This window comes from Miniopterus schreibersii (assembly GCF_964146895.1).
Source record: "Miniopterus schreibersii genome assembly, chromosome: 15".
Classification (NCBI taxonomy): domain Eukaryota; kingdom Metazoa; phylum Chordata; class Mammalia; order Chiroptera; family Miniopteridae; genus Miniopterus; species Miniopterus schreibersii.
In genome coordinates, this window is record NC_138115.1 from 17,295,465 (window position 1) to 17,364,695 (window position 69,231).

The window sequence follows — 69,231 nt, forward strand, 5'->3', positions numbered from 1 at the left end:
ATTATTCTCACTGTGAGGGACTGGGCTTTGAACCAAAGCTTCCCAAGGACTTGAATACATTTTACTCAAGGACTTGAATACATTTTACTCACTTTCTTGTACCAATTCAGTCACTAATGTGGTACCTGAATACAGATTACAAGCTTTAGAAAGCCTTAGGTAGCATAGGATTCAGAACCATTGCCCTCTCTCAAGCCAAAAAAGTGCTTCTCGGGGACAGAGAGAACATCAGGGAATTGTTAACAGTAGGTAAGATTTATCTAGCTGGGGACATTAGGAAAACAGTCACAGGCGCTTATATTTACTTGGCACCTATCACCAAAGACTTTTATATTTAAGACACCATTTACTGGTTTGATTGATGCCCATAGAAGCTCTGAGGGAGTTGTTAGAAGCTTAGCCGCAGCAGTGGAAATCCACACTGGGTTTGAACTCTGGTCCTGTATATTAGGGATGTTGCGTGTGTGTATGCGTAAATTCAAAAGTGTTCTGTGGTAGTAGTTAGCCTTAGAAAGGTGAAGAGGAAGAAACCACTAACAGATGCAGTATAAGTTTTGGTGGGGACTGGGCACCCCCTTTTAAAATTTGAATGTCTTTGGTCCTGGGTCCACTGTGAATAACCATGTGTCATGGTCATGGTGCTGGCTCAGAAACTGTAGGATAGAGCCTCCTGCAAAACCAAAAAGAAATCCGTTACAGTCATGCAATTTTAATTATTCCTTGACTTTAATCACTACAATGTTTCGCTAGTGAATTTTGATGATTCCCACCCACTCTGAGAATGTGTATACTTTGGAAATTTGAATTAATTCAGATAACCACCTTGGAGTTTTGGCAGAAGATTTCTAAACTCAAAGCCCCGTTTGAATGGGTCTGGTTTCAAACCTGCTCACTGGGGTTTCCTCTGTGCTTGTTCCAGACCACATAGGAAGCCTTGTTCTGAGGGCTGCCTTAGGGGTTACGGTGTAGAAGGTGGTAGGTGGTAAATGCACTGGAGATTGATTTTCTTGGTTCTGCTATTTCAGGAGTCGTAGATTTTCACAAGAACCAGGAGTGAGGGTTGGGAGAATGGAGAAGCAGGCCTAAAACTCCCTCCCCTTAAGTCTTTTCTGACTTAACTTTTGGATCTGTCCTTGTGCTATGGCCTGTCACAAAGGACTGTTTCAAAAGGGAAACAAACCACGGCCTTGCAGGACAAATCTTGAACACCAGCAGTGAAGTGCGACCCTGAGCCATGGGAAGCAAAAGATGATACTGATGAGTGAAATGAAGCCACCATTTCTGATGGGGGTTCCTGTTCTCAGGATGTGTGGAAGCCCAGTCCTAAGGGCTCCTACACACTGTATTCAGTCTAACTGCATGCCTAGCTTGGCAGCATGGCAAATAGTGCTGAAAGGGTGAAGGTAGGCGCTGGGGCAAATCAGGTCACAAAGCAGATGATTGAGGGCAGTTACAATATTTGGACAAAGTTAAAACTGGACAGTTTCTTAGCTCCTTTACAAGAAGCCTCTAGAGAAGTATAGTTTGAGTGTTTTCTCTTGAGATTTTAAAGCACTCTTCTTTTCCTTTCCTTTCCTTTCTTTTCTGGGTGGAGTATTCTCTAAAGACAATCAGAGGCCTGCCAGGGCAGGACTTCTGGCGGGCTCCAGCACTGTCCTTAGGCCTCTTTCTAGTACTAACTCCTTGGAACTGATGCACTTTGTTTAATGTATTGTGTGTGTGTGTGTGTGTGTGTGTGTGTGTGTGTGTGTGTGTGTGTGTGTTTAAGCTGCTTGTTTGGAACAAAATGAAATGCATATTGTGTTGTATCCTTGCTTGCTGTTTTTCTCTTAATTTTAAAAGTTATGCATTGAGGATAAAGTATACTTAAGGAGAAATATGCACAAGAATACCTATTAAAAAAAAACTTCCACCAAGTTTGATGATATTTCAAGGGATTAAAAAATAACTATTTTGGATGAATATTTTGCGTGGATTTTTTTTTTGGTGTGTGTAAATAAGAGTGTATATAAACTTGTGGTATATCATGGCTGTTTAAAGTGGTTATAAGAAAATGAAAACAGGTCTTAAGCTATGTTTACCTTCTAACAGCAAGAAGGCTTCTTGGCCAGCATAAATCCTTCAAAAAACTTTCCATTGGGGTCTCATAGAATCATCTCTGAATGGAGGAGAAAGTTCCTTCCTATTTTAATAAAATGAATCTTTGCAGAGTTCTCCCCCCTCTCCTGCTGTCTAATTCTTTTCCTTTCCAGATTTAGGTACTTTTTATTGCAGTTCAGGAAATTCAGAGCAGAATTTCCCCACGGTGACTGCTCCTGGCATTGGGGACTCTGCTCCTGACTCTGAAGACTGCTTCTTGTTCCATGACATTTGCCTTGGAGCAGCAGCAACAGGCCTTAAGGATTCCTCCACGTCTGGATATGCAGAGCAGTGCTTTGTCAAAAACTTCACTTTTCAGCTCTGTGTGCAATTTTCCTTGAGCTGTCTGTGTCTTCAAGCAATCAAGAGTCTCCTTATGCCCAACCAGTTTCTTCTACTTGAAGTACATACACATCTTGTTTGGTTCTCTCTGAACATGAACTGTAACTGTTGAGCATCCCCATAAGAGACCTTCTTAGATTTAAAGATAGTAATGAGAATTTCCCTTACCTATTTATTTTCTTCACCTGATTTTCTGTATTTTCCCATGGTCAATACTTGTGGAGAGTTTTAAATTTTATAAATTAAAATTCAGTTTAATTTAAAAAGCATTTTGTTGCATGTTTTCCCTGCCAGGCACTATGTTGGATTCAAGGGTGAATAAAAATCAGTTCCTGCCCTCAGGAGGCTCACATTCAGCTGTGACAGAGTCTAATTTAGCAATCTGAAACGTTCTAGTGGAGCAGCACACAAGGTAATGTGGAAGTGTGGCAGGGAGAGGGCGGTCAAGCAGGCCGTGAAGCATAAGTACCAGCTGAGGGAGCAGGGAAAAGGGACAGTATTCCATGCAGCGAGAATTCCACGTAAAGGCACAGAGGTGCGAAAGTGCATTGTAAGAGAGGACTGGAGAATTGGCTCTAGAGAAATGATACCATTTTTGTTCTCTGGATAATGAGGTTAATATTGCAGTTAACCAGGAAAGCTTTTGTATAGCATTTAACTTGTGTAATTGGAATTTCTTGGTGGCTATCTTTTAGGGAAAATCTCCCTAGATAGGATATTTATTGTCCCACAGATGGAGCCTAGTGTCCACTGGAATAGCACCATGTATACACTGGCATTAACTGGACGCAGTAGGAAGGTCAGGGGCTCTATAGCACCAGCAAGAGGTGTCTGGAGAGAAGCCATGGGGGCTGGGAGGGTAGGTGAGGGAATGTGGACCAGAGGCCCTGGAAGAGGTAGAGAGCAGGTCCCAAGGAATCAGAAAGGGTTAGGGGAGAGGAAATGTGTATGTGTGGAGGGAGGTGGCAAATACCAAGTTCACTTTCTTTTATGAATCGTTAAAAATAAACAGAATTGGGATATAGCCACATATTTTCAGTATAAGTATTTTATATTTCTAAGTGAAGGCGATTGGATTGAAATGACCATTTAAGTTACATTTAGCAAAGAAAAAAAAAGTCAACTAGGGCCTCACTGCTGACTCTAAGATACCTAAGATAAGCCTTTGGTCAGGACACCGGTACTAACAGGGAAAGTAGAAGGGCGCCAAATGTCTGGATTGGTAGGCATATGCCTCTCTGCTGAGTTTTGGATTGTTTTCTCAACAACCAGTTTCAGAATAATCCAGGATGCTTTCTGAAAACGCAGGTTATTTGACCCTGTCTCAGAACTACTGAATTGGAATCTGAGGAGGGAACCCAGGAAAATTTTTAATAAATTCTGCAGGATATGAGGGATTTGTCTTGGAGGGGGAAAAATTTAGTCACAGACCGTCCCTGCTCGTGCCCTACTGCCCTAGAGCAGGCGATCCCACAGCCCGCTCTCCGCTGCCGCGTTTGCTCCCGGGGCTCACCTGGCCTGTCCCACCTGCGAGCCAGTCTCACGGCCCCGCCCCCTCGCCCTGGCCGAAGCCCCGCCCCTCGCGGGGGGAGACGCCGCGGCCGAGGCCCGCCCCCACGCCGGCCCGGGCCAATCAGGCGCTGCAATCTCAGACGTCGGGTTACGCGCGGCGCTGAGTCGGCCGCGGGGCGGAGGTACCGGCTCCCGGCTCGGACTCCGGGCTCCCGCCTCGGGGCTCGCGGCCCGCGGCGCCCCGCGCTCTTCCGCCAGCTCCGTCATGCAGGGCCCTGCGGGGAACGCGAGCCGCGGAGTGCCGGGCGCACCGCCCGCCACCGTCGCGTCCGGGGAGGGCCGCTGCGAGAGCGGCGCGCTCATGCACAGTTTCGGCATCTTCCTGCAGGGGTTGCTGGGCGTCGTGGCCTTCAGCACGTTAATGCGTGAGTCGGGGACCCCCGCCCCTCCTGAGGCCCTGCCCTGCGAGTCGCGGGCCCAGGCCCCTCCCTGGGGACCCTCCTGCTTGGAGAGCTCAGGCCCGGGGACCCCGGCCCGTTGGCGGAGGTGCCTTGGTCCCGCCAGCCCAGCCTGGGCTTTCCAGACCAGGGGGAGCTCCGGTCCCCTACCCGGGGTCCCAGGCCCCTAGCTTTATGGGTGCAGCCTGTAGCCGCGGGCCACCCCCGTCACTACAACCCGTACACACCTCTCCTGAGATACCCGCCTGAAATTCGCTCCCCTCCCACCTCGTCATCGCGAATTAACCACTTTCAGCCCGGCGCCTTGACCCTGCCTAGGAGGCTCCTCTTGGCCGCCCCTCCGCACTTGGAACCCGCATCCCTGCAGCCGCAGTTTGATACTGAGCCTTTTTCTGCACCTACACTCAGAAGATTTGCCGTCTCCCCTTCGCATTTACATCCCGCTGCCCAGCAGTACCTGACTCCTTAGCCGTGCATTGCATGCCCTGTACCACCTCCTCTCCTGCATCTCCTCCCACCCTGGAACTTGTTTCTCAGTTTTATTTTCTGTTTTGGTCGGAGCAGGACCCACCCAGACTCCCTTCTGCACATTTCCTCCTTTCTTCCCCAAACAGGCCCCACCTGTTCCATCTTTGTCCCAAACTTTCCTAATTAAGTCTCAAACCTCTCCTGGCTGTTGCCTTTCCCAGCCCACACTTATTATTTACATTTAAAATTTCTTTTCATGAGAATTGAGCAACCTCGTGGCTTATTGGAGAAAGAGACACAGAGGGTCTGGGAGGTCTCCGAATCCCTGTACTAAGTCACCAGGGGCCCATCCCTGAGAGTTTCATGGTGGGGAAAAAAGCCCCAGGTGGCCCTTCTGGAAGACTGGAAGTTCCACCCTGCTGTCCTGTGTGCTGTCGGGTGGGGGTTGTGTGTTTTCTTAGTGCACATCCTTCCCTTTATTAAAGTAAGAAGCAGCTTCACTTGGCTTGTAGGCCTGGGAGTGCCCCTGTGATTGCATTTTGTGGGAAGGAAGAGTTATAACTATCTGGATAGAGGCACTAATTCCAAAATGACTTGTTCTCAAAACTTCCCCACTGTGCTCAGAGTGGGAAGTTCCTGCAGAAAGTACACCTGGGAAGGATCCTGCAGCCGTGTGCCTATGTCTCATAGGGTCCAGTGGCTGCAGTAGCGGCTTTTCTTGTTTATAACGTGGGGCTTATTTGGGTGAATTCTCCCAGGCTTTAGGTATCCCTGAGGAGGCTGATCTTGGACATCACTTTCTTCGGTTGCCTGGCCTTGATAAATCTTGCAGCAAGTGCCCAAGTGTATGTGTTTGCCACTCTTTCTTTTCTTTGTAGTCTCTACTTGCTTTGCTGTTTTCCTTGCTGAACAAATACCCGCTTGTTCCCACAGTAGTAATTTGTGATGGTGGAGCCAAAATCAGCTGCTGACTTGGGTGCTTGAACTGTGTGTGTTTTCTGGAGATCATGTGTGGGTCCTCACGCCCCTCCCACTTCGCTGTCCTCCAGCTCGCCTTTCTCTCCAAAGGAACTGCAGGCTTAGTTATTATTTTGTTCTCTAACCTAGGATTTCTTAGCTTAGCTCTGGTTATTTTCGTGGAGTTGATTGAAGCTGAAGGCCTGACTTACTCCCTAGGGTATGATATTTGTGATTCAGAGAGGGAAATGTGACTATGACAGGGCAGAGTTCCTCGCAGCTGAGAAGCGTGCCGGGTTGTATGTGTGCAGAGTAGTGGCACTGGCCCTGCGAGTATTCAGGGACACACTCGCTTCTTAATCTTCAGTGTGAGTGCATGTGCAGATACCACTGTGGTTGGTACTTTGTGTGTGTAAAGACGGGACTAGAAGGTGTTCTCTTGCTTAGTGTAAGGCTACGCGTAGAGGGAGCTTGTGGTCCTGGGGCAGTGAGGAGGAGAAGTGATGGGGGAAGTGCTGGAAGGACTAGAGCTGTGTTTGCCCTGGACACAGAAATGGAGATGAGATCCCGGCAGGGCGTGGCTCAGTGGTTGGGCGTCGACCTGGGATCCAGGTGATGGGGGTTTGATTCCCAGTCAGGGCACATGCCCGGGTTGCGGGCTCGATCAATGACTCTCCCATCATTGATGTTTCTGTCTCTCTCTCTCCCTCTCCTTTCCTCTCTCTGAAATCAATAAAGATATATTTAAAAAAAAAAAAAAAAAAGAAATGGAGATGAGAGCCAGAGCCTTAGGCCCCTACCTAGAAGCAGACAGCAGGCCCAGGAGGATTCTACCGACTGGGATCAAGTCAGGGAAGTTCCTTTCTTACCTCTTAAACTTGGTTCTGTTGAAATACACCTGTGGGGGCTCTTCCATCTCGCACTGCTGGGGAGAGGAGGAACTCCAAGGGGCTGCTTTACGTTTGGAATGACTGCTGGGGAGAAGGGGGGGGAGGGGCTCGGAAGTACACTTGTGAGCTGTCTGGCTTTTAGTCTTCTGGTCACAGCGTCGTTTCCTCCGTCTGGCACAGCTGTCAGGCTCCTATGACAAGAGTGTCCACCCTGCAGGCCCTGAGGGAGGTCTTGTTTGTTAAGATGAGGCCATTCCATCCTTCATCAGTTCCAGCATTAATCGTCAAGCCTATTTTAAATATCAATCTTCTCTGAGCAGTTTGAGCGAACAGTCCCTGTCTCTGCTAGTCTGTTTTTTCCCTTCCGGTGCCTTCCTCCCCCAGGCTGTGAGCCCAGTGCCTCTCATCCCTGACACTCCCCCTAGTTCCAAGAGCAGGTGCTGTTCCTTGTTCCTGTTGGACCAGCTCTGTTCTATACTAGGGCCCACTTCTCTGCCAGATAGGCTGTGGGGTACTTCTCATCACTCTGCGTACCCGATTTCAGTGACTCCCCAGATCATTGTCTTTATGTTTTTTTTCCTACCCAGAAAATCACTTTTTTCTCTATTTACAAGTTTCTTGTGTTTTTTTATCCTGGAGGATTTTGTCCTAGAGGAAGACTTTTCATATATATTTATGTCTCGGGGGAGGATTTTGATTCTCAAAAGGATTTCTCATCCTGGCGCTTGGCTTACCGTGTGGGATTTTCCAGACAGTCTCAGTCCAGGCAGTTGAGAGTCTGTGCCAGGTGATATAGGTAGCTGATGCTTCAAGCCCCCTAAACAAACAGATTGTTACAGGCCTCTGCCCCCGGCCATGTCCCAGTGTCAGCATCACCTTGTTAAGTTGTTGAGCCTTCCAGGGGCTCCAGCTAGGAAGGCTGAACAGACTCAGAGGCAAGCTTATACAGGGACTCCCCACTCTGGGTTTTCTGGGATGTCAATGAAAGGCACCAGGTGTCCGAGTAGAAAGAAGTGCTTTAAACGAGGGGTCTTTGTTATGATCTGCCTGCTGAGCAGTTCCTCTTGTTTTGGTGGCTTTGTCTATGGTCTGTGACTTGATGGAGTCACAGCAGAGTGGAGCTGAGCAGTCCTGGAACTCAGCAGATTGCTCCAGTACAGGGCAGCGGGCCTGCTGTCAGCCAGAAGTCAGTACTGGCTAGGGTGTGTGTTGGCATTTGGGAGTGTTTGCTCTCAGGATGTGTGAACGTAAAGCAAACCCAATCCTCAGCCACTGTGCACAGAGTTCTGGGCTGAAGTGTAGACAGAATTGGTTTCTTACAGAACAAGCATTTTGAGAGCTTGAGTAGATCACCCTGCCTATTTTCATGTTACAGACATGGGGACAAGCCAGCTGGGAGAAGGTGTCAGTGTTTCACAAAAACACTGCTGGCGTTGAGAAATGGTAGCTTTTTTCCTGAGGCTCAAAGTAACATCGCAGATGAGTGTACCCACCTTTGAAACCTTAATCTCAAGTAGTCCCTGGTGTTGTCTCCCGTGGTGAACTGGCCTCCTTGTGTGTTCTGTGCAGACACACTCAGGTTGGGACAGCCATTCCTGGGATTACCCCCTCCCACCCTATTCCAGGTTTTATTTTTAAAAATGTCAAATGTATGGAAAAGATAGACAGTAATAGAGTAAATAACTGTCTGCCCTCCACCTAGATCCAGAAATTGTTCACATTCTGCCACATTTACTTTATCTCTTTTTTTTTTTTTGGCCATGCTATTCAAAGGTAAGTTGCAGCCAGCATCACACTTTACTCCTAAGAACTTCGGTTGAATCTCCCAAGAATAAGGACAGTCTTCTACATAACCACAGTTTTATGATCACACCAAAGAAAATAAATAACTTCACAATATCATCTAACGTCCCAACCATATTCATACTTCCCCAAATGTCACAAGTCTCTCCTAGCTGGGATTTTCAAGAACCATGATCACATTGCTTTTTAAGTCACTTTTACTCTAGAAGAATCTACACACACACGCTTCTTTTTTCAATGGCATTGCCTTTCTGAAGGGTCCTGGCCAGTTGTCATGTACAGTGTCTCGTTCTAGAGCTGTCTGGCATTTCCTTGTGGTGGTGGTTGAGCTGTTTCCTGAGTTTGGTCTAGAGGAGCTATGCGATTCAGATAACTTTCCTTATAGCAGGAACACTCCATAGGCGGTGCTGTGCACTTCGTATGGCATCCCACCTGGAGGCCCGTCACACCAGGCAGTCCCACTATTAGTGATAATAAGGTCTATTGCTGGGCTGAGCAGGGATGTCTCTCAATCTCTCCCTTGAAAAGATACGTTTTCCCCTTTGCGAATAATAAATGATCTCTATGGTGGTGATACTTTGGGGTCATGTGAATATCCTGCCCCCACCCCCCCTGTAAATTTTCACTCAGTGACCACCTCCTGGTAAAATAATGAAACCTAGTGATAGCTGAATTGGAGCTCATGAGTCAAGGCATCTACCTCTGGGCCTGACACCCTACACAATCAATGTCAGTATCCTTTCTTCCTTCCAGAGTGCCAGCCAAGGCAAAGGAAGAACGTCCCTGTTTCCTGTCCCAAGCTGGTATCATGCCCATGGGAGAAAGGAGTGTGACCAGCGTTAGCATGGCGGCTGGTTAGGAGTCTTAATTTGTAGAAACTTTCAGGTTTTCTAAATGCTGACTTATCTGGTAACATTTATTCATAGTGGTGATCTACTCCTTTATTTATAATAAAATTTCCTTAATTTGGAATAAAATCAGGGCAAGAGAGAGTTGACAATCTGAATTGTAGAATAATTTAATGAAATGCATTTTTTAGCCTTTTAAATACCCTGTTTGTTAAGTGTTGCCCTTTAGGGACCTATCAAATCTCTACTGCTTTAATAATCTGTTTTAAATCTTTTGCAATTAGTATAATATTTACATGAAGGTGAAGTCGTGTTGACAAAGTTTTACAGGTGGTTAAAAATAGCAGGATCCCTGGCTCTGGAACCTGTCTGACCCAACTTCATTTCTGCCTCTGCCCTGAAGTGCCCTTGGGCAACCTACAGATTTCTTGAAGCTTCAGCTCCCTCCCCAGCCAGAGGTGGATAATACTTTTTCCGGGAATGTGGAGATTGGAAGGAATGTGTGTAAGGAAGCTGGATCAGTGTCAGGCACGGGTCAGGCCCTCTGTAAGGGGCAGAGGTTGGGGGCTGATGTCATCATCTGCATTATTACAATATTTGCATTCAGGAGTTCTGTTGGAGAACATTTCACAAGTGCTTGAGTAACTTGTTTCCTGAATTAGGTTAAACATTTCCCGTTTCATCTTGTTTGCATAACACCTTTCCCTTTAGCCCTCGTTTCATAGACTGAATAGTCGTAAAAACTTTATGGCAACCAGCACAGTGACTGTGAATTCCAAATTAGCATGTACCCAAAGCAGGTGGCTGTAGTATATGCAATGATCTCCTTTCTTCACCCAACCCTTTCTTGTGTTTTCACCTACAGAGTCTCCCTTGGGCCTTGAGAGGGCAGTGGGTGGATGGGGCAGCCCACTTCTAGGTGATGAACCTGCATCCGAGTCCCTGGTGTTATCAGCCCCAGGTCCACTGGTTGCTGAGTCCCCAGTGTGTGGGCTCTTGTGCTCAGCACTTGATGTACTTCACAGGATCCTGGAGAGGGGTTATTTTTATTTTACGAACAAGGACAGTGAGCAGGTGAAGCGTCCAGTACGAAGTCCTGGTTAGTAGGTGCAGAGTGGAGTGAGCCGGGTCCCCTACTCTGCCTGCCTTTCATCCCTTCCCACACAGGGGCACTTTCTGATTACTCTCTAGCCCTGGCTCATTCCTTTCTGTTTGAATAATTTCTATTTTCTTCCTTAATAATTCTTTTTTTTTTCTTTTTAATATCCCAAGTATTATCTGATGCTTCAGACTGTTTTATAGGCACTGATAGCATTAAAAATAAAATTTGAAAAGAGCAATCATTTAGTATATGTATGAGTCACATCTGAGGTTTGCTTTTCCCGCCTGGCCCTTTGTGAATGTTTCCCTTGACTGCAGGACTGGCAATCCTACCCTGGGGATGAGGTCCAGTGTGTAAGAGACAGGGCCCCGGGGAGCAGCGGGGGGAGGAGCGAGTACCTGAGTCCATTCAGTAACTGGTGAGGAGGGGTTTCCAGGGCCCTGGGTGGTTTCAGGTTACCTGCTGTTTTCACAGAATGTTTCTCTGCTTCTGTGTGACTATAAGGAGAGTAGTTAATAATTTTGAGTTAGGAATAACCCTTAAGAGCTATCCTGTTCTTCATGTATGCTAAAAGTGATCCTGATCCTCTTTTAGATTACTCCACTACTGGGAAGTTATCCATCCAACCCAGGGTTTTTCAACTTGGCATTTCCAGCTGTTGACATTTTGGGCCAGGTAATTCCTTGTTGTGGGGGTGGTTCTGTGCATTGTAGGCTGTTTAGCAGCAACTCTGGCCTCTACGCACTGGATGCTGGTAGCTCCCCACCCCTCAACCCCTGTTGCGACAACCCATAATATCTCCAGACATTGCCAAGTGTCCCCAGAGGACACAGTCATCCCTGTTGAGAACTACCTTTGTTTAGTTTGTGGATTAGTCAGCAGGCTCGCATGAGCTGTAGCAGAACAGATTAGAAAGCGGTTGTGTTGCCCCTGCAGGGTGAGAACAGTGGACTGTCAGGGTTGGTTAAGGTCCTGAGTGCTGAGTGTGGTGCTGGGCGCCACCCTGACAAAGAAGAGCTGAGGCCCAGTCCCCTGTGCTTGAGGGACTCGCAGCTGGATTGGGCTGCAGGTGGGTGTGCTGACAGGGTGAAGAGGTTGGAGAAGTTTGGCCCGGCTGGCATGGTGCAGTGGTTGAACATCGACCTATGAAACAGGAGATCACGGTTCGATTCCTGGTCAGGGCACACGTCTGGGCTGCAGGCTTGATCCTCAGTAGGGGGCGTGCAGGAGGCAACTGATCGATGACTCATCATTGAGGTTTCTCTCTTTCCCTCTCCCTTCCTCTCTGAAATCAGTTTTTAAAAAATTTAAAAAAAAAGTTTGAATAGACTTGAGAGGAGGGATGAAGGATTCTGCCAGGGGACTCAGGGAAGGATCCCCGAGAAAGCCCTGCTTGAGCACAACAATGGAGATGAGGAAGATGTGAGGGGCTCTGAACACCGAGGGAGTGGAGAGAGCAAAGGGCCACGTAGGAAATCAGGGGCATGGCTCTCAGTTCTGGGGGCTGGAGAGTGGTTCTGGGGGCTGGAGAGCCTGTGGGTAGAGGCTTCCAGGAAAAGAGACAGTGATTTGGAAGGGGTTCCAGGGAGCCGTCCTTATGCAGTTTCAGGCCTCTTTTCTAAAGCTCGCACTTAAAAAGGATCTGAGTTAAATTGTCGGGTGGCAAGTCAGGCTCTGCATTTACCTCAGGCTCCATTTGAGTTATTTCTTTGAGAATCTTTCTTTTAAAGCAGTTTTAGCATATCTTTTTAGATCTCATGGAGTCCCCCTGAGGAACCTCTACTGTTTGTATCCTTTGGGCTGTCAGAGAAGAAATGGGGACCCAGTGACCCTCTCCCAGCCCTGTCCTGTTGCCAGTACCTCCTGAGGTAGATGATGTGATGATGCAGGCAGACCTGCTGCCCTTGTTCGGTGCCAGGCATTGTGTGTTAGCCTGTTTGAGAGGTAGGTGCTCATACTAGCTTCGTTTTATGGTAAGGAAATTGAGCCACAGGGAGGTTAAGTAACATACCCAAGGTCACTCAGCCAGTAAGAGGTTGAGACGAGCTGTCTGGCTCTGGAAACTTTGCTTTTAGCTAACAAGCAAAACAGCTCCTTATTGCGAACTAGCTATTATTGACTGTTCGCCACCTTCCACACAGACGTAGAGAAGCAGAGCTGCTTCCACCCCTGGCTTTCTAGTCCAGCCTTGAGTCCAGATAGCTAAGACTAATGCCAGGGCGGGCGACTCTTGGTACCCTTTAGCCCACTCTGTGAGCGTTGGGTTTTGCTGAAAAATGTCTCTTATGAGAATTCCAGTTATCAGCATGTCCTAGAACTCCTGTACCTGCTCAGCAGGATTATCAACCACTGGATTCGCCTTCATGCCAATGGCTTCTCACTTGAGTTAACCCAATCTTGTCTGGTCATCAGATATGTCTTCCCCTGTCTCATTTTTAGAGTGTCCTCTTCATTCTAAAAGGTATTCTGTGCCACAGTCAGGTTCCACTCGAGCATCTCTTCAGGAGTGGAGATAGGAGCTGGTGAGGCTTGGCCTTACCCAGGGCCAGGTTTCATGGGGGGCGGAGGTGGCATGCAGCAAAGGGATGATGGAGGAAGGAGGGTCACCCAGCTGGCTGGGGCACTCAACCAGTATTTCTCTTGGCTCTAAAATTGCTTTGAAAACTTGATGTCAAGTATTTGTGGCATTTCCTGTCACCAACCATTGCCAGGTGCCAAAGCTTTCATGCTTTTTCTTTATTTTTTTCTTTCATGGACAAAATTGCATGCACAGCAGGTTGGGACACATGCAAAGGCCAACACTTCGTTTTTCATTTGTTCAGCTTTCTCAAAATGCCCCCTCTTACCCCTCCCCCCCAGCTTTTTGTGGGCTGTTCTGACCTCTTAAGCTCATCACAGTTCTTCATGGGCCTTCCCTCTTTCTTAGAAGACATTTTCATTAATGGCATGAACAGGGTTGATGAGGTGGTGACAGTTCCTGGGTGAAATGACATAAGCTCAAGAGGCTGTCCTGCAGGAACAGGGTGGATAGCCGTGGCGCACACCGCATCTCTTTCCCAGACCCTTGTGCAATGTGAATGAACGTCTTGGCCAAGGCAGCATTGGAGCTTTGGAGCAGGCTTTCTATTTGAATAGTGTTTGGGGCTTAAATATTTGCAGGTTGTCCAGCAAGCGAGGCCGCCTGCACCTGGTGTGCCACTCTACACATGGAAAGGAGTGGCGTATGCAGGGGAGTTCCTCTGAGCTCACGTGAACGTGGTGCTTTACAGATGCGGCTGCTTCTCACTGGCCCAGGTTGCTGCTGGGGTTTCTGAGGCAGCAGACCTGAAGACTGCAGGTCTGCCGCTTCCACTGCTGGCCCCACCCTTGGCCCAAGGGATGGGTGTTAGGGTCCTGCAGCCACAATGCAGGGAGACTTAATGTGTTTTTTCCATCAAGAGCCTTGGTTTGCAGTGATATGAGGGCAAGGAGGGATGGGTGGGGACAGTGCTGTCTGAAGGTATTCATAGCATGTGAAAACCACTGATTCATACCAGTGAGCTGCCCAGCCCTCGCTCCCACTGCTGTAGCTGCCAGTAGTGTTATGTGGTGAGCCCTTCGCCTGGGACTGAGGTGGCACTCAGGCATCTTGCCCGACAGCCAGACTTCTGGACCTGCCCCATGCTCCCTTTCTGGGCTATGGACGTCCATGCTATCAGACACTGTGCTGCAGCAAGATGCCACAGAGCTCCTCTTCTCCCAGTCCCTGCACCCGCCACACCTGATCCTGCCCCCTCCCCTACCCACATCCCTCTTTCCCCTAATACTTTTCACTTTCCGTCTCACCTAGCCACATCCTGCCCTCTTCCAAGAAACTTTCCTTACTGACCTAATACTGTTCTCCTTTGAAGTCTATAGGATGTACAGTCTGTACTGTACAAGTTAGGCCTCTGTGTGTCTCTGTGTCTCATTGGGCCTGGTCTGCGCGTCTGCCAGGCTGGTGCTGGCATGGCCTCTTCCTCTGGCCAAGTGCTCAAGCCCAAAGTGGCAGTTTGCTCTCTGCCGGGAGGGTGGTCATAAAGAGAGCAATGAGACCTAGGAGATGGGAGTAGACTGAGATCTTTCTTTTCTAATCACTAAATAGTTCAGCATGCATTTTCTAAGGGCACCGGTGTTCTCTTTTATAACCACAGTACAGCTATCGAAACTCGGGATAGTTAGTGTTAATGTTATCAATCCACAGTCTATATTCAGACTTCTTCAATCACCCAAATACTGTCTTCACAGCTCTGTTATCCTGGTCTAGAGTGATGCTTTGCATTCATTTGCCACAGCCCTTTAGTCTCCTTTAGTCTGGAACAATTTCTCGGACTTTCTTTGTATTTCTTAGCCTTGATACTTTTGCAGAGTCCAGATCAGAGATTTTGTAGAACATCTCAGATTGAGTTTGTTGGATGTTTTCTTGTGATTACATTCAGGTTGTGAGTTTTGGGCAGGGGTGTTGCATAAGCGATGCTGTGACCTCAGTGTGTCAAAACCAGAGGCCCCTGGTCTTGAATTGTCCCAGTATTGCTGAGGTTCTCTGATGACTTGGGGAAGGTGGTTCCTCCATGTCTTTCCACTGTGTAGTTACAATTCTCCCTTGTAATTAATAAGTAATTTGTGGGGAGATATTTTGAGACTATGTAAATGGAGGGTTTACTTTCGATCTTCCTTGTAATCCTTCCCCAGTTGGGAGGTCAGAGCTGCAGGCTCTGAAGGTGCTTTGGCTGAAGGTGTTTTGGCCAGTGTTTGATCTGGTGACCGTACGGAGTCATATTTGTAGAGTGCTCGTTATGTGCCAGGCCCTGTAAGTGCTTTACGTTTGTTGACTTGTGTTTCTCACATTAGCCACATGAGGTGCATACTCATATTATCCTATTTTATACCAGGGGAAACTGAGGCACTGGTTGGTTAAGTGACTTGTCTAAGGTGTGGCAGCCACTGCGTGGAATACCGGGATCAGACCTGCTGGGTCTCACCTGATGCTGGGGCTCCCGCTGCTCTGCCTGCATGCTGTGTGCAGTGTTCTCGTGTAGTTGTGACACAAGGACACTGCTTCTCTGTCTGCCAGGCTTTCTGTCTCCTGAATGTGAAGATCTTCAACACCATTTGGTTCTTTCCCATTGTTCCTCATCTGCTTGGCTTTTCACTGGGAGCATCGTTGCAGTCGTCTTTCTAGGCATGATAAGGTGGACCAGAAAGGAAAAAGCGAAAGACTTTTCATTATGACGCTGAAATCAAATAGGGCTTGTCATTGAAGTCAGAGGGCCCTTTCCTCTACAGGTAGATAAATTCAACATTTGAGCCTGTTCAAAAGTGGATGAAGAGGCTTTTGTCAATAAAGGAGTCACCCATATGGAACTTGTCCTTCTTCTGTAAGCAATCAGAAAACAACCCAAAATATACAAAACAAGTGTTTGCAGAGATTGGACAACAGGCAACCATGGCAGTGATTTCTGAGGGAACAAAATAATGAAGTGAGCCCTCTAGTCTTCCCCTCATCTTCCTGCTGGAGGCAGTTGCCAGGTCTCAGAGCAGTGAGGAGGAAGCCAAGCAGAGCCCAGCAGCCTTGCTGAGTTGAGAAGACAAAGCAGTTGGAATTTTCAGCGCCAATATGGAGAAAAAAGAGCTACATAGAAGAAATACTGTAGACATTTGCTTTTAAGGGTCTCCTCAAGTCTTTTTCTAAACATTAATCTGTGTGTGCATAGGGTAAAATTTATGAGGCAAAGCAAAGAACAGCTGCTGGGAGGCTGTAAGCTGAACTGTTTCTAGGACTGGGAGTTTTTCTTTCCAGTTAGAGTAGAGACTGTGTTGAACACTGAGGTGTTCAGTAGACACCTCAAAAGAATCATGCCTTATCTAGCCCCAGAGGGAAGGGAACATAGCTTAAAAACAAGTCTTGATACAATACACAAAAATTGAGTAGAAATAGATCAGAGATCTAGATGTAGAAGTGAAAACTGTAACACTTCTAGAAGAAAATATAGGAGAAAAGCTTTGTGACCTTGGAATGGGCAAAGACTTCCTAGGACACAAAAGCTTGAACCATTTTTTTAAAAGATAAATTACACTTCATCTAAAGCAGGCATTCTGGCTTTCAAAACATGCTGTAAAGCCACAGACTGGGGGAAAATACTTGAAATATGAATATCTGACAAAGCACTTGCATCAAGAATATGTAAAGAATTCTTACATCTCAGTAAAAAGACAATGCAATTTAAGCATAGGCAGGGGATCTGCATAGACATTCTCTACATGTCTATAAGCACATGAAAAGATGTTCAGTATCATTAGTCATCAGAGAAATGCAAATTAAACAATGATTAGATACTACTGTATGCCTACAAGAATGGCTAAAATGAAAAAGATTGACAACACCAAGAGTTGAAGAGAATGTGAACTTTGGAACTCATACGTTCCTAGCAGAAATGTAAAAATGGTATGACCACTTTAAAAAAATGAAATTTTCTTATAAAGATAGGTATACCTACCATACACCCCAGAACTTCACCTCTAGATATTTAAGAGAAAAGAAAACATGGCCACAAAAGGACTCGTACATAAATAGGAACTTTATTCATAATTTCCCCAAACTGGAAACAATCCAAATGTCCATCAACACATGAATGGATAAACAAATGACAGTATATCTGTACAGTGTAATACATGTCAGCAACAAAAAGCATTGGACTACTGATACAGCAGTGTGGTTGAATATGCTGAGCAAAAGAATCCAGATAAAAAGAATACATAGTATACATATGAAATTCTAGAAACAGGAAATCTAATCTCTAGTGACAGAAAGCAAATTAGTGGTTGCCTTGTGGTGTTGGGGGGGGGGCAACTACAGAGGGACATGAGAGAACTTTCTGGGGTGATAAAATTACTGTATTTTGATTGTAGTGAGGGTTACATCAGTGTACACATTTCTCAGAACTCAGCTGTATATTTAATATGGGTGCATTTTTGATACATAGTACACCTCAAAATTGATTTAAAAGAGAAAGGGGGGAAAAACCTTGAAACAATGAAGCTGCTCTACAAACTTAAGAGCTTACACAAACAAACTTCAATACTCATTAAAGGAAGGCAACAAAATTCAAATACTTAATGTAGCAATCAGAATGGGTAGCCTCTAATAAAAAGTTTCTGGACATGTGAAGAAGCAGGAAATTGTGACCTATAATCAGGAGAAAAGTCAGTCAGTATAAATAGACGTGGAAGTTACAGATGATAGAAACATCAGAAAAAGACTTTACAACAGTTACAATAAGTATACTGAAGGTTTTAAGGAAAAACTGGAGCATAGTGGGGAGCACAGTGGAATACATGAAAGTGAACCAAGTGGAATGTCTGTAACTAAAAATACAGTCTCTGAAAAATTCACTGGGTGGACTTAACAGAAAATTAAGCTCTACAGAAGAATAGATTAGTGAGTTTGAGAAAATAACAGAAGCCTTGCAGATTGAAGCACACCTCTCCCCTGGTGGATCAGGGTTAGTCCATGCGACTGGAAGAATGGCAGACGTAATGGTATGTCACTTCTGAAATTAAGTTAATAAAAAGACTGCAACTTTTGTCTTATTTGCTTCCTCTTGGATCACTTGTGCTGGGGAAAGCCAGCTGCCCTGTCTTGAGGACACTCAGGTCGTGCTGTGGAGAGACTCGTGTGGTAAGGAGCTGAGAACTCCTACCAACAGCCAAGTGTGTGAGCCTTCTCAGAAGTGGGTCCTCCAGCCCAGTCAAGGCCTCAGGTGGTTTGTAGTTTGCAACCTTACTAGAGACGGTGAGCCAGAACTACCTAGCTAAGCCAATAAGAAATGTTTATTGTTTTAAGCCACTAAATTGTGGATTCATTTGTTACAGAATTAGAATACTGATATAGTGAAGATGAGTATGGGAAAGGTTAGGAGACTTGATCTCTGTTCTCCAAGAGTCCGCAATCTGCTTAGGAAGACAGATCACTTGAACCAATAACTAGCGATTTCAGGCTTGTATGCTGAGTGTCTATAGAAGGTCTATGAAGGTATAATCTACATACAAGTGAGGGCAGACAAGTGAGGGCTTATTGACTGGATTTCATCTTGGTGAGCAGGGCTGCCAGAATCCCAGAGTGGGTTGTAGCACCACTATTCCTCCTGAGTTGTTGAAGGCTCAGCGATGCCAGTGGACATCTCATCCAGGGTGGCAGTCGGCTGCTTCCTCAGTCTTAGGGGCTCAGAGAGGCAGTTTGTCATATCCTATGATTGCCTTGTCCATGGCAAACCTTCCTGGTTGCTCACTGATGTAATTTAACTGGTAGGAAATCAGAGTTTCTATAGTCCACACTGGATTGTTGAACAAGATAAAATTTCAGACTAATTTGTTGTATAATGAGCCTTTGAGTTACGGGTGGGAGTCAAATGGGCTAGTAATGGAAATGGAGCCCACTTATTCTGTGCACGGTTACTTTTTACCCATTTTCAGTCTTCTCAATACCTTTTTTGTAAGGAGGGAGTCAATGGGTCTTCTTTTCCCCCTCTTTCAAACATACAACAGCCCAAAGAGCTCCTGTCTCAATGTTAAGGGAGAGGAAGCGCTAAAGTTCTAGCTTGTACACAGTATAGAGCTTTGTTACATCGAGTCTTTGTGTAGAGTCTTTGTTCACTACCCTGAGCTCATGGTCTCTCCCAGCCACCTGCCATTCCCTTGCCCCTAGAACGTGCTTAGGCATAATCACCACTGTCTTGATTCTCATGTCAGATTGTTTGGTTATTTCCTGGCAGAGTGCTTTAACTCTGCTTTCTTTGGGTTCTGTACTTGTCCACCCACACGAGTGGTGCAGCCTCTGGCTCTTCTTGCGTAGCGTCAGGTGTGGTAAGATGCTTAGCTAAGTATGCTGCAGATAGCTTGGTTGATGACTAAGCCCAAAGGAAGCATGGTCCCTGGCACTATAGTTGGGTCAGAGAGTCTGAGGACAGGTCTTATGAGTGTGCCTGGCCTTTCTGATCAGAAGCTGGCATATGCAGGCCTGTCTCAGATGAGAAATAGCAGAGCCAGGGAATGCTGATTCTCTGAGGTTGATTTATGTTCATTCTAGACTTCTAGGAAGGCTGGAACTAACGAGGACACAGTTGTAAGACAATCCCAAAACATCACCCAGCGAGCCCTTTTCCCAAACCCAAGATGCTCAGGTGCTTTCCCTCACTACCTGTAGCTGTGGTCCGTAGCCCTCAAGGAAAGAGATGGAGACAGACCTCCCTTTTGACTTGGTCTTCAACCAAGCTATATGCCTAGACCTCATCCCTGAGGTCAATCAGTCTGTATTCCGTGTAATAGGACAAGGGATGCAGAAAAACTTGGTAGAGCTTCTCATGACCACCATGCCACATGATGGTGGTCTTCCTTGTGCCTTCATGGAAGGAAAATTGGAGGGATCCCAGCAGATAGATGAACAAAGTGAGCACTGGGGTTCAAGAATCCTCATTTGACTCAGACCACCTTTTCTAGGACAGCCTGGTGCTCCTGGCCGTATGAGTCATGGTTTATTTAGTGTCTCCTTCCTGTACACAATTCTCATTTGTCACCCTTTTCCCTCTCACCCAGACCCTCTGTTGTTTCTAAGTGAGGATATTAAAATAACTGTGAGAGGAACTCCAGTGTGCCTGAATTACCCATCTGACCACTCTGGATGGGGTTCCTATTGCTGGCCAGGGAGGACCACATGATATTTTAGCTCATAGGAGACTGATGATTTCTTCACTTAAGGTCCAAGTCTCCTTGGGGTCAGGTTATTACTTAAAGTTAAGGCTTCCTCTGCTGCCCTGCCACCTGATTCCCAGGCTTTGGGACTGAGGAAGTGAACTCTGTTGCTGCTGCTGCTCAGATTCTGGTTGGTTACACAACTTGTATTGTTTGAAAAGAAAAGACGCTGGGTGCCAACTTCACTGGGCCAAGAAGCTAGGGGAAAGGTCTTAAATGTTTTATAACTGATATCAAGAGAAGAGCTGGTCTTCTATTAATTGTTTTGCTAAGGGTGCTCATTAATTCACTTCCATCAATAAAGTTCGAAGGTGAAGCCCCAGTGCAGGAAGTCTTCTGCTGGGTAAATGCATGGTATTCTAGACACTGGCCATCCGCCACGTAGTTGACAGGCAGTTGGCAGTCCCATCAGCTCTTTCTGAAGCTAGTGCCACATTGGCTCTTACCTGTTGAGAAGGTCAAATGAGACCTTCTGAAATACTAAGGAACTAGTCCTCAGAACCCCAGCTTTTCCTTGACCTCTTTCTGTAGCTTTGTAACAAGCCATTCATCTGAAAATTGGGTTGATTGAGTGGACTTATCTTGAGTGCCTGGAGCCCTCAATATTCCTGATGATGATGATACCTTATCTCAGCAATTTTCAACCTTTTTCATCTCAAGGCACACATAAACTAATTACTGAAATTCTACGGCACACCAACCTTCCTAACTGTGCCACTTGGCCATGACAGCCCAAGAGCACAGAGCCTGGAGCAGGTGCCGGTGGGAGGTGGGGACGGATGTAGTGATAGTGGAGGGATGTTGCACTCTCTTGGGAAACAGGGCTTTCCTCTTCTCTGCTCCCAGCAGCTTGGCCTGGGCTGAGGCAGGAGCAGGGTTGCCCAAGAGCCTGAGTTGTCCTGAGGGAGGCTGACTGTGGCAGGAGCAACCACAGGCACGGCTAGTCAGAGACCTCTTACAGGCTCCACCAGGGTGGCCTCTTCCCTGTACTGATGAACTTCAACGGCCAAACATTCTCAGTTTTGACTTGCCTTAAGACTTGAATTGACTTGTTACCACAGCCTTGAAATTTTGAGCCATGCATGTATTGTGGCTATACACAGTACTAGCTGGCTTCAGTGTAGAATAAAGTTCTTGAATTGTTTTCCTATCTACATATATTTAAGTTTTCTGAGCTAATTCTCTTTTGGAGGCTATTCTTGACTTCTGATAATGCTTTCTGGATTGCACATAGAGGTTTTTGTTTCACAAGCTTTACATTTTGTACCAAGAGGCCAAGCTCAGTCTATTCCGATGCCAGAGCATGTTTAATGGGGAATGAGGGTCAGCAGTGGCCTGGGTTCTGGTCCTGACCACTACTTGCTGCCTGTGGGACTTTGGCAAGTTCCTTGTATAATTCTCATAATAACCCATTAAGATAGGTTATCACCTCCCTCATTTCAGGATAAGACATCTCAGAGGATGAAGTCACGCAGCACTGGAAAAATGTGGCATGGTGGTCATGAGAGGCCAGGGCTCAAATTCAGGCAGTTTGATGCCAGAGCCCATGCACTTGACCACTGGGTTATATACCACTACTGTTCCCTGGTCCAGGAACCCTACTCTCCAGGTATAGTCCCACTGTTCCCTGGTCCGGGAGCCCTACACTCCCAGGTGTAGCCCCTCTGTCCCCTGGTCCAAGAACCCTATTCTCCAGGAATAGCCTCTCTGTTCTCTGGTCTGGGAGCCCTACACTCCCAGTTGCAGCCCCTCTGTTCCCTGGTCCAGGAACCCTACTCTCCAGGTGTAGACCCTCTTTTCCCTGGTCCAGAAACCCTACTCTCCAGGTATAGCCCCTCTATTCCTTGGTCCAGGAGCCCTCACTTTGGATGACAGGCATTCATCTGCCAGGTTGTCCTGAGAGCCTCCCTAAATGCACTTGTACACTGAAAGCACTGGACAGAAACATCTCTACTGGTTTTCCAAGGACACACACCTAAAACAAACAAAAAAAGGTATAATTTTGATTCATTCACACCAAATGGCTATTGTTATGTTGGTTGTTGTCATTTTTTAAATTTGACAGCTAAGGGAAAAGAGGTCAGTGACCCTGACTAAATAGTCAGGTATTGCATGTTTTAAAAATTCTGGCCCTGGCCGGTGTGGCTCAGTTGGTTGGGTGTCATCACGTGCACTGAGAGGTTGCTGGTTCAGTTCCGTCAGGGCACATGCCTGGGTTGTGGGCTTGATATCCCTGGTAGGGGGTGTGCAGGAGGCAGCTGATGTTTCTCTCTCACATCGATGTTTCTCTCCTCTTCTCCCTTTCTCTCTCTTTAAAAATCAATAAAAAATATTTATAAAAAAATTCTTGTGGCACACTGGTTGAGAATCGCTGCCCTGTCTGGTTGGGCTTCCTCAGAAATACTCCTAGGAACTCAGTTGAATAGGTAATGTGTATTCAGTCTGGGTAGCAGAGGAAGCGAAGAGGACTTAGGTGCGGCACCCTGTTGGATGCGAACCTGTCCGTGGCCAGTCTTGCTCACACTGCTTCCCAAAATGTTCATAAAGGTTGCTGGATGAGGGAGGTGGGTGGCTGGTGGCCCCTTTACCTCTGCCAGGGAATGGCACTTGAAGTATATGACCAGCAGGAGGTCATATACTACAGAAGGAGGGCAGGTGGAGTCATCGTTATGAATGAAGCAGTACGTCAGGGGTTTTCTCCTAGTGAAATTCTTGGAGTTGAGTGACCCGGTTAAGTGAGTTGGCAGTTCTGTGTTCACTCCTTTGGCTTGCATCTTAGTGGTTGGATATATGGCTGGATCTCCATTCTTTCTCGCCAGGTTCAAGGTGTGAAAATGAGCCCTCCCTATGCCTGTTATATGTTCTGTTCTCTGCTGAGTTGGGATCCCCCTAAGCAGCTGGGGTCACGTCAGAGCCTTGCGGTTACAAGGATGAAAATGCATCCTGCGATTTGCAGCCCATCACTGCGCCTGGGGCTAGTGGGTGCCTCCTCTACCACAGGGTGCAGTGGCAAGACAAGCTTTTGCTGCCTGAGTTGAGGATCATCTTCCGTGGTAGGGCTACATCAGGGGCTGCAAATGTTACCTCTGAGAAATGCAGACTCTAGGGCCGTGCCTCCTTCTGTTTGACTAGCCATGGGGTTGCAGTGAAGGCAGCCCTTTCTACAAAGGCCTCTTAGTCAACACAGCTAAGATTGATTAGTGTTTGGTTAATTTTTTAAAGGTAGGAAAATGGGGGAATCTACAAAATACAAGCATATGCAATAAACATTTTATTTTAGCTATGCCCGTGCGCATGAAGTGTGAGGGGAGTCCCTGGCCTGGCTGACAAGAGCACGGTGGGACATTTTGGCCAGCAGAGATAATAAATAGCACAGCAAGGATCCTAGCCCTGGTTGACGTGGGCTAAATGAGCTGAAGTGACATCTCTAGTGAGTTCTGCCTGCTGGAGTCTTTTCTCTCAGAAGGAAATTTTCTAAATAAGGTTTGAGGAAGGCTGTTAATTACCTAATGTGCAAAATTGTAACTTTGTTATTTTTTAATTTTGTGTTTAGCAGCAGAAGCTTTTTTCCCCAAATCTTTTTTAGACTTTTTTTTCTTACTACAAAATACGTGCTCTTTGTAAACTAAAACATGGAAATATATAGCATAACTTAGTGAAAGCTTCCTATAATTCCATTCTCTAGAGAAGTAACCATAGTTAATAGTTTTCTGTGTATGCCTACAAATTTCTGTATGCATACATCATTTTTAAAAAATAAGTTCACACAACATATTACTGTTTTGGTGACTTGCTTTTTCCCCCATTTAACGTGGCATTTTTCCGTATCAATACAGATAGAGTTACCTCAGTTTTTAAATAACTTTATTGAGGTATAATTTCGTATCATAAAATTCACTCATCAGAGGTGTACCATCTCTACCTCACTGTTTAACAGTTGGATTCCATTGTGTGATAGCTTATATTTAGCCCTTCTCCGACTGGTGGACATTTAGGTGGTTTTTAAGTCTTCCACTCTTATAGACAATGCTGCAGTGCACTCTTACAGACTGCTGGGCATTTGAGTGTGTAACCGTAGAAGAAAACCCTAGAGCTGGAGTTTCTGGGTCACAGCATATAAACATCTAAAATCATAGTAGATGTTGCCAAAGTACCTGCTGCAACTTTTCAGGTGATCTGTAGATAGGAAAGAAAAGCACACCCATCTTTGCCCACTGTGAGATTAAATGAAATTCAGAAGTTCACTTGGCCAGGGAATGTGGGTTAGCAGTGCAGTGGCAACACAGCGCAGGAGCAGGTGCCGTGTGTCATGAGTTCCACGGACCTAGAGCGCCCCTAGCTGCCCAGGAGCACCAGCTCGCAGGGTGGGGTCCTTTCAGGACAGCCCATTCATACTTGGAGCTTCCGTCAGTATTCAGGAAGAATTTACACCAACAATCAAGTTCTCATTAGGAATTCTTACAGGTCTCTAGCTCCTTCTGGTTCTTAAGTCCAACTCGGCATCTTAGAGGCCTCATTTGTCACACCTCCAGCAGCATCTGTAACATCTCTTCCTCCAGTGTCCCTGGGTCCCAGAAGGCTCTGTTCACTGTAACCACCCCATCACCTGGTCACCAGTTTAATGCCTCCTTTTACCTGGTGGCTCTGGGGACTAGGGTCACATACCCTCTTCCCCCACTTCCCCAGGGTTGTACCATTTACTCTTCCACCAGCAGTTCAAGAGTGCCTGTTTCCTAATATCCTCACCTACTGTTTGCTAATCTGGGAGAGAATAATTAATAATTTACATTTTTTAATCGACATTATTGAGGTTGCATATCTTGTGTGTTTGTCAGCCATTTGTATTTCTTTCCATCAAACATCCCAGTGGAAGACTCACAGTGACCGTGCTCCCTCACCCCCGCTGAGATCATCGGTGACAGACGGCCCTGCCCTGTTCCCTGGGAAAGCTGTGGTTCTAAGGAGGCCCCGTGTTTAGACAACTAAGCATATTTATTTCCTAGATAGTTTAGCTTTTTTTCTTGTTTCTCTCTCAGCCTTTGGCAGAACCTCCACGTAGGAGGATTAAAGTTGGCTAACTTAGACCCTTGGCTTCATCTGGTCCCAAAATAGCCAAGTCTCTACCAAAAAATGTTCTTGAGCACTTTGACTAGAAACCCAGGTTGTCTGGTTCTTGCGTCTGTGGCTGGATATGATGAAGGAGGGAGACTTTGATGGGCTAGTTCACCCTGGCTTGTGGTTGGTTAAGAGGGACAACGGTTTGGGGTAATTGTCCTCTGGCAGATTCCTGTTCAAAACCAAGAGAGCTAAGCAATTTTAACTCCCTTGTGGGATTAATGGCTTGCAAACTAAGCTTCTGGGAGAGCCCATTGTGCAAATGCATGGAACTCACTGATTTAAAAATAAATACCTGGGCAGTTCTCAATAAATACGTTTTCAGTGATAGACTGGATGAATTCCTTTGTTCCACATATGTTGGTTAGCTACCAGTTAAGAGCCAGAGACTCTCTAGGGACCAGGAATATGAGGGCAAACTGAGCAGAAGTTCCTGGCCTTACAGAGCTTACTTTCTAGTGGGGAGAAAAAGGACAGTGGTCAGGGAAACATGTAAGGATTTCTGAGATGAGAGGGGGTTAGAGCTGTGAAGAAAATAAAATGGAAAGGAAATTGAGGGATGAGGAAGGCAAGGGGTGCCGCTGTGGGTGTGGTGGTCCGTGGAGGCTTCTGAGGAGGGGGCCTGGAAGCTCAAACAGGAATGAAAAGGAGCCACCCCCAGCGAGCTGGGAGGAGTGTTCCAGGCAGAACGTGCAGCACACACCAGAGAGGAGGTCGGGGAGCAGGCACAGACCTAAGTCTTGCGGTACCTTGGCCGTGAGAAGGAGCCTGCGTTTTATTCTGACTGCTGTGGAAAGGCTGGGGAGGGGGTTGTGTGTATTTTGTTCTACTTCTTTTCTGGAGGTATCATTTACATAAAGTAAAATACACAGATCTTAAGTGTAAAGTTTGACTTTTGACAAATTTATGTATCATGAGAGTGAAGGGTGACAATTTTATTTATATTTTGAGCCCTCCACCAACAACTGTGGGGGATGGATGGACAGGCAGACAGATGGACAAATAAACAAACAATAGTCTTGTCTTATTACATAAAACATGATGTAGCTCTGAGCGGGACGTTTCGTGGAAGAGTCATGGAAGGTGGCCTTTGAGGCCACTCCTCTGCCTTCCCTGCCCCAGGAAAAGACTCAGAGGTGGCGCACGAGGTGTGTGTGGAATTCACAGTCCTTGCAGGTTTACCGTGGCTCAGGCCTGCAGTTCTGCATCTCTTCCCAGTCACGTTTGTAGTGGTTTCTGCTCCAACAAGGTGCTTGTTGATTGTGGCAAGCAAATCCAACCTGGGTTCTGCTCTCTGAATGGGCCTAGCTGACCCAGCCTTTTCTCTGCCCAGGATCCATTGTGTCATGTCATTGAGGGTGATGGCATTTACCCCTGAGTGTGATTTTTGAGAGTTTGTTAAAAAGGTCCCTCTTCAAAGATAGCTTTTCCTTCAACCTTTTTTGGTGCCGAAATTACACCATTAAAATGTCTTGGTTTTGAGTGTGTGAAGCCACCATGGGTCACTATTCTGAATGACAGGAGGCAGCAGTAGTTGGTTGAATTACTTCCCAGCATAACAGTGGGAGGGAGCAGGGTGCAGGGCATATGGGTTTGGAAGGTTGTTTGGGGATCGAGAGAGACCAGGCCTGAGGCACGATGTCCTGAGTGGACAGGTCCAAGGGAGGGGCCGGCACCAAGGCCTGGGAAGCCTTCAGGGGAAGGAAGGAGGAGCAGTACCAGGGGAGTGATGCCAAGGAGCCCCCATCTCCTCAAGCACCTCCCTGTCTTTCAGCAGTCATCACACGATTAATCAGAGCCTCAGTGGCACCCCATGGAGGGGCACCCTTAGCCAAATTCTGACTGCAGCACTCTCTGCTGCATGAGCAGCAGCAGTGATCTTGGCTGTATTCAGATGGTGACATTTTAGATAACTTTCCTCTTTCTCTAGTTTCTGTTTTTCCTACCAGATCGGAGTAGGATGACAGGATGTCTCATTTCATGGTGTTTCTTGACTCGATGACGTGTTACAGAATTTTTTCCTCACTCTGATTATAGAAGAAATTCTGCAGCATCCCCAACTTGAGTTCATGGTGCATCTCCTATCATCAGCTAAGAGCAGTGGGAGACAGCTTGACAAGAACCAGCCCTTCCCTCCAGTGATTATTGGAGCTTTCGGAGTTGTTCTTGAGCCCTCTTTCCTCCCAGTCCTTTCTGAGCATGTCCACGCTTCCTGCCCTGATGGATGGAGGGGAGGCAGGGGGACAAGACCTGCCTGCGTGTGCCGTGCCAGCCAGTGGAGTGTCCTGACACTCTGCTCTTATGTGCTTACCTTTAAAGCACCAGCTTTTGGAGAGTTGCAAAGGAAGCAATTCTTAGAATTGTCTGAATTAAAACTGGAAGCATGCCTAAGAGCTGTGCAAGTGAAAAAAAATGGGGGGGTCCTCCCAAACCAAAGGGACAATGTGAGTGACATCACTAAAATGGGAGGCCAGGCCAGGGGACCTTGTTTGCCAATTTAAAAAGTATGAATTGGCCCTGGCCGGTTTGGCTCAGTGGTTAGCGTGTTGGCCCACGGACTGAAGAGTCATGGGTTCGATTCCAGCCAAGGGCATGCACCTCAGTTGCAGACTCGACCCCCGGCCCTGGTTGGGGCATGTGCAGGAGGCATGCCTCACCAATCGATGTGTCTCTTTCACATCGATGTTTCCATCTCTGTATGTCTCTCTCCCTTCCACTCTGTCTGAAAAGCAATAGAAAAAATATCCTTGGATGAAGATTAAAGTAAACAGTACGAATTGGGGTGAACACAAAATACAATATACAAATGATGTATTATATTATAGAATTGTATCCCTGAAACCTATGTAATTTCATTAACCAATGTCACCCCAATAAATTCAATAACATAAAAAAACCCACATTTTTTTAAAGGGGAAAAAAGTATGAATTGTGTTTCCAGTGACTCGAGGGGAGATCCTTGTGTCTTCCTTGTCTCTCCACTGCAGGGTCCCCTGGTCACAGCTGGAAGCCCAGTCTGCTTGTCTTCACAAGGCCCCTCTTCCTGCGCACCCCCCCCCCATCTTCTTCTCTTCTCTCTCTTGTAAGGATACTTGTATTTAGATTTAGCACTCATCTAGTAAATCCAGGATGATCTCTTCTCAAGATTTTTAACTTAATTACATCTGCAAAGACCTGTTTTCCAAATATGGTCATGTTCACAGGTTTAGTGGGTCAGAATTTGGACATGTCTTTGGGGACCACCATTTCAAATCACTACAATTGACAAACAGATTAGCGGGGTGGGGGGAACTCACCTATATGCTCCTTACAGTAGAACCACCTTCAATGTAAAGTTAAAAGGAAGGGATTGACAAAGATATACCATACAACTAACCAAAAGAATGTACTCTCTGAATTTTATACCCTTCGCATATCCACCTCTTCCAAAAGAGGAGCACTCGGCGCTGGGGAGAGGGAGGGGGCAGGAGGCCCCTGAGCTGCCCGCAGGTATGGGAGTAAGGAGGCTGGAGTGGAGAGCCTGGTTGCAGCTGGGAGACCCAAGGTCACACGCCAGAGACCAGAGACCAGGATGGGGCATCTCAGTCCAGGACTGAGTGGAGCGGACACAAGGGAGGGAAGACAGGGCAAGGACACAGAATGTGGTTTGTTTTTCTGAGCATGGGTTCTGTGCTTGCCCCTTCACCTGTGTTCTCTCATTTAATCCTTATGCCAGCCTGGTAGGTCATAGCTGCACGCCTCCAACCCCCCTTTTTTAGCACAAAGTAACATAGCTAGATAGTAGCAGAGACAGGACTCAAAGCCATGTCTGTCTGGCTTTTGGCCAGCACTCCTTTGCAGGGAGACAGGACCCCACGCCTGTCTTCAGGATATGTGTGCGTAAAGTCAGAGCCTGCTTAGCGGCCCACCGCGCATGGAGGCGGCAGCACAGCATCATGAGGGCATGAAATAGCCTTGTGTGCTGCGTGCTCCCTAATGTACCCCCTTTTCTGTCCACACCCTCCATCCCCCACTCTCCTGCCTCCTTTTCCCACCAGGGGCTCTTTAGGCCCCGCCATCTCTGGTGTTGCTGTGACCTACACCTGAGCTGTGCCTGCTGCCCCTCCACCAGCCCTCCCCCCTCAGGCGCCATATGGTAGAAATAAATGTTAGAGAGAATGGATTGCATTTTGCCTTGGCATCTTGCTCCAACTGAGTTCTTTCCATCCTTAGTCGAGAGGAGATCAGTCACCCTAGGGCTGTGCCTGAGCCACTCTGTGGCCTCTGAGGGAACAGCTACAGGCCCCTGGAGAGAACAGCCTTGTTGCCATGGGAGTGGGTACCTGGCTCACCATCCAGGTTTCTTACCTCCAGAGAAGTCTTGTGTCTCCCCAATTTAACTTGACCCCCTAGCACCACCACCACCGCCACCAGACAAAACTGGAAACACAGTGGAGCAGTACAAAGTCCCAGCTCTGGAGTAACTTCTCAACTGTTCTTTCTCTCACCCACAGCCACTCCGCCAGCATGTCCTGTCAGGGCAGTGTTTAAGATAAAACCAGGATGCGACCTCTTGTCACCCTCTCCTGCTACCACCCCACCGAGCCACTGTTGCCTCGCTCGCTCTGGGTTGGTGTCACGGTGGTGGTCTCTCACTGGTCTCCCTGTTTCCCATGACCCCTTCAGGCTACTGTCAGCACAGCAGCTGCGGTGAGCCTGTGCCGCCACCCCCAGGCCACTGCAGGCAAAGGTGGAGCCCTCACCCCGGCCACAACCCCCGAGAGATCTGACATGTCCACACGCCCCTTCCTTTCTCCAGGTTTCTGTTCCCCTTCCAGACCGCCTTATCTACAGTCACAAACCCCACTTCCAGCCCTCCTCTTTATTTTCCTGCCTTAGTGTCACTTATCGCAGTCTGACATGCTCCATCTTTACCCCTCCCCTCAACCCCCCACCCTCACCAATAGAATGTAAGGGAGGCGAGGATTTTGTCTGTTTCTTCTCTGGCCAGATGGGTCTGTCAGACAGCAGGAAAGATGAATAAATTTTTTTCTGTGTTTTTTCCCTATCAAGTTAGATGTGGAGCCCGGCTGGGCGTGGCTCAGCGGTTAAGCGTCAACCTAGGATCCAGGCAATCAGGGTTCGATTCCCGGTCAGGGCACATGCCCGAGTTGCGGGCTGCAACCGATCAATGACTCTCTCATCATTGATGTTTCTATCTCTCTCTCTCCCTCTCCTTTCCTCTCTCTGAAATCAATAAAGATATATTAAAAAAAAAAAAGTTAGATGTGGAATAGCTCTTTTAATGTATCTTATTCCTTTAATTTAAAAAGAAAAGATTTTAGACTCAGATTCTAGGGCGAGGGGATGATAGACAGAGAGCAGGAGCCACACTTCTGCTCTAGCCCAGAATCTGAATCCATCTCAGTCACTGCTGTTTGAGGCTGCTCCCCAAGCATGACCGGCATGCACACCCCCTTCTCCCTGTCTTGTCCCAGAGCCCAGCTGTGAGTCACATGGTTTCTCCCACGTCCCACTCTGCTACGTTAGCACAAGTCTCTTGACACAGGTTTCTCTTTTATTTCTGAACTTTTGATATAAAAGCAATGTGAATATGGAAGAATGTTTTAAACCATCATGACATAAACAGTCTACTCCCCCAATCCATAATTCCTTTCATCAAAGGTGGCCCTTATTAATAGTCACATTTCCTTTTAGGGGGAAAAAACACATACATAATACCAGCATAAATATATATCCTTTAAAATGGATGTGAACAGAATCATGGTGTGCATGTTACTCTGCCGTTAATACAATTTGGAAATCTTCCTATATTAGTCCATACAGACCTACCTTGTTTTTAGTAAATGCCTAATGTTGCATAGTACCATGATGTATATGCCCAGCCCCATATTAACAGGCATTGGCTTCTTTCTGGGTTTTTGTTATGACAATATTACAGTAAAGATCCATATACGTCTTGGCACATGTCGCAGTAATACCTGTCAACACATACCTGGCGGTTAAAGGGCCTGACATGTAAAATTTTGATAGATATTGCCAAATGACCTCTGAATGGGTGCTTAGTTCATTCTTCTAGAGTATGTTTTCCTCCAACTTTTTATTTCAAAAAGTGTTAAACCTACAAAAAGTCTAATAATTTAATGAATACCCAAATATTCTTTATTTAGTTCACCAATTATTGTTCCCACATTTATTAGTTTGCTAAAGCTGCCACAACAAAATACTGCAAAATAGGTGGCTTAAACAACAGATGTTTATTTTCTCACAGCCCTAGAGGCTGGAAGTCCTAGGTCAAGGTGTCCTCAGATTTGGTTTCTTCCAAGGCCTCTCACCTTGGCTTGTAGATGGCACCTTCTCACTGTGTCCTCACATGGTTACCCCAGTCTCTGTGAGTGTCCTGATCTCCTCTTATAGGGATACCATCATGTTAGATTAGGGTCTACCTATATGACCTCATTTTACCTTAATTCTTTTAAGGCCCTGGTTCCAAATAGAGTCACATTCTGAGGTACTAGGGCTTAGGACTTGAACATATGAATTGGGAGGGGAGACACAATTTGGCCCATAACACTACATTTGCTTCTCTTTATATAGTATATATCATATTAATATAAATAATAGATTTATTATATAATTATTTATATTTGTTGTACTTGTTATTTATAATGATAATGTATTATGATTACACCATTTATAATATGTTTATTGTATATAACTATATCATGTGTAACTTTTCTCCTAAACCATTTGAAGGTAAATTGCAGCCATTCTGGTACTTCAGCATGTGTCTCCTAAGACTGAGGATTTTCTCCTTGGGCTCTGTTTTCACATTTTTTATTTTATACTGATGGGAAGAGATTCCCCTGAGGCAGAAAAACAAATGAGCTTGACATGGCTCCAGCCCTGACTGGGGGCTTTCCCTCCAGACTGTTTTGTCCTGGCCCGGTTTTCTCCCCCTTGCTGATCCCCCAGCCCCTTGGTGACACTTGGGTGCTGTGGGAAGGAGGCTTCCTGCCCGAGACCCATTTGCTCGAGCAGAACCTCTTGGCATCAGCTCCAGACTCCTTAGCATTGTTGATGTTTTGCATGTGTGATATGTCAACAGAATGACAGACCACCTTACAATCCCACCTGCTATTTGGTCTCTAAAATGTCTCTCTAAACACCAGGCTTACTTCATTTCTCTGTACATGGTCCTTACTTTGCAAACTGCAGACTGCCTGTATTCATTTAGAGAAGTCGGGTTTATTGATTGGACGCCGTTTTCTCCCTGCCTGTCTCCCTCCTCCTCTCCCCGCTCCCTCTTTGGCAGCTTGGGGCTCTGCAGGATTCACTCCTGCCTGCTACCAGTGGTAACTTGGCATCTGCCACGGGCTCTTGTCCATGTCTGGTTCTTCCCAGTACTTCGTGTGGGACATCATCACACGTGCACACTCTGTGTGTTTGTTTCAGTAAATAGAATCCTTGTGGAAATAGTCTGCCTGGAGCTTCACTGGAGGACAGGGCACTCAGAAACCTTTGTGCTTTCCTCTGTTCAAGTGGCTGTGTCTGTAGACCCAAGTGAAGGTGTCGATCTGGGGAGTCCTTTACCCTCTGAGGTCAGTCAGGCTGTGGCTGAGTGAGCACCCGCCCCTGCCGGCGGTTCTGTGGCTAGGAGTCCCACCGCCACCTGGGAGTCCCGCCACCTGGTGCTGTGACAGAGCCAATGTCCGTCCTCAGCCCTTGCCACCCCAGGAACCCAATTCTGAATCTACCCAATTCAGAGCCCTTTTCTAAAACACAGTTCCCACCATATCTTTGACTTTGCTTAGCATCTTTCCTGCCTTTTTCTTCCCTCTAGGACTCAGTCCAGATTCCTTAGCCTGGCATTCAAGACCCTCCCTCATGTGGCCCCGGCTCATTTGTCTCCCTTGTTACCTGCTATAACAAAGCCAAATCAAATTATGCCAATCACACTGTGCCGTGTTATATCCCTGTACCTATGAGCTCATGGTGTGCGCTCTGTCCAGAATGTAGCTCTCTCCCCTCCCTAATCCATTTCTAAACTACCCAGCCTTCAGGACCTTTCCCTCACCAGTGAAGCCTCTCCTAGCTGCACCCTTCTTCCACCCTTCTCTTGAGCCCTCACTCTGCCCCACACTTACCTCTTCTCCAGCACTTCCACACATTGGTTATGTGCCAGCCCTCCTGCCCAACCACTGCCTTTGCCAGTGTCTCTTCAGTGGCTCCTGGGAGTGGCACTCAGTGAGCCTTGGGGTGGGTGGCTGGATTTGTCGTTGGGGAGAGTACATCCCGAAGCTAGAAGTAGTTACATCCCACTTTGTGGTTTCCAGTCCCTATCTGAGAGCCTTGTCACAAAGAAGAAAATATGATTTTCCCACACACTGTGAGGAGTCCTTCTTCATAAGTGTCCGTTTCTGAAGAGTCTACTGGTCGGCAGCAGGACAGGGCCTCTGTGACCTTCACGGCTGTGACCTTCATACATTGCTACATATTAAAAGAGCAAGTAATGTGACATTGTAAACAGTGCATGTGCTCATAACCCAACTTGTTATATGCACTTCTCTCTGTTATCACTGGAAAGCTACTGAATGTGTGTCTTTTCTTTCAGTCAAACGCTTCCGAGAACCAAAGCATGAAAGACGTCCATGGAGGATATGGTAGGTATTTAAGTATTAACTCAGTCCTGGAATGTTTTTATGGTTGGGGGCATGGGGGTGGAATGTGAGCAATTATACATAACAAAGTGTTAGACTCCCTTAAATGAGTGACTCGTTAGGAACTATGTGTAATATGAAAGCATTTCTGTTTCTCAGATGCATGTTGGGCCTACCTTTATTCTGTCATCACTCTTGTCCGATTTTAGAAGGTGGGAGATAACACCTATATCAGTCTGGGTTGCAGCCTCCTGTAGTTAAAGGCTCCCTGTTAGATTATGTTAAACCCTGGGATTCTATAGTCTATGTGCATAAGCAAAAAATAATCTAAATTTGGAGATTAGTCAAAAACAGCATGTAAATGCTCTTCTCCCCAAAGCTAGTTTTTCTCGCTCCTCAGTTAACCCTGTGGTGACCTCTTTTCCTTCATAAAAATGGCAGTAAAGCTTCAGGTGTGGCTTCTATAGACAAAACTCAAAAAAGAAATTACTGGGAAGGAGACAGCCAGCTCTTCAGGACATGATGCCCACAGAAGCCGTCTTTCTTGGGCTGCCTTAGGCTGGTTCCTGTCCTAACAAGATAGCCATTTTCCCTTCCACAGAAAACATCTGATAAATCACTGTGATAGAGGCCTCTTTATAAAACTTTAAGGACATACTTGATTGATCTTTAATGCATTATTTCTGGATGTTCATAGCTCTTACTTGTATTCTCTCCCCAGCGGTTTCCCTAAAATCTGAGTTTCGAGCCTGGGCCGAGGGACCTAGGGAGGACCAAGGGTTGGGGCGCTCTGTGTTTTACACATGTAGCCCTTTGGTGACTCCTACTTTGCCATGATTTAGGAACTGATTTTCAAGCTTCAGTTGTAGAGTTGGTTTGGATCACCTCTAAGGTCTAGTGTAGCCCTAAGACCCGTGGCCAATGTCTCATGCCTGTGTGCCCATTCATCACCCCCCTTCCCTGGCCAAGCCCCACTCTGAATGCTCAGCCTGGGGGGCTGAGAGATGGCCACAGTCCAAAGGCTCCTCAGCCACACACCACGAGTTGTCTCCAGGTGTTCATGGCAGAGGAGGAACTGAAGGGCCTCATTGTCTCCACCTGCTCCTGGGATGTGGACGGGCTGGACTGGGGGAAATGACAGGGTGTCCCAGCAACTAACAACCTCGTTTTGTTCTTTCTGAAACTCCTGTCCTCTAGCCCAGGGGTCGGCAAACTCACCTGCGCCCGTTCTGGCTCACTCTTTTCATAAACTGCTATAGGAATGGCAGTGATTGTGGCTGCTTTTAGGCTACAGTGGCAGCGTTGAGTAATTGCTGCAGAGAACCACGGCCCACAAAGCCTAAAATATTTACTCTCTGACCCTTCACAGAAGACATTGCCCACCCCCGATCCCAGCCCTCGTTAACCGGCAGCAGCTGACCGTGGCTCGGCGTCGGCTGCAGTCCAGGGTTTCGCAGGGCTGGTTAGTCCTGCACAGCAGTTAGCTCCTGGGAGTGCATCAAGCGGGGGCACCTTGGACTTCACCACAAAGTTGGCATCAGGCATTTTATTTTGAAGTAACAAAAAGTAACAAAGTAAAAGCATATTTTATTATTTTTTTTATCCTCATTGAAGGATATTTTTTCCATTGCTTTTCAGAGAGCGGGGAAGGGAGAGAGAGAGAGAGAGAGAGAGAAACATGGGTGTGAGAGAGACAACATCAATTGGTTGCCTCCTGCACAGGGCCCGGGGGCCGGAGCCTGCAACTGAGGTGCCCTTGGCTGGAATAGAACCTGGGACCCTTCAGTCCTCAGGCCGATGCTCAAACCACTGAGCCAAACTGGCTAGGGCTGGAAACATATTTTAAATGTGTGTTTAATGTGTTTAAATATTCAGAGTGAGGCAAAAATAGGTTTACAGTTGTGAGTACACGAAAGTTTATTCTTGTATTATTTATTAATTGTATTATTTTCTGTGTTAACAACTGTAAACCTACTTTTGCCTACCCTGTGTGTTATTAATCAGTGGTCTTTTAGGAATTTCAGTGCAGTGTTATTGAAGGTTTTGAAAAGTAGCTGAAACACCAGGCCCGAGTAAATATGATGCCCCAGGAGGAGGTGCCTGGTAATTGAAAGCTGGGGTCTCCCAGTGGCTTTTTCCTACTTCAGACTTAACATTTTTCCCAGATTGGATATTGTCCTCCTGTCGGTGTGATCACAAGTACCGATCCTATTTTGTACAGGTTTTTAGACACTTCCAAACAAGCCATAGGAATGCTGTTCATCCACTTTGCCAATGTGTACCTAGCAGATCTCACCGAAGAGGACCCTTGTTCACTGTAAGTGGTTCATATTTGAGTACAAATGTCACCTTCCCCATCACTGAAAATGTTAGCTGGCCTCGCTTTCTGCTGCTGGTCATGTTTCCTCCAGCTTGGGGAAGGGCAGCTTGCTTTTCCTCCAGCTTGGGGAGGGGGCAGCTTGCTTTTCCTCCAGCTTGGAGAAGGGCAGCTTGCTTTTCCTCCAGCTTGGGGAGGGGGCAGCTTGCTTTTCCTTTGTGCTTGGGGAAGGGACAGTTTGCTTCTCTGTGCTTGGGGAGGGGGCAGCTTGCTTTTCCTTTGTGCTTGGGGAAGGGACAGTTTGCTTCTCTGTGCTTGGGGAGGGGGCAGCTTGCTTTTCCTCTGTGCTCCTCCGAGAGAGCATCCTGTGAGCTCAGACACACAGCTTAGTTGGCTGTTGGGGCTTTACCTGGTGATAGTTGCCCCGTGCATGGGCTTTCTGCCGATCCATCTAAGTTCTGTTTCTTGGCTTTCTAGTACTCCTATGTCTCCCAGTTCTCAAGCAGCCCCTTGCTGGGCAGCATAATGCCCCAAGGAGTGTCTCTGTGCTGGAACAAGACACACGGGGCTTCTCTGTGCTGTCAGCCACTGAGGGTCAAAGCCATTTTTGACCGTCATTGACCTCTTGACCCGAAGACCGTGTGTTGTTCTCCTTGTCAGTGTAGTGTGCCTTCCACACAGCCCCCGAGCAATCTGCCTGAAGCCCCTGTTGGGCCATGATGCACTGTCCTCCTTGCTGACAGCGCCTGAGTAGTGCCTCACTTAGCAGATGGAGTGGAAAGGAGGCTCACCTGCCTTATCCTGACTCCATCTGCTACCGTCCTGGCTCAAACTTGGTGCCTCAGCCATGGTGGGCTACTCCTGGTGGCTCTCCACCCTGACAGCTGTCTCCTACCTCTGTGCATTTGTCAGCTGCCCTCTGGCTGGAATGCCCCCCAGCCCTGCCCAGTCTCTTTGGGAGAGTGGGGTGGAGGGCTAGTGAGTCCCTTGCCAAGAGGTTTCATGGGTATTTAAGACCATTTGAACTGGAAGAAGCGTAAAGCTTCTCTTTTTTGGTGACAGTGTACAGTTTTGAGATTTAGTAAGACCTAGATACAGTTGTGATCTGTTTGGATGTTTGAATGTAGTCCCAAAGCAGGGGACTGGAAGGGTGATCGTCCTGCAGGGGAGATGGTTAGGAAAGGGCCTTGTCTTTCCAATCCTTGAGCCCAGCAGCAAGCTCATGTCATCCTCTGGTGAATCATTTTGATGTCACTGGTGGAGATAGTCTGAGAGCCAGCTCTATGCACTAGAGACACCGGGGAGAGAAAACCTAATTCTCCCTTGCATCAGCAAAAAGAAAATGAATCAGCTCTAAATGGGACATGGACAAACTAAATCACAGCCAGGATGGAAAAGGGGCTGTTGACAGATCTCGAGTGCTTGACCTGGAGGAGAAAAGGCCCGAGATAGAGCTCGGGGTGGTAAAAAGAGCACTTGACGGAGAGCCAGACTGTGGGAAGGCAGCTTAACTTCAGTTTCCTCCTCTGTCTTGTGTGTCCTGTCAGATCCCCAGGATCATCATGAAGGTTTCATCAGATGAGGAGTATAGTGCCGTTGGAAACCATAGGGGCAGTTACCAATGAAGATGTTAATAGTTCAGTTAGAGATTATTGTCGTTAGAACTTCAGGAAGACATGAGAGCTCCGGCAGTCTGTTGAGGAGCTGCTAGGTGGGAGGCTAGAAGGCAGAGCAAGCATTGCTCCTGAAGTGAGAGGACCTGGGCCTTGAGCAAGAGCAGGTGCTGCCCTGGGATTTCCTCCAGTCCACCACTGCTTTGCCCTGTGACTTTTTACAGGTGGAATAAGGATTGGGCTAGACCGGGGGCACCTTGGGAGTCTGCAGACCTAGAAGGGGAGCCAGTTTCTACTCAGGAAGAGGAGAAACTTAAACAGAGGGGGATGAGCTGCTTCCTGTGGCTTCAGGGGCCCCTTGTTATAAGGATGCTACTTTGGGTGGGAGTTGAGCTTTTTTGACATCAGGGTTCAGTGACTCTGAGGGCCTATGATTCTGAGAACACACTTGTGTCATGTTTACTCACTGTGTGGCGGGTACTGTCTACATTTATTGACTCATTCGATCCTCATATATCGATACAGCCCTGCAATATCGATACTTTGATTTCCTCATTTACAGTTGGGGAACTGAGGCACAGAGAGATTATATAGCTCACAGCTAAAGAGTAAGGGAGCAGGGATTTGAACCCACCCAGTCTGGCTCCTGGGGTCACATCATACTGTGCTGTCTGCCATGGTGTCTCACCTGTATTGGTTTCAGAGTATAGAGCTTTCTATCTTTATCCCAAGGCATGGCACACTGTAGGCTCAAATAAATAGTTGGTGAGGGAACGAGTGAACTAACGTATGTACAGGCATACCTGAGATAGTACAGGTTTAGTTCCAGACCCCGCAACAAAGTGAGTATCACAGTAAAGCGAGTGGTAATCTTCTTGCTGGTAGAGGGTCTTGCCTAAGTTTGTAAAAAATGTAACATCTGTGAAGCACAATAAATTAAGGTATGCTTGTATGTGTATTAGTTGTTCATGCTTTTCAGGATGGGTCTCAGTTGTGAGAACCACTTGAAACCAATTAGATATGGGCATCTAAGAGCAGCATAGCCTGGGGCCAAAGCTCAGCTGTGAACTTGGAAAAATTGCCTTGGAAGCAGTTGCTCTTCCTTCCATCTCTGGTCTGAGAGTGACCCCTTGTGATTTTAAAGAGGAAGGGCAGGCGGGAGAAGAGGTTGCCCCTCCTTCTGGTTTTCTCACCATTCCAGGGCCCTGATCACACAGAGCAGAGTGTGCACCCTCTGGTGTCAGAGAGCTGTGCGCATCTTGAAGCCCAGGCCTTGGAGTGGGGCTCAGTCTGCATAAAATGCCTCAAGTCTCAGCAACTTGAAAGCACCACAGGTGGTCTATGGTCTGAGCCAAGTGGCATCTGAGAGGGCTAGAGCCTGACCCAGTGACTGCTTAACTTCTGCAGTCTGGAGAGCTGGGGCCTGTGGTCAGTGGTGCCCAGTGAGATCTTGGTACAGGGCCCGCGAGAGAGGTCCATTGGGCGAGGGACTTTTCCTTGATAAGGAAAGACATGTGTGTCAGACAAGTGGAAACAGACCTTACAAGAACACATGGTCAAGGTAGGCATGCTCTTCTGCCTCTCCTCCTCCCCTTCTTCCATCATCTGGCTTTTTCCATGGGAAGTAAAGCTTTCTCCTTGGAAATATTGACTAGCATGTGTCTCCATGGCAGGCTTGGAAGCACAGGGATGAATGAGGGCCGTGTGGCCCTGCCCTCTGGTCTGACAAATCCCCGATGCCACTTCCTGAGCTTCAGGGTCAGTGGCACTGACTTGGGGCCTTGGGTGGGCTGAGCTGTCAGGGAGTGAACAGAGGCATTGAGCAGAGTTTATTAAGTTCTATTTTCCTGTTGACTTCCTTGGCTGCTTCCATCACTCTGTCTTATGCCTTAATTCATTTGATGGGAACACTTGTAGTCTTTAAAGTTTCTTTGTCTCCCCTCCACCCCTCTCTCAAGCTGTCCAGCCCCTGAAGAGTGTCTGCACACTGGGGTGCTTCACCGGGGCTCCCAGAGTGAGCACTGCGGCCTCCTGCACAGGCACAGAGTGCTTGTCATCAGCGCTGACTGTGGCCCTGGTAAGCACTCAGGGCCCAACTTGGATTCTTGCTCTCTGATGGTGCCATTGTGCCCTCTCCTCACAGGTACCTCATCAACTTCCTCCTGGATGCCACCGTGGGCATGCTGCTCATCTACGTGGGTGTGCGTGCCGTCAGTGTCCTGGTGGAGTGGCAGCAGTGGGAGTCCCTGCGTTTTGGCGAATATGGTAACGTACCATGGACACTGATGGAGCATGGAGGGGGATTCCTAGAGGGGGCTCTGCTCCTTGTCCTGTACAGCCTTCCAGGCCGTTGGATTCAGAGAAGGTTCAGGAGCTGGTGGCTGTCTCTTCTGTGGTGGAGGGGCTTGTTCTGGGGCTGAGCGTCATCCCTCTGTCAGTGTCAAAGTGTTTCCCCCCACCTGAGGCACGTGAGTGCTCACCTCACTGCTTAGGCTCCACCTTGGCAGCTGGAGGCACCTTAGATGCAGGGATGGGGACAACATTGGCCTCTTCCACCAGAGGGCACTGGCGGCCCCACCACAGGGCCATGAGGCCACTCTGCCAAGCTGCCACATCATTAAAGAGATGGGGGTGGCTGTTGGTTTGGGAGATGCTCAGTAGGGAGCTGCCCCTCTTTCTACTGCATGTCTGTGCTTATCCTCTTATTGGACCATTTTATTACTGAGGCTTAAAAAGTCAGGACTGGAGGGTCCATCCCCCTGGGACCATGTTGCTGTGCTACCTCCTAACTTCGGGCTGGCCCCCCACCCAGCACCTGACACACATAGTCACCGAGGACATCAGTTCCATCCTCACTCACAGATACATGACTTAAAGCAGGTGACTAGTGGAGGCTGGCCCAGCTTTGACCCCCTTGGGATGCAGCTTGGGTAGGAGGCTGCTACCATGCTTGTTCTGAGCACAAATGCAATGCCTTTTACTCTGTACTCCGAGAAACACGGCTAGATGTGGCCCCAAGAGGGCTGCAGTGAGAGGCACCTTCTCCGGGCTTTGCTACAGCCTGGTGATTCAGGACCCAGGGTTGGGGGACAGCAGCTCTCCCACCTCGCAGCTGGCCTGCTATCTGGAGGAAGGAGCACCTGTTGTTGGTGGGAACAGTATGAGTGGAACCTTTGCCATGAAAGGTGCACACGGGTCAGAAGGGAGGGGATGCAGGTGGAATTCCAGATCCCTTTCTCTCCTGGGCCTGAGGGCTGCTCACTCCTACATGGCTCAGCATGTACTAGGGACTGACATTTTAAAAGGGGAGCCGATTTGAGGAGCCTGCTGTGAGTGCCTGGGGTATTTCTAGAAATCTTAGTAATTGTCTGTCTCCATTGAAGGGAGATGAGCTCAGGGGAGGGCTTTTCTTAGCTTTTCGTTACCTGATGCCTGATGAGTCACTGACCTAAGATAGTGTCCAACACACAAGTGTGCTCCTGGGGATCCAGGGAAGGCTTCTGAGGAGCTCCGAGTCGTGGGCTCCCCAGCTTGGAGGATGGAAACGGACCATAGCGTACTTCGGCCAAAGCAGCAGCATCCTCGTTTGTAGGATAGGCACCCAGAGTGGTTGAGTGGTTGAGCAGGAAGCTCCCCAGCCAGTGCATGGTGGAGTGGGGGAGGAAGATGGGTGCCTCGTGGCTGCCACACTGGGCTCCTAATCCTCCCATCACCTCTAAGAACAGTGCTCAAAACGACTTTGCTGTTAAGATCCCTCCTGGAAGGGAGAGCTCTCAACTATAGCTCCCAGTGCCCGGGAAGTCACCTACAGCCAGTTGCATGCCACTCAGTGACCTGAGAGTAGAGACTGTGTCCAGTCCTAATGCTCCAGGCATTATGGTTCCACCTGTTCCCAGCGTACTGTCTCTGCATCCCCAAGAGTAGATTGGAAAGAAGAAGGCAGTGGTTGTTTGAATCTCCTATTTCCATGCCACCCTCCTCTTACCTATTTGGCCTGCCTTGCCCCTTCCTTTGGGAACCTGAGTCTTCAAACCAGGTGTCTCCAGATGAAGCTGCCCTTTACCAAGGACCATCCCAGTCCTCCCACACCGGGTTGAGGAAGGAGAGCGTGTGTCCTCAGTCGCCTGATTTCTATTTCTACCAATTTCTTTTGTTTCTGCTGCTGTTATAACAAATTATCACAAACTGGTGGCTTAAAACAGCACAAACTTACTATCTTACAGTTCTGTAGTTCATAAGTCCGACACAGGTCTCATGGACTGAAATCTCTGTCAGCAGGCCTCGTTCCTCTGGGAGTCTAAGGGCAGAACCATGTCCTTGCCTTTTCCAGCCTCCAAGGCTGCCTGCATTCCTTCGCTGGTAGCCTCTTTCTCTGTCTTCAGAGCCAGCAACAGCAGCTTGAGGGTTGAGTTCCTCTCATATCCTATCGCTCTGACCTTCTGCCACCTCCTTTTACTCTGAAGTGCCCTTGTGATGATACTGGGTGCCCCCCCACCCCAGATACTCCAGGGGACTCTCTCTGTCTTAGAGTCAGCAGACTAGCAATTCCATTTGCACTCTTTAATCCCCTTCTTCCACGTTACCTGACACATTCACAGGTTTTGGGGACTAATATGTGGCTCTCTGTCTCTGTGGGGCCATTGTTCTATCTGCCACACCAGTTAACTGGCCGGCCACTTGAGGCAGTGATTCCATGTAGGCCCCATAGCTCTCTTCTCAGGTAAATGAAGAAGAGGGGCTTGTTTTCTAGGTGCTTCCATGGCCCCTAGAAGAGAAGTTGAACTTGCTAACAAGAACATGGGACTTGGGGAATGCCAAACACCCTGAGGGTGAGACAGGATCCAGGCGATACGTGGTGTCTGCAGTGCGGTGACCGGGCTGCTCTTCCCCATGCAGGACCCCTGAAAACAAGGTCTGTGTCCCACGGGCACCAGTGGTTTGTGGGCCTGGCCGCCCGTCCTGCCCTAACGCTCCCTTCTGAAGCCTCTCTAGATACAGACGTGTTCCCTCCTTTTGGCCCCTTTCCTGTGATTTATCCTGAGGACATAATTCAGCAAAGCAAAGCACTCATGTACCTGGGGGTGTCCATTGTGGTAAAAAGCATAACACAGCAAGAATGCCTGGCTTGTTTGTCCTTAAAAGGTGGGACCACGGGAAGCATAAGACTCTGAAATGGAACAGAAATCAGAAAAACCAGCACGTGCACTCATGATACACAGGAGGAAATGATGTAAGAGTGGGGTTACACTAGATTTTTTTCGTTTTTCACCATGTTTTTTTTTTTTAAACTTTCTTATTAAAGCATCTAAATGAAAAAGGCAATTGCAGCTAAGTTGTGGTTCTGAAACTCAGCAATGTGAGGGAGGAGGCAGATGGAAGGAAAACATTCCCTCTCCTGTCAGTCACTTAAAACTGGAGAGCAAGGGAGTAAACACACTCTGAGCAAGTAGGTTTCTTTTCATATTGAATGAGTGTTGCCACTTGTTCTGTTGACTTTTAAACACTCTAGTCCCCATTCAGAGATACTTCCTACCAGTGCTTTCTGTCTGACTGTCCCCAATCTTAATGGTTTTTAACAAATACTTTGACCTGTTGTTTTTGAGAACTTGTCTCTGTAAGGTAAGGTAGTTTGCTGAAAAGATTACAAAACTCCACTGAAGATCTAGCTAGGAGAGATTGTGATTCTGAAATGACTTTTTGGCTCAAATGTGTCTTATTCCAGAAGTAGAAAAAGATAGGATGACCTCAGAAGAGGTAATGATGTCTTCAGCATGCTTTCTGCACACTTCTCCCAAGGTTTTCCAGAAAAGGGAATGGCCGGGTGTTGATCCATTACAGCTGCATGAAGGCATTCCCTGTGCTTCCACTGGGTGCAGTAAGCAGACTCGGACAGGGCTGGGGCCTCTGGTGCTAGGGCCTGGACAGGGATTGCTACGAAAACCATAGAATCAAATGAGAAACTGGAGATTTCTCTCTGGTCCAGATTCTTTTCTCAGCCTGGATTGGGGCCTTAGCCTGCCCTGAGATGTTACTCTCCAGCCCCTGTTCTGGCCAGCTATGGTCAGACAACCCTGGCAGCCTCCCCTACCCCCTCCTCTCCCCTGGGTCTCCCACTGGGGATGAACCCAGAGGCTCATCCCGTGGGTTCTGCCTGTCACTGAGGATGTAGATCTCTCCCTGGAGGGGCTGGTCCTCCACCCTTCATCATGTCCCTTTTGAAACATTCTGGAGGCATGTCAGGGCCTGAGTGTCCCCCAGCGTGGACTGGTGGGTTCCTACATTTCTCAAGCATAGTGACTGATGGGACCACAGGTGTACCGTTGTCAACCCTGAGGCATAGCCCATCACTCCTTACCTTGAGAACTTTTCTTCCTTGTTCCCAGCCCAAGGTGTTTTGGGGGACCCCATCCCAGACAGAATCTTTTAGAGCTGAGGCAGCAGGAACGGCAGAGGAGAGGGGGTGGGAGATGCACAAGGAGGTTGTTTGCTGCCTTCATAATTCGTAAACATTGGCCGCTCATGGGGCGGGGTGGATAGCACCACAGTCAATGGAAAAATAACAGTGGGTAATAATAGCAGTCTTGCTTAACACCGCTTCTGCTGCCAGCGGACAAAAAGAACCAGCTCTTCCGAGCTCCAGCAATAGGCACTTACTAACTTTAGTGCTTTTTAATTATATCTTAGAATCTCTTAAAAGAAAAGCCACTCTGGTATCTCCAAATTAGGAATTCTCTGGTTTTGTTTAAAACACCCACGTTTGTCTGTCTGGGCTGAGGTGATTCTTGGTGCTTTGGGGGCTCATTAAGTAGCTTTAGATCAGGGTTCTCGTGGGGGAGGGGCACGTGAGTGCTCCCGGGAGCTTGGGGAGTGGGGCGGGGCATCGCCAGCTGCAGTGCCCACCTGAGCTGCCTGTGACTAAGCGCCCACTCTCCCTGCAGGAGATACTCTGCAGTGTGGAGCCTGGGTCGGAGCCTGGGTCGGGCAGTGTGCTCTTTACATCGTGATCATGATTTTTGAAAAATCTGTCGTCTTCATCATCCTCCTAATTCTTCAGTGGAAAAAGGTTTGCCTCTTGTCTCTTCTTTAGCTCCTTGAGATGCTGAGACAGTACTTCCCTCGCCACTCCCCCTACTCCAACCCTACTGGAAAACCAAATTTATTGTTGTTGTTTTTTTTGTTTTTTTTAACTTAGTGAATACAGCCCGGACTTGGTCTGATATGGCAGCAATTGGCTACCTATCAAGAGCAGTAACTAGTCAATTTTTTACATAGCATCATCCACTTCAATTACACAAATGTCTGCTTCAGATTAAGCCAATGAAATATACAAATCCAATGAAAATTCAGACCTGTCCAGTATTAATCTTCAGGCCTTGCACCTGTACATGTCCGACAGGTGTTCTTTACATTTGCAGATGTCTTCCTCAAACACACCTCTCTTGGCCACTTGTTTAACAGAACCTTTCAGTGCCAGAGGCAGCAGCTGGGCACACATTGTTTCACAGGTTCCTTCTGCCCTGCCTTCTGCCCTCTGCCCTCTGCCCTCTGCCCTCTGGCCCCAGCACAGTGCAGATAAGCTTCCACTGCCCACTTCCTCCACATGCCCACATGAAAACAGCCAAAGCACCTTTGGAAATAAGTAGCTTGGCCATCCTTTGGTTTTATTTGGCTGAGTTTTATTTTTAAAGAAAATAAACCAAGGCTTTTTAGAGCTGTTGTCCTCCAGGAAGTGGTTGGGATGCAGGATTCCTGTTAGCAAGTGGCCCGGCACCTCATTGCTAGTATCTGTAATGACCTCACTCCCCATGTCCACATCACAGGGAGCACTAACTGCTCTAAGTGGTCTTGCAGCCCTGGGTATGAGGTGGTGGGGTGAATGTCTAAGCTAAGTCCCCCTCTTAGCACCTCATGGATGATTTTCCCTCCACCCCTCCTTTCAAGCACTCTCTCTGTGGCCTTTCTCCACCTCACCAAGTCTGCTTCTCTTTACAGGTGTCCCTGTTGAATCCCATTGAAAACCCAGACCTGAAACTGGCCATCGTCATGCTGATCGTCCCCTTCTTTGTCAATGTCAGTGCCTTGTTGCATTTTTTTACCCCAGTTTGTGCCCTGCCTTCCTGTGTTCCTGTGCAGAATTCTGAGTCTGACAGAGAAAACACCTCACAGCTCTCAGGCCCCTCTGTGTGAGCATTGGTCACCTCCCATCTCCACCCCAGACCTGGAAATGGCAAGATTGCTTCCTTGCCAGGCAGGGCCTCTGTACAAGGTGGAGGGTGCTAGGGACTTGGTCCTGCCCTCCCGGGCTTCTGCGGCGGGGGTCCCACCCCTCGAATAACAATGACTCCTAGATCAGAGTCATTAAGAATTCACCCGCATCAGCTATTCTCTACCACAGAGTTCCCAGAGAAACTCACGAGCACACTGGCTAGAAGCTAGGAGATCTGAGAAGAAACCAGAAAGGAACCTGGGTTTGACAGACATGGCAGAGTATGCTAGCTGATGGGCCCTGGGAGGAGCCGGACCAGGAGTCTGGAGACCTTGGTTCCGGCCCGCTCTGCCAATGGCTGGGGCAAGGCCAAGGCAGGCGGTCCCATCAGTTACCACGTAACCTTGGGCTAAATAGGGCAGGATGTTCTCTGATAAGAAAGCAAAGGAAATAGAGGCTAGAAATCTCTTTTTCAGCTTCTGAGAGATAGCGGGAGGGTGGGGGGCTGGATAAGGTTCTCTCCCTGGTTTGGGATATTGTCATCTCCAGTGGGGTAGAGGATGGGGCTGGGCTGCTCTGCTTTGCTTTCACAAGGGCCTTGTCCCCGCGTAATCTGCACTTTTGCTCCCCACAGGCTTTCATGTTTTGGGTAGTGGACAACTTCCTCATGAGGAAGGGGCGGACGAAAGCTAAACTGGAAGAAAGGGGAGGCAGCCAGGACTCGAGGAACGGGAGCAAGGTCCGCTACCGAAGGGCCGCTTCTCATGAGGAGTCCGAGTCCGAGGTAGGGCCGAGCCCTCGTGCTGCTGACCTAAGGATCCTCTGGTCTCATGTCTCATGCCATCCAGGGGAGGGAGAAGAGGCTGACAGCTCCCATCCAGCCTGGACCCATTCCTGCTGTCCCATGGGCCTTCCCAGGGCAGGGAGGGAGAGCACCTGGTGGAGGTGGCTTCCTGCCACCTTCCCTATGCCAGTAGAGACAGGAAAGGGAGGAGCTGCCTTGTTCCAGGGAAGCTGGCAAGGACTCTCCTGGGCCTGACCGTTGACCTTTAAGCATTCAGGTGTTTGACTCCCTGCCCACCACTAATGAGCAAGGGAAGTGTTGGCCAAGCAGCTGGAAATTTCTAAAATGTAGGGGTCCTCACCTCTTATTTTCAAGGTTCCTAACTTAAAGTTTTGGACTTGAGGGAGACTCCTGGTTGTCAACAGGAGCATGAGGCCAGGTTGTGTGTTCTGGGCAGGCGGCAGCACTCAAGTCCTACTTCTGTGTCTCCAGAGAGGCAGGGCTGCCCTGTGAGAGCCCTTTGTTCAGCTCCCATGGTGTGCTAACCAGTGGGCTCGAGGGGCTTCAGAAATGGCTGAGAGAATGTCTTCCCCAGAGGCCTTCTTGCTTGTGGTTGAGGAGAGGGCAAATGCCTGACCAGCTTGTCATGACACTGCTGTAAGTTCTAAGATTGAGGCATTAGCAGAACCCAGGGACCCTGAGGCAGTCTAACTCTAGGGGCATCCTGAGGGAGTTTCGAAAGCTGGATAGATGGCAGGACAGAGGGTAAGCCCTGGAATGTGGCCTGGGGCCTGTCATATAAGAACCCAGTGAACATTAGGTGAATGACAGCATTGCCAGCAGAAGCAGCTGCTCGTGAGCAGTCATGGTCATGTGGTTTGGCGCTGGGGTAATGTGAAAGTTGCTATGGCCAGAGCAGCGTGTATTCCAGAGGATAGGACAGAATGACAGAAATAAGCTAGAGGCAGAGGTCTGAGCTAGATAGGCGAGGCGCTTTGTGGTCCAGGCTGAGGAACTGAGGTGTGCTCATGCAGGTGGTAGGTAGCCAGAGAGAGTGTTTGATAAGGGGCCGGAAGCTGGAGTCAGGAAACCCTATAAGGGAGTGGCCCGGGGAGAGGTGGTGAGACTCTCTGGCCCGGAGTAGAATGAGTTCGCTTCACACAGGTGCACGTTAGGCCTCTCCATCCTGACCTGGGCTGTCCCAGTCCTTCCCTGGTGCTCAGAGGTCTGAGGAGGCAGTGGGGCAGTGAATGGGTGGGGATTCCCTGGTGCCCTGGCTGCATGGCCCAGTCATTCCAGGGGCTCACAGAAGCAGAGAGCTCCCTTTTGTCTTCAGAAGCTACAAAGTCAGTTCAGAACAGCTGCTCTGAAATCCCCCTGCATTGTGTGTGCCCCACAGATGTTTTCTTCCCCTTTTGAAAGGGGCTTTTCACTTTGCATTCGCTGGATTTGAGGCAGCTTGAAGGGCCTGGGACTCCATGGTCAACATCGGGCCATTTTGCCAGGCTGACCTTGGGCGGCAGGTCCCTGCGACTTTGCTCTAATTGGGGTTCCGCCACAGCTGGAGGATGGGGGAGAAGTGGGGAGCACCAGCAGATGGCAGGGCATGTCGACTCAGTGCTGGTTTTAGTAGCCCATGGATGGGGTCTGAGTGGGCCAGCTTGTCTCATTCTGTAAACGGGGCCTCCCCACCATGTTCTTTCAAAGAAATATAAGACTGAGGCCTCCTGGACGGGCTGTCCCCCCTTCCGTGCCGGGGTCCAGGGAGGGCAGAGGAGGAAGGCACCTCAGGGCGGTAACTCGGGGCCATGCCTCTCCACTGCCTCAGATCCTGATCTCGGCCGATGACGAGATGGAGGAGTCCGACGTGGAGGAAGACCTCCGCAGACTGAGCCCCCTGAAGCCTGCGAAGAAAAAGAAGCACCGCTTCGGGCTGCCTGTGTGACACTCTCCTGTGTGGGGGTCAGGTTTGGGGGCCCAGCCTGCTGCTCTGCAGCATCATTCCTTCCCTCCTCTCTCTGCCCCCCTCTTCTACCTCCATCCTCTCGCTGTCTCTGCCCACTCCCGGATGACTGTGACTTGAGAGGGAGGAAGAGCCAGCGCCGAGCGGGCTGGGGCAGTTGGAGGTCCCCACTCAGTTGCACTACAAACACTGACCAAATATGCAAGCAAGGCGTTTTCTTCATTTGTTGTCGTCCCGACGGTGTTGTGAGGGGTCCAGAAGCCCTTTCCTGTGTTTGGCTGGGTGGCATTGAGGAAAAAGCTCTCCCCAGGGCTTGGGGAATGAAGACATAACATGTTTGGGGCTAAAAGTCACTCATTGACCAGGTTGGAACCGCAATGCTTTCTTACTCGAAATGGCTTTTGTAACTTGATTTCTAAAGCTGGTTTTATGGACTGTCACAGTGTTAATGTTTTTGAGTATGTGTTTATTTCCTATGGGACTAATGGGCAAAACACAGATTTTTAAGTCTTCCGTATGCTGTTGACTTTTATATTTTTAAGTTATATTTTCATACTATTGTATTTAAAAACTCTTTTTAATCCCCAAAGAAATGGGTTTATTTGCCTTTCATGGGATGTGAACTGGTGGGAGGAAAAAGTCGAGAGTTTTTATTTGGAATATTGTTAGGTAATCTGTGATAGGATGGGGTAGCAAACCTAGTAGGAAGGGAGATGGGTCCTTATCTGAAGTCAGCAAACCCAGTGGTTCCACAAAGGTCAGGCCCGAGCAGGAGGCAGCTGGTCCAAACTTGGATCCGGTGCCCTGTGCGTACCAGGGCCCAGCAGCTCCTTGGCATTTCTGCTGGCAGGGTAGAGGTCTTAGTTAAATGTGACCAAGATAAGAGGCTAAGAGTTCTATGTGTCCAGAGAAATTGAGACCACAAGCCCACTCCTGTTTGTTCCTTGCCTTTTTGCAGAGCCTCCAGGTCTGCAGTTTAACATTTTGTCTCCACCTCCTTGGCTTCCACTGGTGGTGCAGCCTCAGAACCTCTGGACCCTGCTACAGGTCAGGCTGCCCGGGCCTGTTATCTTGTCTATTGATTTTGCACCAGAGTCTGGAGAATGCCTCTTGGACCAAGTGATCCTGTTTTTCGCGTGCTCGAGGGCAGTGGGGTGGCTGCACCCACAGGCAGGACAAGGTGCTTCTAAACTGTGTCCTCGCCTTGGGGAGTGGCCCCCACTCAGCCTGGGCACAGACCCTTATGGTTTTGGGAGTCTGCTGACTGCGGATGGGCTGACCCGGGCACTTGCCCTGCTGTGGAAGCAGCAAGGTGGAACAGCCAGTGATTTGTCACAGCCAGAGGCAGCCATGGAAGTTTAGGAACAGAATACTGCATTGCTAAGGTGTGAGCTGGAAAGGAGACAGGTGCAGGGAGGCCACACCACCCAGAACCTTCTCTGTAGACCTACATAAAAACATGGTTCACTTAGGAAGATTGGGTCTGAATTTGGCATGTGAGCCAAGCTGTTAAACCAGGCATCCTGGGCCTGTCCCCTGCCTCTCGCCCATCTTCTCTAGGAGTCCCCAAGCCAGAGGGCTGAGGGGAGCCGGGGCCTATGACTGCAGCAGGAGGTGACTCTGCCCTGTGGGCATCTCCGCTGGAGAGAAGAGGTGAGGCAGGTGGTGCCTCATGTAAGATTGGAGTCCATCTCTTGTCTTACATCACTTCTGCTCTCATTTTATGCCCCTCACCCCCTCTCATCCCCTGGCTGTGTCAGTGGGTGTCTCCCCACTAGAATTGGCATTTGGGAAGACCGGGACTGATGTTCCTGCTAGACAGCAGTCCCTCGTGGCATCGCTGACTCCTTACTTTTTGCTCCTGTTTCATTTTGATTTAATAGCCTGTGCCCATTGCTGTTTCTTATACCTTCCTGAGCTCAGAATTGGAGCTTCATTTTCAATCTTGAGCTCCTAATGTTTTCACACTGGAGATGGAGTGGAAGAGCCATAGTCTGTGAAAGATGGAAACTGGGTCATATAGACTCAGGTGACCTGTCATCTCAAGGCTCATCCCAGCGCTACTGGGTAGTGGGTTTGGGGAACAAGAGGTTGTGAGTGAGTGGTGGTTTCTCCCTGTATCCTGATTTTCAGTAAGGGCTTTAGTCTCAGAGCTGCAGTTGTGGAGCTGGCTAACTAGGGGATGGTGTCTGATCATAGAGGGCCTTGTGCTATGTGGGCCTGGACATCGTGGCCTCACGTGTTTGGCCTTATCCCCTCCCCGAGTGTGTGCACGCACACGCACAAGAGTTTGTATTCCCTGGGAATGCGTACTGCGTCACGGGGGCCTTTTCTGTGAAGCATGGAGCGTGGAGTGCTGCCCAGAGAGCACAGATGCAAAGAGCCTATCAGGACTTCCTCCCGAGCTGTCCTCCCTCCCTGGGCAAATTTCTTCACCACCCTACTCCACGGTGCCTTACGAGGTGCATCTCTTCACCCAGCCACATGGCAAGCATCACTGTGCTTGAGAAACCATAGGACACCGACTGGATATTGTTCACTGTCCCTCTCATTTGTCAAAATCTGGATTTTGGCCAAGCCATCCACAGTGGGAACCTGCAAGTCAAGGTCATGAACAAGTTTCTTGTAACTAATGGAAATAACCTGATGAAGTAGAACCATCATATCTGAATGGAAGAGGTTATTGTGGCCTTTGTTTCCTTTTGCTATCAGTGGGATATAGACAATGGTAAGGAGGGATGTTGGTGAGATCCTGCCTGGTAACTGGCTTCTTGGTCCGCTCAGCCTGGAGACCTGCAAGGTGAAGGGCTGTGGCCCATCAGTTAGTCCTTGGGCAAACTGGCGGCCTCCTGTCTCAAGCTTTAACTTGTGCCCTTTCCTGGCAACAGGAAGTCCTGGATTAACATTGACCTGTGATGCCTCTAAAGGGAAAATATAGAAAGGCTCAAATCTAAGTTGTATCTTCCCCTAGGCAGTATAGGCCTATAGGCCGCTGCCTGGAGTCCCCTCTGACGGTGACAACAGGACTGCAGCCCACTCTGCCCTCCAGACTGCAGTTCACTAGCCTTTTGCAGCCAGGCCAACATAGGTGGCACTGGGGACTTCCCATCAGCCAGAACAGCCGCCTTGTAGGGTGTAAGGCTGGCTTTTAGAAGCTTCACACACTTCTGTCTAGGAGGGGAGAGCTCCCTGTTTTACCCTCTGAGACGCTGGCAACCTGAAGGGCTTTGTTCTTGGTGAGGGACTTCTGGTCCAACCATTGTCAGCACCTTGGGCTCCTGGGTAGGTGGGCTGGTTTAATTTGATTTCTCTCTTCATGAAGTTTACTAGAAGTCAGACCTATGTGAGCAGACCGTGGCCTACATCCACTGTCTGCCTGGCGGGGTGTTTAATTGGTGGTGTTACAATTCACAAAAACAAATTTTTGAGATGAAAGGGAAGATGATGTCCTTATGCTGTAAAATGGTTTACAATAAAGTTTGACTTCGTACTAGAGTTTTTTTAAAAAAGGAAACCATCACTTTTGTGGTTGTTGCTGTGTGTTCTCTGGAGTTGAAACAGCTTAGTGGAGTCAAGAAGATTTCCCCAGTGAATTGGAAGGTTCTTCCTAAGAAACAGTGAGAATGAACTTTACGTTGCCTCATAGCAGTGTGGGAACCAAAATCTGCTGAGAAAAGCCCCCAAACATACTCAAGCTGTTTGTACTTCCCTGCTAATGTGAGGAAAAGCTCCCCTGGGGAGCAGGTAATGCTGGAGGTGGAATGTAAGGAGTGAACATCCCACATTCTTGTCCCTGAGGCCATAGGACCTGAAGGCAGGTACTCCCCTGGCAGAGCCCCTGTGGGGGCAGAGCCAGCTTGGGGACAGTGCTGAAGCACTCACCCAGGATTTGGGCCTCACAGGCCGGGCCTGCCCTCAGGGCCTCTTGGCCCCTGTTCAGAGTTCTGGGTTTCTGCCCATGGATGTCGAAGGCATTCCTCATGTCAGCATTTGTCTCAGATGGAGCCTGGCAGTCTTCGCATTGGCCTCCTGGGGTCAGGACCACACAGGAGGGGATTTGGGTGGGGTTTGAGGGATGACCAAATGGCAGAGCCTGGTTGGGCCCAGCTTGGAGCCTTCAAGGGTAAAAATAATCTCACATTAGTGCCACCTGCACCCAGGCTTAGAGTCCTACAGGGTCTTCTCTTCAAGGGTGGGGTATCAGGAGCTAGCTTTGGAGAACTAGTGACCTTCATGGGAGCCCTCGGACCTGTCCCTCCCTCCCCAGTTCAATACCTGCAATGGGCTTCACTCTCCCGCCCTCTTCAGCATCCCGAGTGTCCTCAGGCCAGGTGCCCTTCGGTGACCTTATCTCAGAGGCTCCCTGCTGTTTCCTGAGCTCACCCTCACCACGAAGCATGGCTTCCTCCTGGTCCTTCCTGGGCACTTTACCCTCTGCCTTCTTTGTCCCTTTGCTAAACGTGCTCTGGTAGCCAGACGAAGGGTAGGGCATCAGCAAAACCATGGATGGAGAGCTCCCCAGACTTCCCGTGGCTGCAGTCTCCACCTGTGAACCAGGGGTACACTGTCCTCCGAATTTACCAGGAGGGCCCAGGGAGCTCTCAGTGAGCCAAGTTCGAGAGACGGACATAGGGAGGGAGCTCCTGCCCTGCTGCTGTGCAGGGAGGGAGTCTCTTTCTTCTGGAATCCAGGGGAGGGTAGAAGAGAAAGAAAAACAAGCTCAAAGCGGTCCAGCCTGGCTCAGGACCCTCCCTTCCTTGGGGACACGCCCACACAGGGATGAATTGTCACAAATGGACAGCTCCCACTGCCACACACATTCCAGCACCTACGTTCATAAACACATAAGTTGCTGCCAGTCCCAGCACCTCCCTCTTAAAAGTAGAGCAGCTGTTCCTCAGGGTGCAGGCTCCCCAGCTGTCTGTGTCACCAGGGCTGCAGCCCCCTGGGCAGAAGTGCTAGCAGTCCCCTATCATCTCCAAGAATAAACTCTGAAGCCAGTGGCTGTGTGGACCTGAATCATCGTGAGCCGGTCGGAGCAGGGGGAGTGACTTCCTAGGGCAGGCAAGCGGACTATATAAGCTCCAGAGGGCTGGGCACCGCTCAGATCTCTCCCACCAGCTACTGCCTGCCAGAGAGGCGCCTGCCTTCGGAGCAGCTCTCGCTCAACACCCACCATGTCCCAGGTAGGAGGGCCCAGTGTGTTGGTGCTGGGGGGCTGGGGGGATAGCTGGACACCGTCATCTCTGGCAGCTGTGTCTTGAGCTGAGCTCCAGATGTAAACATAGGAGGCTCTGCAGCCTCTGGGAGGCGGGAGCTCGGGGAGGAGTGTCCCTGCCCAGCTTATCCTGAGGGACCCTGTTTGGCTTGAGTTTAGCTGTATTCCATGGTTTGCTAGGAGGGGTAGGGAAAACGTATGTTGTACTTCAAGATCTTTGTGTGTGAGGAAGCTGCTTGTATGACTTGCAGTTTGTGCTGTGTGTGTGTGTGTGAGTGTGTGTACATACTTGTGTTTGTACACATGTGAGGCTGATCTGTGGGTGTACAGCTCTGCCCAGGTGTATCTCCAGCAGGATGAGACTCTGCGAGGTGTAGTTTGTTGCCCAGGAGCCGGGCCCAAGCTCAGGGACCAGGGAGTCTCCCTTTCCCCTTTGCCCACTGTGCTCAAGCTTGAGCTTGGCCAGGCAGGCAGACAGCGCGAGGCCTCAGCAGCCACAGCGTCACAGCTCCCAGCCTGTGGCAAAGGACAGAGACGCGGTTAGGTCGGGGTGATGAAGAGTCAGGAAGGCTTCCTGGAAGAATGGGGCCTTGAACTGGCTTGAATTCAGTAAGCAGGAGAGAGGGGTCTCAGGGGCAAACAGGTGGGAGTGAGGTCTCAGCCTGAAGGCCTCTGGTTATAAGGTGAGGCTCTGGTCTCTCTAAGGCTGGCATCGAGGAAGCCCCCATCAAGAAGAAGCGCCCCCCTGTGAAGGAGGAGGACCTGAAGGGGGCCCGAGGGAACCTGGCCAAGAACCAGGCGATCAAGTCCAAGACCTACCAAGTCATGCAGGAGTGTGGTGAGTGTTCTCAAGGTGCCAGGGGTGCAGATGTGTGTCAGTAGGAGGAGATGGAGGGGTCCTATGGGTCCTTTCTAAGAGTCCAGAACTTCTGGGCTCAGGGGCTCCCCGCAAAAGGGGACTTCCCTTCCTAGGAAGCCGGGCTGAGCCTCTAAGCACACCTCTCACCTTCCCTATAGAGCAAGCTGGCAGTGCTGCCCCGTCTGTGTTCAGCCGCACCCGGACTGGCACCGAGACCGTCTTTGAGAAGCCCAAAGCCGGACCCGCCAAGAGTGTCTTTGGCTGAGAAGTGCACGCCACGCCACTCCCCTGGGCACTGCCAACACCTAGACACAGGAGTCTTTCCCAAGAACTTTCATGCCAGAACTCACCTGCTCCCCTGTTGCATCTGGGATGGCCGCCCCTCCCCCATAGCCCTGGCCCCTCAGCCGGGAACTCTGCACGGCACCTGGGAAACACCAATAAAGAGGATGCCCAAGCAGCCCCAACCTTTTGGGTGTTGGTTGGAACTGGCCATGGTCCCTAAGTGCGGGGGGGGGGGGGGCGGCAGTGTGTGGGGGGGCATATTCTGAACCCTTCATTTCTTTTGGGAGGACCCTAGAGGATGCTGTCATGGCCACTGCTACGTACTTGAATAGAGCCTTGGATATGGAGATCTGGTGCTGATATTTGTGGCTTCAGACCATCTCTCCTCTTCTGAGGCTCAGTTTCCCCTTGTATTTAACAAGAGAGCTGAGCTAGAGCCTATTGCATGAAACAGGCCACAGTGACACTTCTCCGAGTGAAGCAGGTGGGGGCATGGGGCTTCCCCTCCCCCTGCCTTCCACAGAAGCCACTGAGATGCTGCTAATGACCCCAAGGCGTGCAGGAGCCAGGGACCTCACAGGCCTCCTCCTGCCTCCTTGCCATGCTGCATCCCTCAGAGACAAAGCCACCTCAAGGCTCTTTGGCAAATGGCAGTCTGCTTCCTGAGCTACTCCCCCTTCTCTCAAACACAGGGTGAACCTCCCCCTTGCCACTCCCACAGCTCCGCCCGCCTGAGCCATGGGAACTCCAGGTACTGGGCTCATGTGAGATCCTTTCATCTTCAGGCCTCAGTGTCCCCTGTGTGCATGGAGCTTTTGGACTCAGGGGACTGCAGAGGCCTGTCCAGCTGTGACAGCAAGATCACGGACAGTCCAGGGCTGGACTGGCAGGGCCTGGGCTCGCAGTGCCTGGCTCAGGGCTGTCCCCTGGGCACACGGAGATGGCTGCTCAGAGCCTTTCCCACGTTCCAGCCCAGCCTGGCCTCCTTATATAGCTGTTTCCAGCCTGGGCCTGTGTTCTCTGCCCCAAGGGAGCAGACCTGCGGGGACAGGACCTTGGCCTGCTCATTTGCCTCCTTGGGGAAGCTTCCCCAAGATTATAGAAGGAGTATGTGCCTCTGTGTAATCCCAATCACATCAGAGCCAAAGGGCGAGCAGTATAATTACACAAAGGAGAGGCTTCTGGCCGTGGTCACGAGAAGGAAGGGGAACTTGTATTGCAGCCACAGACAGCTCCAAAGTCCATGATGCCCTTCCCCCAGGGCCAGATGTAACTGCGGTTGACCAAGGCAGGGCTAATGGAGGAGACCCCTTCCCAGCCCTCTGCAAGTTAGTCACTGCCCAGGGTCCCAAGTAGACCTCCAAGATAACTGCCCCTAACCCCAGAACTAGTGTCACAGAGTCCTCCTTCCCCAACCCAGAATTTAGCACCTGGACACACTTTTCTGAAGCATCTTACCCCTTCTGTGGCCACTGGCCCAGGAGCTGGGCTTTCCCAGAACCACCAGGGACACAAGCACCAGCTGCATTTGGATCCCCTATTATTTATTCACTTTATTGCTATTTGTTTTAAAGGCATTTCAACTTTAGCCTTGGCCGGTGTGGCCCAGTTGCTTGGAGCGTCACCCTGTACACCAAAAGGTGGCAGGTTCAATCCCTGAGTCAGGTCAGGGCGTGTGCAGGAGGCAGCCAATCAATGTTTCTTTCTCTCTCTCTCTCTCCCTCCCTCCCCCTCTCCCTCCTCTGTAAGATCAGTTGTTTTTTTAAAAAGCATTTCAACTTCATTAAAGGAAAATCAAAGTCATCGGTAATCCTACCCCAGGCCCAGGGACCACCCTCCTTTGGGTCTGGGCTCATGACAAGGGCACTACCTTGGTGTGCTGACACATCAGCGATCTGCCCTTTCTCACTCTATCCGTGATTCCTGGACTCCCTTGGCATGGCTGACCTCCACGTAGGCCACCTGAGTGTACAGCCCACCACAGTGAATTGCCCCCTTTAGGAGCTCTGTCCTTTCTCTTCTGTTCCAGTAAATTCCCCTGGGGGAGGCCTCTTGGCCACAAGCTGGGGCATCTTTATGGCTCTTGGTTTATATGACCAAAGTGTAAGTCTTGTGTTGGGATCCTTGCTGGAGTTGAACCCAGAGCCCTGGCTAGATCAATGGGGCCTGAACAGCAGTCTGGGACCCCACGAGAGAGAAGGGGTCTCCTGGGCCCAGCCTCTCCCACCCCAGAAATAAGGCAGATCCATCCTGCCTTGGCCCCGGCAGATCTTGTCCCACTCAGGCACCTCAAGGGGTGCTCAGGGCCTTTACGGCCCCACTGCCCAGTCACACCAACCTGGCCAGCAGGCTCCCCGCCTCGGGAAGCTGCCCTCAGCCCTCCTCTTCCCAGCCATCCCTGTGTGGTGGGCTGGTTCCCTGTTGTGTCCCCCAGCCCTAGGGAGCTTGGTGGACCAACTGGTGTGAGGGGTGGTGGTGACCTGGGAAGGTTCTAGACCTTTCAGAAGGAACACCAGTGCCCAGCTCCCACCTGCGCCTGCCTTTCCTCAGTATAGCAGCTCCTCGAATAATGTTTTATTCAACCTCTTTTGGTTATAATGTTGATGATGGGAGAAAGGCGGTTCCTAGCTGGGACCAGTGTGGCGTTTACATGTCCTCCCGTGTCTTTGCGGGTTTTCTCCATGTCCTCTCGTTTCCTCCGACATTCCAGAGATGTGCACGTGAGGTGAACTGGCATGTCTGCAGCGTCCCAATCTAGTGTGGGAGTGTGTAAGTGCGACCTTTGATGGAAGAGTGTCCTGTCCAGGTTGGGGTCCCACCGTATACCCTGAGCCGCTGGGAGAGGCTTTGGCCACCCTAAACTGCAACAAGCAAGTTGGAAAAGCATGAATATTTGTTTTTATTAATCTTTCTTAAATATAAGTATAGTTCATATTTATTTCAATGTTTAATATTAGTATTTTGGATTTTTATTTAGAAGTCTGGTGATGTTTTTGTGACCAGAAATATGCCACAGGAACTGAACTCCTTTATATCCGTTAGCCTCGGGTGAAGTATACATTGTTTCACTTAGAGCTGCAGTTTCCAAAAACCTATCCTGATGACACTGAGGACTTATTGTACATGTTCCTGTCCCCAGCCAAGGTCCACAGGACATTCGGAGTTTCCCTGCTTATCTGAGGCCACTGCAAGTTTTGGCTTGTAGATCCCAGTTTCCCAGAACCTGCCCCCACAGGGGCGGAGCAACTAGCAAGTTACTAATTCATTCCCCGGTTTCTCTCAAGCTCAGAAGCAGCCTGCCAGGCACTGGAGCCAAAATGAAGACCCCAGCTCCTGCCTGTGCCTGTGGCATCGTGCTGGCCCTGCTCTCGCAACTGGCCGTCCTCCAGACCGCTCGTGCCCAGAAGGTAGCCGTTGCCACGGGCCCCTGTGTGCACGCCGGAGTGCGCGGTGTGAGCTGGGGAATGAGTGACGCGGAGGAGAGTCTGTGTGTGCGCGAGGGTGTAAGTGCCAGTGAGCGCGGATCCGTGTACGCGCAGAGGAGTGGCGCTGACCACCCACCAGGTACCGCCCGAGGGCTCTGGGCACACTCCCAGCGCTAGCAGGGGTCCTGTGCCCATGTCCCGGGTGAGGAACTGCAATTTAGCAAGTTGCCCCTGGAGGCGGGCAGTGGGTGGGGAGGGCGGGAGTGGGCTTCGCGAGCCCAGCTCCACCTCTCCCTGGCTGAACAGCCTCGAGGAGGCTCTGCTCCCTCTGTCTCACTTTCCGCATCTGTAAAGCAGGGTAATAACAGAACCTAGTCAGAGGCGTGTTGTGAAAATGAAACCTGTAACACTATGAAGTTAGTACAGCGCCTGGTGCGGAGTAGACACTCGTGTGTATACAAGTCACTCGGCCCGTCAGCCACCTTTGCTAAGCTGTGTGTGCCGGTGAACATACGGACACAAGTGTGTCATATGCAGGCCGCAGGAAGCGTGTAAGACTCCTCATGTGTGCGCATGCGAACCTTAGACCCGGGTAGAGAGCATATGCTTGGGTCACTGACCCTCTCTCCCGAGCCAGGCCCGTGCTGCAGGACGGGGCAGCTGGGGGTGGGGTCCACGGCTGCAGGGGAAGGGGGCAAAGATTCCCAGCTCTTAGAGGCTGTGCCCTCGTCACCTCCAGTTTCTCCCAGCTGCTGTAGGCTCCTTGAGGGAGACTGGCAGGGACTGTTTTCTTTCATTTCCGTGGAGGCCAAAGTCGTCAGAGCTAAGACCGTGAGCTTCCTGATCCCACCAGGGCCAGGATAAGTGAGAGTCCCCTCCCAGGGGACTCAGGCTGCACCCCCCATGCCCCTGCATGTTGACATACTTGTCCCTGCCCCATGGCACTGTAGGGTGGGCGATGAAGCACAAGAGCCGCCTCTTATTTGAGAGGAAGTTTCGCATATGAAATGCCTTGCGAGCTTTAGCCTGAGGCCTGATCAGTCGCTCAGCCCTGGTTGGGGTCCAGGGCTTGGTTGGGGACCTAGGTCAGGGCCCAGTCTTGAAGAGTGTTGTTCCAAGCTAGGCTGGCGTTGAAACAATCCCACCCTTCCTCCTTCACTGGTCCAGAATGACATCGACATCTACAGCCTCACTGTGGACTCCAAGGTCTCATCCCGATTTGCCCACACGGTCATCACCAGCAGGGTGGTCAACAGAGCTGATGCTGCGAAGGAGGTCACCTTCCAGATGGAGCTGCCCAAGAAAGCCTTCATCACTAACTTCTCTATGTAGGTGCCTTCTCGCCCACCTCCTTGTTCCCCTCCCCAACCCAGCACTGCCACCACGTTGCCCCTGTGTCCCTCAGGAGGCGAGGACCTTTTCCTGATGGGAGGTGTGTGTGCTCAGCCTGTAGGCAATACAGGAGCCAGGGGCTTTGCCCAGGGACTTCATGCATTCTCAGAGATGCTTCCACCATTCCCTCATTCCCTCCTCCCTTCACCCCTCTAATTCTCCCCCCATCCATCCCTCTATCCACTCATCTCTCCATCCATTATTTCATCTGTCCCTCCCTCCCTCCCTCCTCCCCCCTCCCTCCCTCCATCCCTCCCTCCCTCCATCCCTCCCTCCATCCCTCCCTCCCTCCATCCCTCCCTCCATTTATCCTTCCCTTCACTTATCCTTCCCTCCAACCCTTTCTCCTCCTGTTCCTCCCTCCATCCATCCCTCTGTCAGGCCCAGGCATCAGGTGGAGACCACAGCAGTTTTGTGTCTTTGCCTTTGAGGTGTACAGACTTGGGGCATCCTGAGGCCAGGCCCAGGCAGAAGGGAGTCACCAGAAGGCAGATTCTAGCTCAGGATACAGAAAACTTTCTAACCCCTGGGCTGTCCCACAACGGAGCGATGCCTTGAGGTGGGGGACCTCCTTGTCACCGGAAGTTCTAAGCCAGGCTAGTCTTCCCGCCCCCATCTGGGATACTGTGGAAAGGGCATTTCTGCTGTGGGTCAGAGGCTGCATTGGGAGGCCCCTGGGGTTTCTGTGGACTCTGCAAGCTGATGATGATCCTCACCTTGTCCTCTACTGTCCTCCCCCACACTTCCCAACTCAGTTTTGCAATGTTTGCTAAACTCAGGAGGACTCTATCTGTCCCTTTCCCCATAGGAGAGGCAGTGAGAACAGGCCAGAGAGAGCCCAGTCCCTGAAACTCATGGAGGGCGATGGGTGAAGCAGAGAGTGAGCATCTCAGGCAGGGTCCCCAGTGTGCCCTGGGACCTCTGAAAAACTGCAGTGGGGGCTGGATCCCTGTGTTTGGCTCTTCCCCCTTCCCTCAGAGCCAAGGTCTGTGTTTCCCAACTCGCAGCATGAGCTTCTTCAGCTGCGCCCAGCCTCCCACATGGGTGCCAAAGCCACCAGATTATGAGGTGCCAGGCCCAACACATCTGCTAAGAGCCCAAGACTTGCACCCCTTTCTGGGCCCAGATCCTGTTGCTGCAAAGATAAGGAAGTGGGGGTGGGTGCAGGGTACCCTGTTCCCTGACCTGGCTGGGACCCCAAGTAGGCATCTGAGAGGAGGAGCCCTGCAGCCCACGCACTAGCCCATCCCTATAAATTATGACCAGGAGGGTCAGGATGGTGGGAAGGAAGAACATCTGTCCTAACTGCTCCCTCCCACCTACCCCCCCCGCACACGCTCACCCTTTCAGGACACCCCCAGGTGGAGCAGGCTTGCTCACCTGCCACTTCCTTGCCCACCCCACAGGGAAGCTCTGAGGTAGTCATTTTCCTTCCAGAGGAACAGCCCAGGCAGGTCTCTCAGTCCCAAAGAACGGCCACTAGAATTGAGTCCCATCCAACAGTTGTCCAAAGCCTACTCTCCCAGAGGCCACCCTGTCTGCCGAGTACCCTGCCCTATGGTAGTGGGAAGAGAGTTCCGAGCCTTTCAGCCGCATGCCTCCCACTGGCTGGGAGCCCAGCGTCTCCCTCCTCCTCAGTCTGCCCCACACAGCTGGGCACAGGGCTGCGTACAAAAGCAGCTCAGAGTGCTCTCCCTGGTGGCTGAGCGGTTCCTCTGGGGACAGTCTGTGAGGTGAAAGGGGCCATGAGGATGTGGGGCCAGAGTAGAAGGGAGAAGAGAGGCCAGGACTTAGCTCACCTCTGCCTCCCCTGCAACCTTCCTCCCCTGACTGTTCAGTAAAACGAGTGTTCACTTACACTGTGCATGCCTCAGGGTAGATGGAGGCCTGGCATACCTTGCAGAGGCCACCCGCCCTTACCCAGGGTCCCGCACAGTCTTACTCACAGTAGGTGCGTAATAAACAGTTGGGGCCCAGGAAAGATAAGACTCACTCTATCAAGAGACATACCAAGTCCCAGAGAGGCTCCCTGGAGGAGGTGGGATTGGAGTGGGTCCCCCTACCGGGCTCTAGACAACACCTGCCCTCCTGCCCCAGGATCATCGATGGTGTGACCTACTCAGGGAACATCAGGGAGAAGATTGCAGCCCAAGAGCAGTACAGCGCGGCTGTGGCCAGGGGAGAGAGCGCTGGCCTCGTCAAGTGAGCCTAAGGAGGCGATGGGGACCCCGGTGGGGAGGGGGCAGAAGCTTGCCCTGCCTTTAGTTCTGTTCCTGCCTCCAGTGTCCATACCCCACCTGGTCTGGAGGGGCAGACCTGATGCCCTTCTCCCCCAGGGCCACTGGGAGAAAGGTGGAGCAGTTCCAGGTATCGGTCAATGTGGCTCCTGCTGCCAAGGTCACCTTTGAGCTGGTGTATGAGGAGTTGCTCAAGCGGCATCTGGGAGCATATGAGCTGCTGTTGAAAGTCCGGCCCCAGCAGCTAGTCAAGCACCTGCAGGTACCTGGTGCTGCCTCCTCCCAGGAGGCCTCCCAGATGAACCCTGTGCTGCTGAGGGTACCCCCCTCTTTCTCCCTCTTCCTCCTGTGAGGCCCAGCCCTGACTCCTGGCTAACCCAGTGACCCACCTCTTGCCTCCAGATGGACATTCACATCTTCGAGCCTCAGGGCATCAGCTTTCTGGAGACAGAGAGCACCTTCATGACCAATGAACTTGAAAAGGCCCTCACCATCTCACAGAACGAGACCAAGGTGGGCCTGCCACTGTTGGCGGGTGAGGGTAACAAGGGGCCTATCTGTAGGCTAGCCCTACGAGCCTATATTTCTAGAGAGTGGGACAATTGGGCAGAATCTCTAAGTTGGATGGACTTCTTAGGTCTCTGTGTCCATGTTCACATATGGCAGACAGGGAAGGCAAGGCCTAGAGGAGGGTGCTGGTTTGAACCCTGAGATCAGGGGAGAAGGACAGTGATGTGAAGGTCCCAGGACCGGGGGAAAGGAGGAGGTAGCTGGATCATACACATCCTGAGCCCAGCTTCTGCTTGCACAGCTCCAGGAGCAGGGGCTCTGTGCTCACACCCCACTCACTGTATTGAGGCCGTCTGTCTGACAGCCCAGCCTGAGAGAAAGTTCCCAAGGCTGCATCCTGGAATTCTCACTTCAGATGGGGTGAGGGGCACTGTTGGCATGACCTCGTTGCTCCTCCCAACTTCAGCCGAGTTTTTTCTCCAGGCTCACATCCGATTCAAGCCAACACTCTCCCAGCAACAGAATTCTCCAGAGCAACAGGACACAGTCGTGGATGGCAACTTCATCGTCCGCTATGATGTGAACCGGACCCTCTCTGGAGGTTCCATTCAGGTGTGTGGGCTCCAGGGGAGAGCAGAGTAACCAGGAAACCCATCCATCCTCAAGAGCCTGGACCTGGGTGTTCCAGAAGAAAAAGCAAAACACTGTTCCTGCTCATCGGTGTGCACCAAGGGCAGCACAGGCAGAAAACAAGCAGTTTAGTTATGCTGTGCCTGAAAGAATTCCCTTTCAGAGGCAGAAAAGTTTTGTCTCTGCTAAAGAACTGCCCTGCAGGGTTTCCCTTGTAGCCTTGGCTGCCAGGAGGCTCACAGATCAGTTTTTATGCTCAATTGCAGTAGCTTATTTCACAAAAGTTCTGGCATCGTGCTTCTCCTTTACTCTTTTGATAGAATTTGTTTTTGGAGTCTTCTTTTGATGGATCTCAGGTGTATTAGGTTTGAGCCTTTTAGTATAAACTACCTCAAATATTCAAACAAATGGGAGGTAAGGTGGAGGTAGAGTTCTGGTGGGCCATGCATGAACAGGGAAGCTTCAGCAAGAGAGTGGCTAGACTGAGTCCTAAAAGATGGTGAGGATTTGAGGAGGTTGACAATGGGACAGAGATGGAGGGGCTTAAATGAAGAGAGCATGGGACCCAAGGATTTGGGGTGAGGAAGCTGGGTGGGGGCAGGGCAGGGCTGCAGCTCTCATCACCTGGGGGGCGTCTCACTTTGGTCACAGATTGAGAATGGCTACTTTGTGCACTACTTTGCCCCCGAGGGCCTGTCCGGGATACCCAAGAATGTGATCTTTGTCATTGACAAGAGTGGCTCCATGAGCGGCAAGAAAATCCAGCAGGTGGGTCCCATGGGCCAGGCGGGGCCCTGAAAACTCAGATGCCTTACACCATCAGCTCTGGTCCAGCAGGCAGACCCTCCCTCCTCCATCTTCCTAGGTAGGGGGTTCCAGGGGTCAAGGTTGGTCAGAGTATGGGGCTGGTCCTGCCCCTAGAGCATTCGCCATGTCCTCACTCCAGGTGCGGGCCTGGGGGTGCAGCCCGAGGGCACATGAACCCCCAAGAAGCCCCCACGGAGATACCCATCTTGTCTCCCCTTCCCTTGATCAGACCCAGGAAGCCCTGATCAAGATCCTAGAGGACCTCAGCCTCAAAGACCAGTTCAACCTCATTAGCTTCAGCGGGGAAGCAACCCAGTGGAAGCCATCGCTGGTGCCAGCTTCAGCCGAGAACGTGAAAGAGGCCAAGAGCTACGCTGCCAACATCCACGCCCAGGGAGGTAAGCGCCATGGCAGCCCTGCAGGGTGGGGGCTCCCGGGCACTGAGCCCCGCCTGGGAGCCATCCTTAGAGTGTGTGTCCCTCAGGCACCAATATCAACGACGCGATGCTGATGGCCGTGCAGCAGCTGGACAAAGCCAACCGGGAGGAGCTGCTGCCCTCGGGGAGCGTCTCCCTCCTCATCCTCCTCACTGATGGCGACCCCACCATGGGTGAGGGCACTGCCAGCAACTCCGGGGCACATGCCCAGAGGGAGCGGCTGGGCTCCATCCTGGCTTGCTGCGGGACCTGGGGAAGGGAGGGGGTTCCTGAGGCCTCACTGGCTCTGAGATTCCAAAAATATCCCTTGAGCAAATCACTGTTTTCTCACCCTTGTCCCAAACCGTGCTGGGTCCAGGTGAGACCAACCCCACAAAGATCCAGAAGAATGTGCAGGATGCCATCAACGGCAGGTATAGCCTCTTCTGCCTGGGCTTCGGCTTCGACGTCAGCTACGCCTTCCTGGAGAAGCTGGCGCTGGACAACGGCGGCCTGGCCCGGCGCATCTACGAGGACTCGGACTCCTCCCTGCAGCTGCAGGTGCCAGCCGGCCCCTGGGGCTGCGTGAGTCGGGGATGGCCCAGAGAGGGGGCAGACCTCACCCAGCTCCTGCAACCCCCTCCACCCCACCCTGCAGGACTTCTACCAGGAGGTGGCCAACCCACTGCTGACAGCGGTGACCTTTGAGTACCCAAACAATGCCGTGGAGGAGGTCACAAAGGACAACTTCCGGCTGCTCTTCAAGGGCTCAGAGATGGTGGTGGCTGGAAAGCTCCGGGACCAGGACTCTGATGTGCTCTCAGCCAAAGTCAGTGGGCAGCTGGTGAGTGTGGCCAGCCATCCTGGAGGGGAAGGGTGGCTGGAGCAGGCTCAAGCCTCAGCCCTGTTAGACTCCAGCCGACTGACCTTGAGCAAGTTACCAAGTGCTCCCTGCCACCATGGATAACATTAGTCTCCACTGCATGGGCTGGGGTAGGGATTCAATATGATAATGCCATGATTCTCCTGAGAGCACCTGCACTTACCCGCATGTGGTAGGCACTCCGTTGTCAGTCTGTGCTGCTGCTGCTGTGCCTGAGGGCACCAGGTGCCTGGCATCCTCTCCGTCCTCACACCAGCCCTCTGAGGTTGCAATCAGGTGGGGAGGGCTGCTCCCACTTCACAGATGAGCAGACTGAGGTCCAACTTGCCATGGGTTCCACTGCAGCCAGGTAAAGAGCTCAGCTCACCAGATGGTGCCCTGTCCTTGCCCAATCCACCCTGCCTCTGTGCCACAGGGGCCCCTCTCATTCCACAAAGAGAAACTGAGCACCTATGCTGAGCCAGATCCTTCTCCAGGCCCTCGGGGTACTACCCTCATGGGAGAGGCAGTGTGGGTAAATCATTGCACAAACAAGGATGGGTAGCCCGGGGTGTCCCTGAGAGAATAAGCCCAAGGACTCAGGGAAGCAGCATGGGAGCCCCAACCTGGCCTGGGGTCAGGGAGAGCTTCCTAGAGGAAGCTTAGCTGAGACTGTGGGAGTAGGAGGTGGCAGACGCCAGGTGGTAAAATGATGGAGGGATGTTTCAGGCTTGCATGGCAAGTAGACAAGGCAGGCAGGCAGGCATGGTGGGCCCAAGGCTGAGTCTCAGAAGACGTAGCCAAGTGTCACGATGAGCAGTGCATGCAGGGTGACCATAAGCCTGGCTTTAAACCCCTCTCTGTCACCTCCCAGGGGTGAGGCCTGGGGAGTCACCTAAGCTCCTGTGCCTCAATTTCCTCCTGTGTGAAAATGAGAATCTGTCATCTTACCCACCTTGTAGGACTGCTGTGGGGATTAGCATCTGGCCCAGGGTGAACATGCCATACATTTTAGCTGCTGCTGTTATCCTAGAGACCAGGAGTTGCCAAAGTGAGGAACTCAAACTGACTGGGGGGGGGTCACAGCATGTCTTTGTTTTAGTGATTATGTATTGACCTTAATGTGTCTTCTGAAAAATAGAACTCAAACCCCAGACCTAGGGTTTCACAGATATTGTTGCATGGGACGAGGCCAAGTGAAGTATGTTAGTCTATTTAAAGTTCATTTAAGGAAAAGCACCAACTAAATAGCTGTAGGGTGGATAGGACCACATTTGTGCAGGTGGCCTGCAGGTAGCAAAGGTTTGGGAGGCCTAGCTCTGGTGAGAGACAGGAGAGAGTGTTCCCAGCAGCGGGGATGGGATCTGATCCACATTGGGAGGCCTGGCTCTGGTAAGAGACTGGAGAGTGTTTCCAGCAGCGGGGATGGGATCTGATCCACATTGTAAAGGTTTTGGGCTGCTATGGGAGTTGTGACAAGAGAAGGCTGGAGTTCCTCTGCCCCAGACCCCATTTCCCAGGCTGCTGGCCAGGTCAGCCTGAGACCAGAAGGCCCCACCCTGGGGCAGGAAGCAGCAATCCATCCAGAACTTGGGCACACACCTCGCTGTCAGCCCCAACCAGATTTCTCATGGAAGTACCAGGCCAGGTGCGGATGTCAGGCCCTCACTACTCCTGTCCTGGCTGGGCCCCTCTTTCCAGCCCATGCAGAACATCACCTTCCAAACGGAGTCCAGAGTGACAGAGCAGGAGGACAAGTTCCGAAGCCCCAAGTACATCTTCCACGGCTTCATGGAGAGACTCTGGGCATACCTGACCATCCAGCAACTGCTGGAGAAAATGTGGGTGGCCTGCACCCCCAAGGGCCCACACATGGCCTCAAGGCCTCCTGAAGTGCCTCACGGGGGGGCAGCACAGCTGGTATGGGGCATCTCCTAGGCATGGAGAGAGGGGGTCATGGTGTGGTATCTGAACTCCAGACTCTCCCAGCAGGAGCAACCACCACTCCCCTTGCCCCCAAGGGTCTGGAAGGGAAGGGGGTGGAACTAGGCATCCAGGGACCTGCTGAGCCTCTGATGCTCTCAACCTGCAGGGTTTCTGCATCAGATGCTGATAAGAAGGCACTCAAGACCCAAGCTCTGGGCTTGTCGCTCAACTACAGCTTTGTCACCCCCCTCACATCCATGGTGGTCACCAAACCTGAAGGCCAAGAACAGTCTCAAGTTGCTGAGAAGCCCATGGAAAATGGTGGGTGTGAGAATGGGCTCCTAGCCTCTGTGGCAACAGAGTTTTGACCCAGTGCTCTCCCCAGCCCTTCCCCCACATCCTGACCAAGACCCTGACCCTGTCACACAGACTCCCAGGACCCCCAGGAGATGCATCCCATTTCACTGATGAGGAAACTGTGGCCAGGTCTCCCAACCCTCCCAAGTTCACTGCACCCATGTAGTGCTGGGGTTGGGAAGCAAGGTTAAATAAGCACTTCAATTTTTTCAAAACTACCCAATAGTATGTATCTCTCTCCCCCCATTACTTTTTTGTTTTATCCAGAAAATGGACACAAGAAAGCTCGCCCAGGTAAGGGCCTAATACCCTCAAAGGCTGGCCTTGGTGACAGTTGGCTGATACAGGACCTAGGACACCAGTCCCACAAGGTCGCTGGCCAGGGCCTCTCCAGCCCAGCCCTGCTGCCAGGAGGGGACATTGTCTACCCAAACATGTTGGTGCATTTAGTCACCTGTTCATTCAGATATTGGCTACCCTGGGCACTAGGGGCACAGTCCCCATCCAGCTGGCTGTACACCCAGGCCTCTCTGATTTCCAGGTCAATCTTCATTCAGACTTCAAGCCATGGCACACAGAGGGTCCAGAAAACCAGGTAGCAAAGGAGGAGAGGGAGGGGTGGGGCGATTGACACAACCTTGACCATGACCACAGACTGGGCTCTGCCCTGACTGTGGGTGAGTGGGTTGTGTGGCTCACCTGGCTGGTGGCAGAGATGGGACTCAAGTTCAGGTGTGTCTGACTAGGAGGCCGCTCTGCAGTAACTTTTCTCAGTGGCAGAAAAGGCCTTAGAGGACAAGGTATTTTGAGGAGCACCTCCTTGGGGTGGCTGATATCCCAGGGGGAGGAGTTCAAGAAGGGTCCATTTTTCCAGCTTTGAATTTCTGGTTGTGTGGGGAGAGGCTCTCAAAGTGGTGGGTGTGGGGAAGGGAGCCATCTGCCCTCTCTACATACCTTTCCTGGGGTGAGTCCTAGAGCCCTGGCAGTGGGGACCCATGACACTGCTTGAGCGAAGACACTGCTTGAGCTGGACCTTCCACATCCTCTGTAGTCCATATGACGGTACCCAGCCTCTTTAAATCTGGATTGCCTGGACCTGTTCATTCTCAGCCTCGTTTTCGCACACACTATGATAGCACCTCGGTTCCGGGGCTAATGCTCAAGTTAGGTAAGCCACTTTCTGACCTCGGAGGGCCCCATTTCCTCAAGGTGATCATTAAACCTGTCTGTAGAGTTGGATGAAAGCGTATGCACAGGGCTGGGCACAGACCAGGGAGAGTCGTGAGGCATGACATTAAGTAGTGTGTCCTTTATTTTCACTGAATTGGATTCATTACACTCTGGAGGCTGGCTCAGGATGGAATC

The 69,231-nt window shown here is 50.1% G+C and overlaps 2 protein-coding genes across 6 annotated transcripts in view; both read left to right on the plus strand.

The window, feature by feature from the left end:
• Positions 1 to 4,161: 4,161 nt before the first annotated feature.
• Positions 4,162 to 55,663, plus strand: LOC308567708 (store-operated calcium entry regulator STIMATE). Of its 2 annotated transcripts, XM_081159540.1 has the most exons (10): positions 4,162 to 4,418; positions 34,014 to 34,062; positions 36,281 to 36,376; positions 40,133 to 40,254; positions 44,928 to 45,052; positions 45,982 to 46,059; positions 46,830 to 46,979; positions 48,808 to 48,918; positions 54,866 to 54,998; positions 55,178 to 55,650. In XM_081159540.1, exons 1-10 carry the CDS (start codon positions 4,259 to 4,261, stop codon positions 55,282 to 55,284), a joined length of 1,131 nt encoding a protein of 376 aa, XP_081015666.1. In that variant the 5' UTR covers positions 4,162 to 4,258; the 3' UTR covers positions 55,285 to 55,650. The 2 variants fall into 2 exon arrangements, with proteins under 2 accessions (XP_081015666.1, XP_081015665.1); XM_081159539.1 differs by lacking the exons at positions 4,162 to 4,418; positions 34,014 to 34,062; positions 36,281 to 36,376; ... (3 more) ...; positions 46,830 to 46,979; positions 48,808 to 48,918 and adding an exon at positions 53,726 to 54,128 and having other exon boundaries at positions 55,178 to 55,663.
• A 2,878-nt stretch (positions 55,664 to 58,541) lies between these two features.
• ITIH4 (inter-alpha-trypsin inhibitor heavy chain 4) overlaps positions 58,542 to 69,231 on the plus strand; it is a 15,355-nt gene continuing 4,665 nt past the window's right edge. Inside the window, exons 1-17 of one of the 4 annotated variants that reach the window (XM_081159538.1) lie at positions 58,561 to 58,711; positions 59,897 to 60,057; positions 62,219 to 62,323; positions 62,458 to 62,620; positions 62,761 to 62,871; positions 63,352 to 63,480; positions 64,150 to 64,266; positions 64,535 to 64,703; positions 64,790 to 64,915; positions 65,101 to 65,282; positions 65,380 to 65,565; positions 67,285 to 67,424; positions 67,676 to 67,830; positions 68,134 to 68,160; positions 68,408 to 68,461; positions 68,613 to 68,666; positions 68,918 to 69,034. In XM_081159538.1, coding sequence (XP_081015664.1) covers positions 58,622 to 58,711; positions 59,897 to 60,057; positions 62,219 to 62,323; positions 62,458 to 62,620; positions 62,761 to 62,871; positions 63,352 to 63,480; positions 64,150 to 64,266; positions 64,535 to 64,703; positions 64,790 to 64,915; positions 65,101 to 65,282; positions 65,380 to 65,565; positions 67,285 to 67,424; positions 67,676 to 67,830; positions 68,134 to 68,160; positions 68,408 to 68,461; positions 68,613 to 68,666; positions 68,918 to 69,034 — 2,086 coding nt within the window. In that variant the 5' untranslated portion in view covers positions 58,561 to 58,621. Of the gene's footprint in view, positions 58,712 to 59,896; positions 60,058 to 62,218; positions 62,324 to 62,457; positions 62,621 to 62,760; positions 62,872 to 63,351; positions 63,481 to 64,149; positions 64,267 to 64,534; positions 64,704 to 64,789; positions 64,916 to 65,100; positions 65,283 to 65,379; positions 65,566 to 67,284; positions 67,425 to 67,675; positions 67,831 to 68,133; positions 68,161 to 68,407; positions 68,462 to 68,612; positions 68,667 to 68,917; positions 69,035 to 69,231 lie in introns of all 4 variants that reach the window. The other 3 variants (XM_081159536.1, XM_081159535.1, XM_081159537.1) reach the window with 3 other exon arrangements.

Coding starts and splice junctions, on each gene's coding strand:
- LOC308567708 (XM_081159540.1), top strand. CDS start 4,259: ATGCAGGGCCCTGCGGGGAACGCGAGCCGCGGAGTGCCGGGCGCACCG. Junction 46,980..48,807: donor ATGAGGAGTCCGAGTCCGAG/GTAGGGCCGAGC, acceptor CCACTGCCTCAG/ATCCTGATCTCGGCCGATGA. Junction 54,999..55,177: donor CCAAGTCATGCAGGAGTGTG/GTGAGTGTTCTC, acceptor CCTTCCCTATAG/AGCAAGCTGGCAGTGCTGCC.